This window comes from Anabrus simplex, chromosome 1, assembly GCF_040414725.1.
Source record: "Anabrus simplex isolate iqAnaSimp1 chromosome 1, ASM4041472v1, whole genome shotgun sequence".
Taxonomy (NCBI): Eukaryota; Metazoa; Arthropoda; class Insecta; order Orthoptera; family Tettigoniidae; genus Anabrus; species Anabrus simplex.
Window position 1 is genome coordinate 1,060,054,476 of NC_090265.1, and position 60,948 is coordinate 1,060,115,423.

General features: G+C 38.7%; 1 protein-coding gene across 1 annotated transcript; it reads left to right on the forward strand.

The window, feature by feature from the left end:
- Positions 1–31,478: 31,478 nt before the first annotated feature.
- Positions 31,479–59,637, forward strand: LOC136876117 (gustatory receptor for sugar taste 43a-like). The gene is made up of 4 exons (XM_067149799.2): positions 31,479–31,668; positions 38,049–38,117; positions 45,985–46,074; positions 59,540–59,637. Exons 1-4 carry the CDS (start codon positions 31,480–31,482, stop codon positions 59,600–59,602), a joined length of 411 nt encoding a protein of 136 aa, XP_067005900.1. The 5' UTR covers position 31,479; the 3' UTR covers positions 59,603–59,637.
- Positions 59,638–60,948: the final 1,311 nt, after the last annotated feature.

The following is a 60,948-nucleotide window of genomic DNA, read 5'->3' on the forward strand; positions in this document are numbered from 1 at the left end:
CGTTAGCACCCTACGGCTGTATGAGAATGAGAATGGGACTCACTCAAATAAATCGACTGATATGATTAGAATTTCTAAATTATAGTCGTAGTAGACGCATACGAGTATGAGCCAGCAGTAAGCCTACATAGGATTGTGTCTGTTTGAGCCTGCTTGAGCCTATTCGAGCCTACCGAACTTACTGGGCAGATGGATAAGACGAGTCGCACTGAGTCCTGGCGAAATGAGTTTCTTGAAAGCTCCTAGGTCAGTTGTGGCTCACAGTAAGCGCTCAAACTCAAACGCACAAAGTCCTACCTCATCCTTAACTGGCAGGCGGTGTGATGTCTCGATCCATGGCGTACTCAAAGATGAACGAGGTGCATGACTGTTACTACTACTACGACGACTACTACTACACTGCTGTGCAAAACTTAAGAACGAAAGTAACTTTCGCATGCTGTGCCCTGCCAAGTAACATAGCTCGATGAAACTTGAACCACCGGGCGAGTTGGCCGTGCGCGTAGAGGCGCGCGGCTGTGAGCTTGCATCCGGGAGATAGTAGGTTCGAATCCCACTATCGGCAGCCCTGAAGATGGTTTTCCGTGGTTTCCCATTTTCACACCAGGCAAATGCTGGGGCTGTACCTTAATTAAGGCCACGCCGCTTCCTTCCAACTCCTAGACCTTTCCTATCCCATCGTCGCCATAAGACCTATCTGTGTCGGTGCGACGTAAAGCCCCCAGCAAAAAAAAAAAAAAAAAAGGAAACTTGAACCATACCTACATAGGAAAAACTGTTATAGTATGGTACCGTAGTTTAAAAGGAATATGCGACGAGACAAACAAAAATGACAATTTTATACCGAGACACAATTACAAGTAAGTCACTGCGAATCATGATGATCCCCTGGACATCACAAAAGAAGGAACGTGGTTCTTGAAAAGGTGTGTGAACACCACGGACAGCGATACATGTCCTGTAACGTGTTCCCATTCTGGCCAAAGGATTGGTAAGGAGTTCTTGTGGTAGGGCTTTCCATTCTTCCACCAGCGCGGTTGGCAACTGCTGGATGGTCGTTGGTGCATGTGGACGTGCTGCAGTACGTCTGTCCAACATGTCCCACGCGTGCTCGATTGGATTTAAGTCGGGGAAACGGGCAGGCCAGTCCATTCGCCGAATATCTTCTCGTTCCAAGAGCTCCTCCACCTGCGCTGTTCGATGCGGTCGTGCATTGTCATCCACAAAAATGAAGTCAGGGCCGAATGCACCTCAGAAAAGACGCACATGGGGTAGGAGTACACTGTCACAATAACGTTGACCGGAGAGTGTACCCCGTTCAAAGATTTGGAGGTCGGCAAGCCTATGCAACATTATGCCACCCATCACCACAACACTTGGATCAACAAAATGATCATGTTCGACAATGTTCTTGGCTGCATTACGTCTTCCCATCTCTCGCCAGATGAGGGTACGTCTAGAATCACTGCTCAAATTGAATCTGCTCTCATCTGAGAAGAGCACGCGACCCCACTCCTCGTCGGTCCAGACAAGATGCTCTTGGCACCATCGCAAACGGTGCCGCCGATGTGCGGGTGTCAATGGAACTCACCGTAATGGTGGTCGGGCAAACAGACCACCTCCATGCAGTCACCGTGCTACTGTGGAGCGCAGGATTTAATGCCTTGCAGTCCTGTTAAATGTGGTTGCAATTGCACCCGCTGTTTGACGTCTCTTCTTGCCTGTTGCACAAAGTAGCGGTCATCTGCTGCTGTAGTTGACCGTGGTCGACTCCCTCCTCTCCTTTAGGTAGCAGTGCCTGTGGTTAGAAACGCTCTCCATACCCGTGCAACAATGCTGTGAGCCATGCCAGACTCCTGGGCTACACTCGTCATACTTTGTCCTTCTTCAATTTCCCGATGATTCTTCCCCGTGTGAAGTCATCCGCATGTTGTCTGAGCATTGTTGTAATGAATAACACCATCACAGTGCACCGTAATAGCTAGTTGATTGACTCACACTGTCTTGTCCCGTTTCTTCAACTGCTTCGTTTCGTGGGGCCAGACCCATTTGACGCTATAGTCGTACTGACCTCACGCCAGGTTTCTATGCACGCGTGGGAGGCCTTTGGTAGCATGTTACCGCAGTTTCCTTTCCGTAGTTGATATGTTATGTTGATTTATATATCTCGTCCTTACTTTTTACACAGTAGTGTATTACTACTACTAAATGTTTTCATTCCTCCCCTAAAGGGTGACGCCGTCTCTCAGGCCAGGAGATTTGTATCGGAGAAGATGCGAGAGTTGGCGGCCGTGGCCTATACTAGGAAATATCGCGGCATTCGCCTTAGTACAGGAGAATGGAAAACCAGGTAAAACCATTCTCAGAACAGCCGACGGTTGAGACCAGCCCCCCTCTGCCTCCCGAATACAGAGGCGTAGAGCTACGGTAGAGTCGATGCCACCCCTCCTCTGCTCGACTGGCCGGTCAGAGTGCAGAGTTGTCGGACCACGGACCAGCTGTAGCCACTTGTGGACCGAGATCCACTCTGCATCCACCGACGAGGTGCATGATGCAAACCTCAAGTTATATAGCATGTCAATGCAACAGGAGGAGAAGGCGTGACGTATGAGAAACCATTCAACACTGGTTGCGTCATCGGAATAATCGAGGGAATGCATCAGGTCACCAAGGGACGTACAAAAGGCGAGAGATACAATCAGAATGTTCGACCAGCGAAAAGCGATGTTAATCAAGCCGAAAGACGTAGTTGTGGGCATTAGCACAAAGAGTGCGTGCTTAACCTCTCATGACCTCACTAGGGCGGTTGGCTAAGAGCGCGCTCTTAACCTCACATGACCTTACGCTGGCTACGTGTTCAGGCTTAACCTCACAGAATCCAGGTTTGACCTCAGACTTAAGGGCGTTAACCTTACAGACCCACGTTCGATGCCAAAAAGTGCAAGCTTACCCTAACAGCCAACGTGATTATGGCTAAGAGGGCAAGTTTAACCTAACAGGCATGACGTGTCTAGACTTAACCTCACAGACCATGGGTTCTACCCTAGGTTTAAAGGCGTTAACCTTGCAGACCCAAGTTTGATGTCAAAAAGTGCAAGCTGAACCCAACTGCCAACGTGATTATGGCCAAGAGTGTAAGCTAAACCTAACAGGTACGGATTCGACTCCAAGCATGACCTCACAGGACCTGGATTTGACGCCAGGCTTAACCTTACAAGGGCGTTACAGACTCAAGTTTGAGATTCGATCCTAGGCTTAACGTAACTAGACAAGATGAGACAGAGTCCAGGGGCTTTGATGCTGAGCATAGTGGAAGCTGAGCGAGGCAGAAGATGGCGGCACTGGACTAGGGAGATGGTGCAAGGCGTAATACATAATATGCTTTATTCATAGGGGCGTAATACTGGAAAGCATCTTTGAGGCTCGAAGCTAAGCGACTGTGGAGTCATTCCTTCTCCTCCTCCTCACGGACTTAGTAGCGTATGACTACCTCCTCCTCCTAAGTGTAAGGTTAACCTAACAGGTACAGATTCGACTTCAATCTTAACCTCGTAACATTTTGAAGCATCTTTGGGGCTCGAAGCTGAGCGACTTCAGAGTGATTCCTACTCCTCCTCCTAATTGACTTCCTCTTCCTCCGGCCCCTCCTCACAGACTTACTAGCGTATGACTACCTCAGCCTCCTCCTAAGTGCAAGCTTAATCTAACAGGCACGGATTCGACTCCAAGCTTATCCTTACAGATCCTGGATTCGATTCTAGGCTTAACCTTACTTTACAGACTCAACTTTGATGCCCGAAGTGCCTACATGTTTATGGACAAGAGTGCTAGCTTAATCCAACAAGCATGCATTTGATGCCAGGCTAATCTTTAAAACGTCTGCATGGAAGAATACTTGTAATACAGTAAAAAATGTTTCCTGGATAGCTGTGCATACGTTCGTTAAAGTAGAAATTAGATTGAGGTAATAGGAGTGGTGATTAAAGGGATAGGTAGGCTTATTGTAACAAAGAAAGCAATAATATTTTAGTTTATCATATGTATTATCACAACTGAGATACAGCTTTAAAAGTATGGTAGCGCTAGTGAATATCTTCACGGATCTTTTATACAATATATACGGTATATTTACAAAATTATGTATTACGTACTAAGATATAGAGTCTTATGTAAAGTAATACAGGTTAAAATTAGCGTTTGCTACAAAGTACATAGCTCTAGCTTAATATTTACAAAGATTATTCACACACTCAGACACTAAGATCAACTGCCTTATATGAAGTAGTAACTATCAATACTACTATCCCTCCAGGCTAGAGTGTTGGTAGAATTCGGAATGACATCCCGTTTACAAGCTTCATTCTTAAGTGCTAATTAGCGTTTGCTACAAAGTACATAGCTCTAGCTTAATACTTACAAAGATTATTCACACACTCAGACACTAAGATCAACTGCCTTATATGAAGTAGTAACTATCAATACTACTATCCCTCCAGGCTAGAGTGTTGGTAGAATTCGGAATGACATCCCGTTTACAATCTTCATTCTTAAGTGCTACTTTATTAATTAAATGAGTGTACAACTGATGCTTCTTACTTCTAATAACAGCCATTTGCTTATCTAATATGGGTGGATTATTATGTATACAATTGCTTATGTAAAATGAATGGATTATTATGTATACCGTACAATTTTCATATTTTTTTAAAACTTAGCTCATTCTGAACTACATTCTTTTTAATACCTTTTAATCTCTTTGTTTGTTGTTCCTTTAAGGGCATTACGCAATATGATTTAGATTTATACCTTCACATGAATCTTTGAAATTTGTAGCACATTCTTCTTTCATTTTGCCTAGGACTTTTTGTTGACCAGTGGTAGAGTATAGATATTATTTAGAGGATAGTTACTTGTATCAAACCTACCTAAGTCTGGCTTTATATAATTGTAATAGTCATCAGTTTTGATTTGGTAAATACTGTAGTAGTAGGGCAATCACTTGCGTCAGCATTTTTGTGCTGAATCAGCGCCCGAGTCATTGACCCTTAGTAGTGAGGGTAGAGGGGTTCTGATCTGAGGTCACTGACCCCCAGTGTAGTAGTAGGGCAATGGGAATTCGGGGATTTTGCGTACGAGAGCAAGCCTAACCTCACAGTCGCCATATTGGGAGGCCTAACCTCACTTTTACGGCCAGATGCCCTTCCCGACGCGGATTTTGCTAATGAGCAAGGCTAACCTCACAGTCGCCATCTTGGAGGGACCTAACCTCACTTTTACGACCAGATGCCCTTCCCGATGCAAAAAGTCGACATCTTGGAGGGGCCTAACCTCACTTTTAAGGCGAGATGCCCTTCCCGGCGCCATATTGAGTAGTAGGGCAATGGGGATCCCCGCATTTTGCCGACGCCATCTTGAGAAGTTGGTCAATGTGGATTCGCATAAGAGAGCACGCCTAACCTCATGGAGGGGCCTAACTACACAGAGCCTAATTTTACGATCAGGTGCCCTTCCGGGGCCATTTTCGAGGGGACTAACTACACAGGGCTCAGTTTTACGGTCGGATGCCATTCCTGTCACCATTTTGATCCTCCCACCAGAGGAGGCACATATTCTCTAACCTAGTTTAATGGCCAGATGCCCTACCCGACGCCATCTTGGAGGGGCCTAACTACACAGGGCCCAGTTTTACGGTCATATGCCCTTTTCATCGCCACTTTGATCCTCCAACAAGAGGAGGCACATATGGCCTAAACTAGTTTTATGGCCAGATGCCTTTCACGGCACCATCTTGGAGAGTCCTAACAACACAGGGCTCAGTTTATGGTCAGATGACCTACCCGTCGCCATTTTGATCCATCCACCAGAGGGGGCACACATGGCCTAACCTAGTTTTATGGCCAGATGCCTTTTTCGACGCCATCTTGGAGGGGCCTAACCACACAGGTCTCAGTTTTACGGTCAAATGCCCTTCCCGTCGCCATTTTTGAAGGGCCTAACTAGACAGGGCCCAATTTTACGGTCAGATGCCTTTCACGTCGCCATTTTGATCCTCCCACCAGAGGGGGCACATATGGCCTAACCTAGTTTAACGGCCAGATGCCATTCCCGACGCCATCTTGGGGGCGCCCCTCCCGTCGCCATTTTGGAGGGCCTTAACTACACCGTCGCCATCTTGGGCCCAGTTTTACGGTCAGATGCCCCTTACCATCGCCATTTTGGAGAGCGCCCCTGTTTATTAGCATCGAGAGGTCTGTTCAAGGCTTAGCGTCTCCATCCGACGGACAAATAAAGCTACGTCACAGCGTGAGTGATTTTAAATGCGGACTGGGGCAGGCCTTTAGAGCTGTGATGTTACAGTATGACAAATGTCAAGGCTTTACGTCTCCATCCGACGGTCTACTTTGTTGAGCACCTGTGCCATCGAGAGGACAACTCAAGGCTTTACATCTCCATCCAACGGACAAATAACTATGAACACTTACGTCATTTACAAAATACATGCAGGTTCCTCACATATGGTGCAAGTAGGATCAAAATATCTTTCTGCTTGCTTGCTGCTTATTGTTTTAAGGGGCCTAACATCGAAGGTCATCGGCGCAAATATCTTTCTAGGTCGACGCCCCGAACAAATAGCATTTTTTTAAAAGACGTAAAGCGAGTTTTATTATTATTATTGTTGTTCAGGGGATTTCGCGGAACGCAGAGGTGTAAGAAGGTGCGGGCATGAATGGGTGAATAGAGAGAAGATCAAATTTAAATTTAAAGCTTAAAAACTGGAAGTTTATTTCTTCCCTTGTTCTTTTTTTTTCTTTTCAAATTTTAACCTTTGTTAGACAATAACAAATAACAATTTGATATACATTAGTGGAGCTGTACAGCTATAGAAACAATAGTTATTTGACGTTTAAGAGTAATCAGGCACCTTAAAGAGAAGAGTTAGGTAGCTCAAAAGCTATAAATACCAAGAGCACTACTGCTCCAATTAATTACAAGTCAGGAGACTCGGCTCCAAAATTTACGACATTAGAAAGAGCATCTTTGCTCCACAATTACTCTCTAGGAGACTACTCTGTAAATTTAACTTTTATATTAGGTAAACAACAACTAATTTCCATTGTCTTATTCGCTCGACAGTCTAAAGTAGTTAAACATCAACAGAGGCAATAAATGCCTATACTGCATGGCCTTAGTGAAAAAGAAAAGGTTAAAGTTATTGGCCGAATATCAAAATGTTAGGAGGCGAACACTTGCACTCCTTTGAAATTCACTAGAACATCAACCTGACGTTACAGAGGCTAAGCCTATACTATGGAGATGACTAAATGGAAAGAAAATTTTAAATTACAAGAAGGGATAAATTTTAAAGATTACGAAATCCTAGTCACCTCAAGACCAAGTTGAAGGGGAATACAAGAGGGTTTACACTCTTTATTCCCTTACTCTAAGGTCCTTAGATTTGTTTGAAAAATAACATTACGATTACATTACGAAAGAATTTGAAACCTTCCCCTCAAACTAGCTTTCTGAAGCTGTTATGTGATTACAAGAGGTCTGCCATTACCTTAAGCTGGCGGACCTTCCGGAGATGGACGAGGCAAGCTCTCCCCTGCCTCCTCTACGAACACACTCTACTGCTGGACTAGAGCGATCGAAAGACAAGATGGCCCAAAAGGTCCCAGCTTTTATAGAGGAGAGGAAGGTTCCAGAATTCTCTGGGCCGAAGCCCTAGCCTGCGAGGGGTCGCATGCAGAGTGTAACGTCAGGAGTCGCGTACGTTCGTTTCGACCTGAAACCTATAAAACACCAAACGTTTACTTAATACGCTATTTATTGTTACTATAAGATAATACTACTTAAACATAGATAAACACTTTTTAACAAAATAATTATAATAATTAGATTGCCTTTTGCCGATGAAATAAAAAATAAAAATTCAAGTTCAGTGTATGGAAAATACTTTTAAAATGATGTTTGATTTCATTTAACACACATCTAGACAATGGTCTTTCTCCCTCTACTCAACAATGAATGACAACAGTGCACTTTCCGCATTATATATAAGTCTACGCCATGAGTCACGTATGGTTGAATAGAACTGAGACAGGTAACGTGAGGGGTCGCGTGCGAACGAAACGACCGGATAACCAGCTTGTCACTCACTGAAGGAGTGGAGAGGGATAACAGTGATGTGACAGAAGTGTGGATGAGTCCATTGAAAGGTACTGATGGGTAGAAAGTACAATAAACAGTGTTCGTGGAAGGATTGATCAAAATAAACAGAAATGGTTGAAACGATCGGATGCGACCCCTCACGGGCTAGACACACTCTCAAATATCATTGAATAATCAAATAAATATAAAAAATTCCTGATTGGTCGAACATTTAGAAGAAGAAGGAAGGGATAGCAGTGCTAATAACCTAAGAACACAAAAAGGAATTTACAACACTTCAGTGCTGAAAACCTCAAAATTACAAATTTCTTAGAAAATTAATTGTCCATCTGCTTCGAGCTATAAACAAAGTATATCACCATCTCCCTAGTCCCATGTGTAGTCGCTATCTTGTCGCAAGTTCAGCTCCAAATTGCTTGTTAATGATTGAATATTTACAGAAATAATGTACGCATGTGTGCGTGTAGGTGTATAATCCAGGTTGATTGAAATATTCCAGATTTTTGTAATTCCCGGCTAGGTAGGGGATTTTACTGGGTAATTCTGATAAGACGCAAACTTCTACGGCACTAAATTCTGGCACCAGATTATTTTTTCTTATTGAGTACGCATGTTGAGTATTCAATACGGATATGGTTGGATCCTCTAAATTATTATTAGGGCGTGTGATTGTGCATAAGTCGCAAACTTGTGGAAAAAAGGAACTTTGTATTCCCTCTCTCAGCATTAAGATACTTCCAAGTCTAGTCAACTTGCTCGTGCAGTCATTTTTTTTTTTTTTTTTTTGCTGATTTGTGCACACTAGGCTAAATGCGAAAACAATGAACTTGGTATTTCATGTCTCAGTAAATACTTCCAAGTCTGGTCAACTTACTTGTGCAGTCAATTTTTTACTAGTATGCACATATTAAGCTAAATGCTAAAACAATGAACTTGTTGTTTCATGTCTCAGCAAGTACTTCCAAGACTAATCAACTTGCTCCTGCAGTCAATTTTTTTGCTGAAATGTACATCCTGTTACGACTTTACTTTAGCAGCATTCTCATTCCGTACTAACAGTTCACACTTAGTTTTCATGGAAAGAAAAACTCTCAATTGATTTTTCCCTCTTATACAATTAAGCTCAGTAGTTCTGAGTCCAAGTGAGCTCCAGGTTCAAATCCTGGTTGGGGTGGGGATTTTATAATTTCCCAAAGCTCAAATGTTAGGTGTTTCGAATTAAACAATAGCACTTGAGCTGTGTGTGTCCAAGTGAGCTCCAGGTTCGAATTCCAATTCGGTCGGTGATTTTTTAATTTCTTGTAGCGCTAAAGCTAGGTGTTTCAATTAAACACACAAGCTTTTAACGTACAGTCATGCTTGTTTGCTACCCAAGTAGAGGAGCCAAAGGTTCGAATCCTAGTCGGGTCGGTGATTTTTTAAAATTTCTTTTAGCTCAAAGGTTGGGTGTTTTTGTATTTAATGGACAATTATTTACTTAGCATGATACTCAGCAGTCAGTCTCGATCGAGTAAGCAGTGTGAGCGGATGTACTGTGTGAGTGCTGAAGTATGGGGATAACGTTAGAGCTTTATTGAGTGAGGATAGGAAGTTGGTAATGCAGGAGAAAGAAGAAATCGGAATCGTGTATGAGGATGAAGGGAGAGAAAATAGGGAAGATGGCAGGGCTGCTGGTGGTGGCGGTGGTGGTGCTGGTAGCACTGCTTCTAATAGGTGGAGAAGAGATAAACCCAGGGCCTGGCTCAACTGGTGCCCTAGGATGGGAAGAGATTGAGGCGTTAAAAGAAGTGGTGAGGGAGGCGTGTCAGATAGACCAATTAAAGGAAATGATAATAGATTACTCCAAGGAGTTAAAGGACTTAAGGCAGTGGAGAGTAATGAGGCGGAGATAAGGTGACACTATTTTATAAGGTGGTGGAGATATTACAGAACAGAATGAAGAACTTTAGTGAGGTGGATATTGATGAGGTTCAGAGAGTGGAAAGAGTGGAAGGTATAAAGGTGGCAGACCAATTAAGCTTACATTGATATCTATCCTGATGGCTGACATTGTCTTAAGGAATGCAGGGAACCTAAAGGAAGAGAAGATTTGGTTGAAACAGATATAGGCAGTGAAGCAAACAGAGAGTTTAAAGTGATAAGAAGACACTTGTGGAGAGCAAGGCAACAAGGATCGAGAGTGTTCATTAGGGGCAAAAAGTTGGTGGTGGGGAGTGGAAGATGGTCAAGAGAATGGTCGGCTGATAAGTTGCAGGAATTGGACAGTAATTATCTGCAGGCTATTATACAAACAGGAGTGGCAGGTGTGACAAAAGAAGAGGAGGGTTCAGCTGGTGATGATGGAGTAACGGCTGTTGGCGAGAAGAGGAGTAAAGTCCAGTGTGAAGAGAGAAGAGGAGGCAGCAGTGAAGATCGCCAGGGTGAAGAAGAGTCTGATCAACGTGCGGAGAGAGGTGGGGGAGAGTAGCTGGAGAGAGGTAATGAGCAGGGTTAGAAGTATAAGTCTAAAGGATCTGTGCGAGAATAAAATCAAAGGGCAGGAGGAGAGGGGGAGCAAAGAATCTGCTAAGACATAAAAAAAAAGTAGACAGCAAGGAGGAAAGAGAAGGAATGCGTAAAACTGGAATTAAATCCACTAACACAGCCAATGTAAATAGAAATATGGGTGAAAGGTGGAGGGGGGGAGGGGAGCAAATGGGAGTAGTAGATAGCTAGGGTGTAAGATAGGCTTTGTAAATATTGGAGGGGTAGGAAGTAAATTGGGTAATGTAAAAGTAGGTAAGAGAGTTTTGATATAGTGGCCCTCCTAGAGACATGGTTAAAAGAAGGGATAAATCTAACCTGGTAGGTATTCATGGTAAGGAATAAAATGAGGAAGAAGCAGGGAAGGAAGGGAAGAAATCCAGGGGATATTTCGTTATTATTTAAAGAAGAGTTAAGTGATCAAATTACAGATATAGAGAATGAGATGGAAGAGGTAATGTGGGTTAGGTTTAAACTGGAGGGAGATGAGATGAAGAGTGTGTGCTTGGGTTTTATATACAAACCACCAAGGGGCTTGATATATGCAATGAATATTTTTTTAAGGTCTGATAGAGGAAATAAATTTGATTAGCGGGAAGTATGAAGAGGATGGATTGATGTTGTTAGGGGATTAGAACACGAGAATTGGATGCTCCAGCCCAGAGTATCGGAGTAAAGATGGGATGTAGGAGAAGTGAAGATAAAGGGAGGAATGGCTACGGGCAGAAGTTGCTAGAATTACGTGGGGTGAGCAACTTGTACATTTTGAATGGATGGTGAAAGGGTGATAGGGAAGGAAAAATTACATATATTACAAATGAGGGAGGAAGTGTTATTGATTTAATGATTAGTTCAGAAGATATGTTATTTAGAATAAACAGGATTGAGGTGGTTGATTGGGTGGAATCATATCATTCCCCGGTATATGTAATTGTGAATAGGAGTGGGGTTGCAGAAGAGAGGAGATTAGGAAGAGTGGGGAGGGAAAAAGATCGCAGAGTTCCCAAGTATATTTGGACTGAGGAGGGTAAAGTGAATTTAAACAACTATCTTGAAGATGCAGAATTTCAGATCATTAGGGTAGGGATCGAGGTAGCAGTTGAGGGCAATAATACTGATAGGGCTTTAGAGCTACCAGAATAACCTAGTAGGAGAGAGGCAGTGGGAAAAACATACAGGAAGAAGACCAGAGATGAGGGGGAGGGATGGTTCAATAAGGAGTGTAAGGTGAAGAGGAAGGTAGAGATAAGAGCACTGGTTGATTACAGGAAATACAGTGGAAGGGGGTTAAGGGAACAGTTTTGCAGGTTGAGAAAAGAATTTCAGAAAATGCTAAGAGAGAAGGAAAAGGCATGGCAGGAGGCTCAAACGGAAGCATTAAACAGGGAGTGTAAAGACAGGGAAGGAGATAAGGTGTGGGCGAGAGTTAATAAAATGAATAGGGGTGCAAGTAGAGCGACAAAACTTAAAATTGAGTATGGAAAATGGGTGAAGTACTTCCAGGAACCGTTAGGGAAGAATGAAGGGTGGGTATGGGCAGAAGGAGGCTGTGTGGTTGAAAGGGGGATATATATATAGGGAATACCATTGTCAGCAATACTATGTAACTTCTATCCATTTGGAATTTTTTATAGAAAGTAACAATGATTAATCATGTCAATTAATGCCTGTCATAGTTAATATTTGAAAACATGTGACTTTACACTAGAATTACTAAGTTAAAATAGTCAATTAAATGCACTAATCTTTTCATAAGGAATCATTTTTGATGATTTACCCTGTTATAATATCTTGTAAATATCACAATACATCGTCACTATCAAAGGATATGGATTATCGATCAAAGAAATAATGTCATTGTATAATAAACACAAACGATCCTAGTCTGTGTCAATATTTTCTTCTTTCTTTTCAAATGTATCATATACTTCCATTATAACATCATAGCAATATATATTCTTTCAATTCTTCCATCATTACATTCATATAACATCGCAATATCTTCTTCTTTTACTATCTCATATCATATCTCTTCTAATTCTTTCAAATATTCCACATATATAACCTATCTCGACACATAAATAACTTCATTTTCAATTAACCATATCATTGGATCAATATCTTCATATTAACATCAACATATCTTCCGTTCATCATCATATCCATATCGAACCTTAATCTAATTTCTCTCGACAAAGTATAACCTGCATATATTAACATAACATTCTGTATTATATCAAAGACCCTAAAATATTCTACTTCTAAACACTTCACATATTATATGGTGTTATCTGTTGTGATTTTTTTTTTTTTTTGGGTTTCATTGGAATGTTATTGTCACACTATTAAATCATATTCCCTGACTGGAGTATGTCTTATTTCTTAAGAATACCTATTTCCACCAATGTACAAACACAATAAATAAGCCACACAAGAGAATCTAACATAACTTGAATCATTCTGAAGATATTTATGAACTAGCATCTACTTTTCAACTGCAAGCAACCTACATTTTATTTTATCTAGCAATTAAATGCATTTGCCTACGAAACTTATCTTTGTCCTTTCGTTTCCGGGATTAGATCATTTCTCATTCATCATGTGCAGCCTTGGTTGGTGACCATTCTCCTCCGATAGCCATTGGATTGTCATCTGGTATTGTAGATCCTCTCTGCTGTCATCTCAGCTCAATTTCATCCGGACAGTCAGCCCCATAGTCTTCTTATAAACTCATAGCAGTTTTATCTTGCCTTATTGGATGATAAAAATGCATAGAGAGGGGTAGTCAGGAGTTGGATAAAAGAATAACAGGTGAGGAGGTGATGGGAGTGATATTTAAATTGAAGAACAGGACTGTGCGAGGGGAAAATGGTATAACAAAAATTTATTGGAAGGAAGTAGCAAAAAATTGCAGACCTTCATTTCAAGATTAACTGCTCCTAAATGGTATGTCATATCGACAAATGGATTGCGCCATCAGATACCTTGTTTTAGTGGTTTACATGGTTGGTCTTATGACATTTTCTCATATCTCCTCTATTTATGAGTTAGACCGCGTTAGAAACTTTGAATAGGGTGCAATTTGGGTACAGTTTTTATACATTCCCTTATTTTTCATATACTTATGTGACAGCTAGAATCATAAATTTTGGCTCACATATGAGTGCTCATCGTGCCAATGTGCATGCTGAATTTCATGATTCTATCTTACCTGTAAGTGTGTCAAACTATAAAATATATATGTAAAAAGTACAAAACTGACCTAAAATTGAGAAATGCAGCTCTATCTAACAAATAGGGGATTGGGTTATGACAAAAAGTCATAGGACCAAAGTTGTAGATTACTCCAAATTGGGTGTTGATTGTGTTATCAATTTAATACTGATACAGTTCCTTCTATTAGAAATTTGGTTGTTTCTGGCACATTAATGATATACCTGATCACGGGTAGCCGATTTAGAATTTACTTCTACCACATTCTTCTCGGTTGAGGTTCAATTTGAGCATGCCTTGAGATGCATCAACAGTAGTGACGTCAGTTTTGAGTATCTCAAACGAGAGTTATGCCCATCACTACAAGCACCTTGAGATGCATTGAGAGTAGTGACGTCAGTCTCGAGTATCTCGAACAACAGTTATGCTCACCATTAGCGTCAAGAGCTCTGAATCACGTTTCCCAACACTAGCTCAAGAAACAGACCACAAAGTCTGACATCACAATACAACATCGAGATAGCATAACGAGGCACGTACTGCATTGGTTGCTCAGAATACATAGAGAGGTTTGCATCACTAGTGAGGTGAACATAATATAACTTCCACAGATGATGCAGGCAGAGATTCCAGAAGTTTGAAGTCGTTGGACAATTGACCTAAGTCCATTATACAATACGGTTCAAATTGTTCAAACAGATGAGTTTTGAAAGCAGATAAATGTCTGAAAGTTGTAAAAGGTCTGAGAATGAGAATATAGATGCTAGAGAATTTTACTTTACAATGTAGATTGGATGAGTATGAGAATAAATATAGATGCTAGAGAACTTTACTTTAGAATGTAAATTGGAAACTCACTAACAAGTTGGCCCCACTGGATAGGAGTCACCCACAACTTGGTGAATATTTGACAGTTTGAGTGCTGTTGTTGTCAGGTTTAGATATGCTTGATTGGCAAAGAAGCAGATAATGTAAGTTGTCCAGTGGTTTGCATCATGAATGGGGCTGATTTGTGAAGTATTGATCTTATTCTTGAAATAATTCCATGGCTAAATGGTTAGCATACTGGCCTTTGGTCAAAGGGGTCCCGAGTTCGATTCCTGGCAGGGTCGTGAATTTTAACCATCATTGGTTAATTTCTCTGGCATGGGGGCTGGGTGAATGTGCCGTCTCCATAATCACTTCATCCTCATCACAATGCGCAGGTCGCCTACGGGAGTCAAATCGAAAGACCTGCACCTGGTGAGCCGAACATGTCTTTGGACACTCTCAGCACTAAAAGCCATATGCCATTTCATTTTCTTTTTTTTACACGACATTCCACTTTTTTCATGAAACATTCATTTTAAGGATCTTCATGAAGGTTCAAATGTTACCGGTATGTTTATTTTTAATGTATGTCTTTTAGTTTATAAAAGAATGGTTATTCTTTACCTTAAATTATTTGTCAGCTGAAGACAGCTTGAAATAAGCCGACATATGTACTGTCCAGTTGTAACTCATGAGTAAAACAAGTATTGATTAGGTTGACCTTAAAGAGCAAAGTATTTTGTAACTGTATCCATGATGCAGTGTCTGTACTCCATGTTAGGAGCGCTTGCAACAGGCGTCTGTACTCAGAGTTAGGAGCGGTCTAGTATAATTCACCTTTCTAAATAAAATTCAGAATTGTAATTCAAGGATTTATCCTCTTCTCAAGGCGGCACCTTAGACAGTTGACCATGAAAGGTCCTTTGAAGAAGAATTCCACCGTCTGCAACAATAAATTGCAGAGAAGACACCATTTGGTTTTGGTCGGCTTTCATTCAGAATATTATGATGGATTGGAGCTTCTGAAAACCCAACAGCCAACACACACAAAAACTACAAAAGATGGGCTGAGACACTGGCCTTCTGACCCTAAATTGGCAGGTTCGATCCTGGCTCAGACTGGTGGTATTTGAAGGTGCTCAAATACGCCAGCCTTGTGTCGGTAGATTTACCGATACGTAAAATAACTCCTGCAGGACTAAATTCCAATACCTCAGCGTCTTTGAAAACCATAAAAGTAGTTAATGGGACGTAAAGCCAATAACGTTATTATTATTTAAAACTAAAAAAATTAAACCTAAGGAAATCTCTTTCTTCTCTACACATAATGTTAACTCCCTGGGTCAAACTGAAAAAATAATGATTGTCACTAATAAAGAATTCTGATAATGGCTCTTCAAGAAATTAGGAACACCAATCAAAACCTTATGGATACTGACTTTATAAAGGAATACCAGGAAAATGAGTCGTGAAAAATTGCCCACAATCTGGTCATGGATTTCTAATAAATCTCAATATCATCGAATCAATTAAGAGAATTTAAATCTCAATCCCCTAGACTTGCAACCCTAACTCTGAAATCAACAAATAAGACCTAAAAAATTATTAATGCACATGCTCCCACCAATCAAATAAAAATAACACATTAAGGACAGAGAAGAATTCTAGGATCTCCTGAATCAAACATTAATCAATATCTCTCCAACAAACATTAAAATTCTCCTTGGTGATTTCAACCACAACTAGGACAAGAAAGAAGATACTGAGATGTCATTGGAAAATGGCCAGCATATTAAGAGACAAATAAAAGCGGTGAAAGATTGATTGAAATTTGAAGAAACCACAACTTTCTCTCAAAATCAACATGCTTTTAAAGGAAATCTCACAAATTAAAATCCTGGAAACATCCTTGACTTCAGAAAAGGCAAATGACAGCTAGACCATATTTGCATGGATAAATATTACCATTAAAAAATCCACAATGTCAAAGTCCTAAGAGTAGTAGACTCAGGCCAGACTACTGCGTTGTAAAGATCAAAATAAAATTAACACCAATGGTAAAGAAAAAACTTCCATATAAAACTAATAGGAAAATTTGACCCAACTACATTAATAAAAGATATGTAGTACTGCAAGAAAACAGGGGAAGGATCTATCAACACCAAATCACTAGAAGAATTGATCATCAAATTAAAATCGATAGCAGAAGAGTTAGCTCCAGTGAATCTCAGGAAGAAACACAAATGGTGGAATGAAGAATGCAACCAGGCAATAGAGAGAAGACACCAAACTTGGGTAAACCAACAAGCCCAAAGGTCAGAAGAATCAAATTTAGAACTAATAAAACAAAGAAAGTCAACCCAATAAAACATATCACAAACAAAATGTAAATATTTTAAAAACACTCTAGAAAGGATAGAAGAGAATTTTCAGAAAAAAATAATTGCAAGATTATTACAAAACTTTTGGCAGATATCTTCAACAATATGAATCCCCAACATTAATGCTGAGAGATAAATAAGGAAAGTTAGCCCATAGTAACCAAGAAAATGCAAAGTTCCTCACAGAGACTTTCAACAAATTCCTAAATCACAACGACACACTAGAAATATTTCAAGTAAACACGAGCTCAACTATTCCCTCTCCCTCTGTGATCTAAGAAATCCTCCAACCATCAACAAAGTGAAGCTCACAATTAAAGAACTAAGAAAATTAGAATTCATGTGGTATGAAGACCTAGCTTTTGCAGAAATCTGGAAAAACATCAGAAAACCTGTGATAATAAATCTCCATCAACATCTAGTAGAAATGTGAATCACGGAGAAAATTCTGGAGCACTTGACCACAGAAATAATCCATACATTATTTAAAAAAGGAGATAAAACCAACCCAGATAATTACAGAGGAATAACCCTTCTGGACTTCACATACAAAATTACTCTCGCATAATTTACAACAGAATCAAAAACATTCTGGAGCCACAATTTGGAGAATACTGCTGCAGAAGCTACTCAGACCAAATTCTCAGCCTGAAACTAATAATAGAATATTACAAGTGCATAAATAAATAGCTTCTTAATCTCATTCATTGATTTCAAAACAGCTTATAATAGTATCCATAGACCCACACTTTTACAAATCCTCAGAACATACGGTCTTCACCACAAGTTTTAAAAAAATCATCAAGCTAACTTTAACCAACATGAATTCCAAGGTAAAGATCAAGGGAGAAATGTCAAAAGCTTTTACAATAAAAACTGTCCTCAGACAAGGTGATGGATTATCTCCACTTCTTTTCAGTTTGGCTCTAGATTACACATGAAACTTTGGCAATAGCCTAACCCACTTAAATCAAAATGGGAGTGAAACCCTCAATTAAAACAAACTGCCTGGGATCTGCAGATGATTTAGCCCTCTCAGCCCTTGACTTGGAAGAAGTTCATGCCCAGATCACCATTCTTCAAAAAATTGCCCTAAAAATAGAATTATAATCCTTTGAGAAAACTGAGATTAAGCCCATGAAACCCCTGAGCATAAATAAAGTCTAAATTATATTTTTAAAATTTGCATAGTTCTAAAATTTAAATATCTTGGAAAAATCACCACACACAACTTAAAAGAGAAAGAAACATGGAATAACAGAACTAACAAAATGAAAAATGTCCAATTTCTAACCTGGTCAACTCATAATAAGAAATGCCTTCCAATGGACACTAAGATCCGCCACTACTAAACCATAACTCATAAGTAAGGGCCTTATTTTTTGGTGAAATAAAACTGTTGATTTCGGTGTTAAAACTAACACTATTTCGGTAGGTATTTCGTGAAATAAATTGTCATACTGATCGATGTTTCTTGTGAAATATTCCTTATGGTATGGGGTAAATCTAACTATTTTTGTAATTAGGGGTTTTAAAGTGAACACTTGTAATGTATTAAATTGTTATTAAACCTTAGAACACCGAGCTCGATAGCTGCAGTCGCTTAATTGCGGTCAGTATCCAGTAATCGGGAGATAGTGGGTTCGAGCCCCACTGTCGGCAGCCCTGAAGATGGTTTTCCGTGGTTTCCCATTTTCACACCAGGCAAATGCCGGGGCTGTACCTTAATTAAGGCCACGGCTGCTTCCTTCCACTTCCTAGGCCTCTCCTATCCCATCGTCGCCATAAGACATATCTGTGTCGGTGCGACGTAAAGAAAAAAAAACCTTAGAACAACCAAATATACAAAATGTTGTAGAAATAAATACTGGTAAGCCTATATAAATCACTGAAACCTCAAAATGAAGTTAGGCGGAAGTTAGGAATTTACACGTAGCCTACACGTTTTCGCCGGTCCCGTGGTGTAGGGGTAGCGTGCCTGCCTCTCGCCAGGAGGCCCCAGGTTCGATTTCCGGCCAGGTCGGGGATTTTTTCTCGACCTGCGGGCTGGTTCGAGGTCCACTCAGCCTACCTGATTAGAACTGAGGAGCTATTGACGGTGTGATATCGGCCCCGGTCTCGAAAGCCCAGAATAATGGCCGAGAGGATGCGTCGTGCTTACCACACGACCCCTCGTAATCTGCAGATCTTCAGGCTGAGCAGCGGTCACAGGGCAGGCCAAGGCCCTCTCAGGGCGTTAAGTGCCGTGGGGTTTGGTTTGGTTGTACATGTTTTAACATTTTGAATGACTTGTCTCCAAAGTAAAAAACTACGCATGGTTTCAACATTATCAGGATTCAGAGTTGTGCGACAGCCAGAAAGTATGTTTTTGTAAACAAAGCAGCCCCTTTCGCTGACCACATTAGACGTCGGAAACCATAATACTTGCGAACACTTGGTGCAAATCCTCCTAAAACTTCACTAACAATGTCTTCTTTCGTCTCTCACACCAGACGTGCTTTCACTGCATTTTGCAAAGCCATATATCCCTGGAAGATATTCATGGATATGCTGGTGCTGCCCGGCAGGGGATGAGTAACTCAGGCGGTTAAGGCGTTGGCTTTCTGAGCCCAAGTTGGTAGGTACAATCCTGGCTCAGTCCGGTGATTAAATACGTCAGCCCCGTGTTACTAGTTGTATTGGCGCGTAAAAACCTCATGTGGGACAACATTCCGACATCTCGGCATCTCCGAAAACCGTAAAAGTAGTTAGTGGAACGTAAAAACAATAACATTATTACAACTCAACCAGGCGATTTATTTGTTTATTTATTTGTTTATTTATTTATTTATTTATTTGCTCTTTGCTTTACGTCGCACCGACACAGATAGGTCTTACGGCGACGATGGGATAGGGAAGGCCTAGGGATTGGAAGGAAGCGGCCGTGGCCTTAAAACCCCGGCATTTGCCTGGTGTGAAAATGGGAAACCACGGAAAACCATCTTCAGGGCTGCCGAGAGTGGGGCTCGAACCCACTATCTCCCGATTACTGGATACTGCCTCCACTTAAGCGACTGCAGCTATCGAGCTCGGTGCGATTTATTTAGAATAGGCCTACTAATATCGTCATATTTGATAATAAAGTCGGTGTTATTTATCTTCCCTTTTATATTCATCCATGTCGTCATGCCAGGATTATCCCATTTTTCTATAGAAATGCTGGCTTGCATGAATGCTTTTGTTGTGTCTATTACAAATTGCTCTCTATCACTTTTCAACTACTTTGCGATGTGTAAAGTATCGCCGATTGTTATTTGCCGCTTAAAATTATGTTCATTTGCTTCATTCTTCTTCTTTTTGTGTGTTTCTGATTCTCTACAGTATTTATCGCACGCATCTCTCCGTTTTCACGTAATGCGAACATTACAGTACTTACACATTAGAATCTTTCTTGCAGCATCAAATACATAGAACGCCTCACTGTTGTATTCCTCGGCCCTCGGAAAAACGGTTGTGACTTTAGTTTTCAGCATTTTTGTACTTAAATGCTGAACATTTGCTGATAAAGGTTCATAAGTGGCGAACTTTCAATGCTGTATCTACAACCGAACTTGCTACGATCACAACGCCATTTGCTGTAATCGATAACAGATATCGATTTTTAATTATTGCCTTAGAGATCACGGAACTGAATACACATACTTCCGATACACAGGGCTCGTCACTTTGTGTGCATTTTTGTAGAGAATATACAGCACTATCAATCAACTGAGAAGAAAACTACTATAGTCAAGTTCTCAAGAGCATTTAAAGGTTTATTGGAGATTTTTTCCGATACGATTTCGCATTTTTCTTACCAAGTGGGGTATATTTCGTGATTATTTGCCCGATTCGCGTAATAAACAGATTTCGCGATATTTCGCGAGTTCATTTCGCTAAAATACGTTACGGTACGGTACCTACAAGGTCATATAAAGGCTAGAAAGAAGATATGAAAAATTTCGTGCTTATCGCTATTACCAAAAAATACGGCCCATACTCATAAGCCTCTTATGTTTGTAAAACCCTGTTCCAAATTAAAAGTGAAGGAAGAATTGATCAGCTCCTCAAAACTGAAAAAAGAATCATCAGAACTTGCATAAATAAAAAATACTAGGTCGAAGGAGTTTGGAGAATCCTTCCAAGTGACACTGTCTATCGAGAGATTGGCTCAATCACCCGCACAACGAAGAAGAATCTTGCATTTCTTACACATCTTGCGACTGCCAGGAAATCAGATTTTATAACAACAATAACAACAATAACAACAACAACAATTATTATTATTAAGTTGATTTTCTAAAAAGTAATCACAAGCTATTGTCCTGGGTTGGCATTCTGAAAAGGTGGTCACCCTATTTCTATCATATTAATCTGTAAAACTATTAATTATAATGAACAAAATTCTTGAATATCCAGCAATAGAGTTCTTTATTTTAATTTGAAAATTACCCAGGTTATTAAAAAATAAGTAAACCAATAGAAAGCTCTTTGGGAGAGAAATCTGAATTTTGAGCAGTTTTAATGAAATATTTCTCAAACCCCTTCAACTAAACTAAAGAAATTCAAATGTAATTATATAATACCTTACAGCCCAAACCATTATTATAGAACATACTCTACTGACAGCATGGAACACACCGCTTAATTGAGCAGTAATCTAGGTCGGCTAAGTTTATTATGGAACAGACAAGGTAATTCTGAAGAACAAAAAGGTTTCTTTCTTTTTACTAGTGGCTATACGTCGCACCAACACAGATAGGTCTTATTACGATGATGGAATAGGAAAGGCCTAGGAGTTGGAAGGAAGCAGCCATGGCCTAATTAAAGCCTGGTGTGTAAACGGGAAACCACAGAAAACCATCTTCAGGGCTGCCGACAGTGGGATTCAAACCTGCTATCTCTCCGATGCAAGCTCACAGCTCACCGCACGGCCAACTCACCCGGTCAACACAAAGGTTTCAGAGGAGGAAAAGCAAAAGAATAGCAATGATGAGAATATGCATGTTTACCCAAGAGGGCCAAGATGGAGTACTGACTTATGCAGAAGATTGATCAATGAATGAATGAATGAATGAATGAATGAATGAATGAATCAATCAATCAATCAATCAATCAATCAATAGGGGTTGTTGCCCAGTGACAGATGCAAAGAACTTACAAATTTATCAAACATTTCCCTTGATAAATAATATTATTCCATTCCCTAATTCCTCTTCCTTTAAATTAATATTTGCCTCAATTTGTCCTCTTGAAATCCAACTCTTTATCTTTCTGTCCGACTCATTGGCTGAACGGTCAGCGTACTGGCCTTCGGTTCAGAGGGCCCGGGTTCGATTCCCAGCCGGGTCGGGGATTTAAACCTTAATTGGTTAATTCCAATGGCACGGGGGCTGGGTGTATGTGTTGTCTTCATCATCATTTCATCCTCATCACGACGCGCAAGTTGCCTATGGGTGTCAAATAGAAAGACCTGCACCTGGTGAGCCAAACCCGTCCTGGGATATCCCGGCACTAAAAACCATACGATATTTCATTTCATGATCTTTCCTACCAGTAAAAGCTCTACTCAAGTTTATATGTCTACTAATGTTATTCCTCGCCATCTCTCCTTTGGCATCCGACTTGTTGGCTGAACGGTCAGCGTACTGGCCTTCGGTTCAGAGGGTCCCGGGTTCGATTCCCGGCCGTGCCAGGGATTTTAACCTTAATTGGTTAATTTCAATGGCACGGGGGCTGGGGTATGTGTTGTCTTCATCACCATTTCATCCTCATCACGATCCGCAGGTCGCCTACAAGAGTCAAATAGAAAGACCTGCACCTGGCAAGCCGAACCCGTCCTGGGATATCCTGGCACTAAAAGCCATACAACATTTCATTTCATTTCTCCTTGGCAGCTTGGAACATATTGCTTTACTGAACATTGCATTTCCCTACTCCCAAGATTTACTTTTTTTTTTTGCTAGTTGCTTTACGTCGCACCGACACAGATAGGTCTTATGGCGACGATGGGACAGGGAAGGACTAGGAGTGGGAATGAAGCGGCCGTGGCCTCAATTAAGGTACAGCCCCAGCATTTGCCTGGTGTGAAAATGGGAAACCACGGAAAACCATTTTCAGGGCCGCCGACAGTGGGATTCGAACCTACTATCTCCCGAATACTGGATACTGGCCGCACTTAAGCGACTGCAGCTATTGAGCTCGGTCCCCCAAGATTTACAACTTTTTTGTAACACTACTCTTTTGCTGCTTATCACCCATCCTTTGGATCTTTTTTAGTTTTCATGTCAAGTAATCCTGGTGTGGGTCCTATACACTGGAACCATATTCTAATTGGAGTCTTGACATCTTTACTACAGCCCCTAAGTACCTTCCTAACCATATGAAGAGATCTGTAACCTTTATTTACAACCTTAATAATGAGATTACTCCTATTGAAGGTCTTTCCGTATATTAACACCCAAGTACTTCCTGTAATTCACGTGAGGTACTTTCAGCCCATCAACACAGTAATTAAAACTGAGAGGCTATTTCCTCTTAGTGAAACATATAACCTGACTTTTCACCCTGTTTACCATCATACTACTGTCTGCTGTCTGTCTCACAATGTCGTTGAGTCTTTTGTCAGTCACTCATAGTTTTGTAACTTATTTATTATTCTATACAGTATAACCTCATCTACAGAAAGCCTTATCTGTGATTCTATTTCTTTACTCATATCATTTACATACACAAGAAATTACAAAGGTCCAATACGCATACTGACTTGCAGGACCCCCTCTTAATCATTACAGGATTAGATAATTCGTCACCTACTCTAAATCTCTTGAGTTCTAAATATTACTTAAATATTTAAGCACCCATTCAACCTCTCTTTTTTTTATCAGGAGCCTCCTAAGGTCTGCCGGATTATGTGGAACATGTGGTTGAGAACAACACAAAGTTGGATAAAAATAGATTTAAATTTAGATTGTAAATCAATGAAATTATAAAAAACAGAAACTCATTACATGTAACTGATCTTTCACAAGAATTGAAGGCGCACTAGATTGTTTTGTAGGATATGTCATTTTAAAATCTGAAGTAGTTTTCCTTTAAATACTCTATTTCTACATTCTTTCAATCTGGTTGATGAACAAAACATCAGTCACTAGATTTTGTACTAAAACCCAGGGGCATAGACAGACCGGTTTTCTTGGGTCATTTTTCCGGGGCCCAGCCGTCCCTTGGCAAAAAAAAAAAAAAAAAAAAAAATCTACACTGGTGGAAAAAAATACATCCTAATACCAAGAAGGGGTTGTGCTAGATTAACAAACGTTGGTAGGCGTGTTTATACATCTGAAAGATGACGTTGATTCAAATTTCCTGCAAATCACATTAGCATGGCGCTAGTAGCAGTCCCATAACATTGAACATCAGGTTTGCTTTAAATACAGGCTGTACTATGCGAGAGCAGTACTTGTGAAATTGGACAGAGAGACTGTGAGTGGGTCAAGAATCCCTTTATGATGACAATGATGAAGAGGCCAGTATCAATAATTCACTGCGGTTGAACGAAGCTGTATAATAGGGCTACGTGAAGGTGAATTTTCCTTCCACGCCATTGCAGAATTACTTGGCAGGAATGTCTCCAATGTGCATGCGTGCTGGCAGCAGTGGTCACAATAAGGTACTGGGCTCCGGATGTCCCCGTGGCACCACCGAGAGGGCGGACTGCGGTATTCGGCATATGGCTGTGGCGCAGCGGACTGCGTCTGTAAGCAGAAATTTGAGCAGCAGTTGGCACCATGGTGATGTAACGAACTGTTCTAAATCGGTTATCTGAAGGACAGTTCCGAGCCAGATACCCTGCGGCGTGCATTCCACTTACCCTAAACCACCGCTGTCTGCGACTTAAGTGGTGTCAAGTGAGAGCTCATTAGAGGTTAGAGTGGAGGTCCGCTGTGTTTTCTGATGAAAGCTGGTTCTGCCTTGGTGCCAGAGATGGCTGTGCGTTGGTTAGAAGAAGGCCAGGTGAGCGCCTGCATTTCACCTGTCTGCGGAGTCGACATACTGGACCTACATCGGGAGTTCTGGTCTGGAGAGCAATTTCCTATGACAGCAGAAGCACTCTCATGGTTATCCCACACACCCTGACTGCAGATGTATATGTCTGTCTGGTGATTCAACCTGTTGTACTGCCATTCATGAATAGCATTCCCGGGGGTGTTTTCCAACACGATAGTGCACATCCCATGCCGCTGTTGTAACAAACGTGCTCTACAGAATGTCAACATGTTGCCTTGGCCTGCTCAATCAACTGATCTGTCCCCAGTCGAGGACGTATGAGACATCATTGGAGGATAATTCCAGCATCATCCACAACTGGCATTAACCATCCCTGTATTGACTGATCAAGTGCAACAGGCATGGAACTCCATCCCACAAGCTGACATCCAGCACCTGTACGACGCAATGCATGCACGTTTGCATGTCTGCATTCAACAAGTCAGGCAGTTACACCGGTTATTAATGGACCACCATAGCACATTTCGGATGGCTTTCCTCGTGCAGATATTTACCTGTAGCATTTTACCTTTAATTAATTAAATATGTTACCTTGAAAAATATACTGCCAAAATTTCCATATTCTACATTCCTTATTTCATGGTGGTTGAATATTGTTTTCTGCTGTGTAAATGAATAAAAAATTGAAAAATAAATGAAATAAGCCATCAAAAATTGTCTGGTCGTACTTGCGGAACGCCAGCAATTTATTAGCAGTTAACTTTATATTTTTGTGTTTGTAAGCAATATAATAGGAAAGAGTAGGTTTTACATCGCTTTGAAGAAACCACACTTTTGTCTTCAGGGAAGAGCGTGCGGTTATTGAGACTGCTTGTCTAACTCCCCCTCCTCCATTTGTCTAGTCACCCTTCCTTTATTGTTGTAACAATGTTAGTTGCAAATATTGTCATTTATAGTGAAGTTCATTTATCTGTTTGGTGTCCGACTCGTTGACTGAATGGTCAGAGTACTGGCCTTCGGTTCAGAGGGTCCCGGGTTCGATTCCCGGCCGGGTCGGGGACTTTTAACCTTCATTGGTTAATTCAAATGCCCTGGGGGCTGGGCGTTTGTGCTGTCCCCAACATCCCTGCAACTCACACACCACACATAACACTATCCTCCACCACAATAACACGCAGTTACCTACATGTGGCAGATCCCGCCCTCCCTCATCGGAGGGTCTGCCTTACAAGGGCTGCACTCGGCTAGAAATAGCCACACGAAATTAAAAATCTGTTTGGTTTTCGATCTTAAATTTCTAGTTTAGGCATAACGAGTGGAAAAGAAAGTGTGAGCTCTTAAGTTGTTCCCTGTTGGCTAGTATAGGGACTGATGAATCATCCTCTAGGGGCAGCACCGTTACTATCTGAGGGTTGGTATCTGTAGTTGTAATATGTTTATATTCGGCAGTGTTGTTCTGTTAAGGCATAAACTTATGTGTCGTGCATTATTGTTAAGTGAATATGAAGAGTGTATGATTTGGTGATGGTATTCATTTATTTAGTGTAAACATAGTGCTGAGCTTATAGAACTTACAAACATACCGAGGAAGAAATAATGTCTACTTGCTTCGTTCCAGGCTGTAAGTCTGGCTATAAAACTACGAAAGGTAACCACTTCATCAAACCAACTAAAAATGAACCAAAATGTTCAAAATGGGAATAGGCAGTTCCCAGAAAAGACAAAAATCTTGCTAAGGAATTTGTAGTTAAACGGGACTCACTTTTAATATAAGGCGAACAGGTAAATATTCCTAGAGATAGATGGAAACTGAAAACTGGCACTGTACCTCATATATTCCCCAATTTGCCACTATATCTCACAAAACAATTAAAGAAATGAAAATCACACCACAAAAGACAGTCTCCGAAGATGGAGGAAAGTTCAAGAAACAAATTACACAGGCCTCACCCCAATTAATTTCAATGCTTTTTCTGAGAGTGCTAAAAGAAATGAAGTAAGTTCAGACACAGCTAAAAAGATAATAAGTTCACTTACAAAAATGTAGACACAGGAATGTAATATAATGACTATCCGTAATAAATTGAAAAACACTAATGGTACGATTTTGTTGTTAGAAAACCAACTAAGAGATTCCAAATTACAAATTATTTAAGTGAGCCAACATTAAGCAGAAAGTGAAAGATGATTATTGACACCATGCTAAAAAAGAAGAAAGGGATGAGGCTCATCTCCGAGATTAGTTAAAGGCCTTAAGTGTCATTACGGGCTGAACACCTGTGCCAGTAGTGGTATCGAGAACTATTTCTGTGACGAGAAGAGTGTAAATAATCGCACGGGAACTCTCATATTTGACAAAGTAAAATGAAGAAAAGAGGTTCAGTTTAATACCAAGTCATTAAAAGTTGATGGATTCGTAAACTTATGAGAACACACCCAAGAACACGGAAAAATAAACACACATATCATGCATTAGTGTGCATGTTTCAGCCCTATTGCGTAAATTGGGTTAACCGGTTTTTGTGTACGCAAGCCGAAATTCCACACCCAGTGATATTTTGTCACAAATTTTAATCTAGGTGGTCTTACAATTGGAGAAAATTGGCGCCAGAATTATTGGTTTCACTTCAAACTAAGTCAGTCTAATAAAAAGGTGTGGAAATGTTTAAGAATAAATGGAAAAGGGAAGGTCATGTGGTCTATTTCTAATCCTTTTGATTCTATTAGGAGACTGAACCGTTTCAGATGCTGTACAGATAATTAAGGGCATCAAAAATTATTTCCACGACAAAAAGCAAGTCTATTACAATAATGAAGTTGTGCACTTTAAATTCTATTGACAGGTTTTTGAAATGGATAACTGCCATAAATTTGCAGGTTTGAAAGTTTGCCACAAGTTAACGTCTGCACATATAAAACCCACTTATTTCTGCTCATGAATGTGAGACTTGCCTTTCAGTTATTTAGTAATTCTGTTGCAAATGGCATAAAGATTTTTAGGCAGATAAACTCAAGAGGGATTTGAAGACAGTGAACCGACAGAAACGTTCATTAGGGAATTAAATATCCTAACACTCGTAGGTGTATTAAATATTTCTACACCAGCAGAGGTTCGTTATAAAGACTGAACAGGGAATGAAACCTCAATAAAATGGAGAAATTACCTCAGTGGGAATAATAATAATTTTGCTTCGGAAAGAACTCTTGAATCCCTAAGAGTAACAATCGAGAGCACCATACAGGTGTCCAAGTTTTTATGGAAAAGTGGATTCCGAGATGTGCTCACAGCCAAATTTAATCAAGATCCACTAGAACGGCACTTTATTATACAGTACTGTGCTCAGTAAGATGTGATGACCACTCTTCAACAATAGATTTTCTGAATTTACACATGCTGCAGTCTATTTATATCCCAACAAAACTTGCCCTGTCATCAGGTAGTAATTGTGAGCCCACGTCTGATCTGACATTGACATCATTCGTCAATTAAATAACACTGGCTAAAAAGACAGAAGAGACAAATGTGTCTGTAGTATAAAAAAGCACAAAATAAAATAAGACAGGCACTAGACTTCACTAAGAACATGGATGACCTCTTACTGGACTGGGAGAACAATTTAGACCTACCGGTACTTAATGTTAATAACCACAGTCTTGGTAAGGACTGTTTGATTTATTATCTAGGAGGATATATAGTAAGCAATGTATCCATGGTCACAAAATGTCATAAATGTGTCAGCCTGCTTCACAGAAAGCCTACTGAAGAAATAGTTGCCGCGGCCCTCACACTTATTAGTGACTATAGCAATAAGTACAGCATTGACAATACTTTCTTCACCCATCCTTCAAGAGCAGTTTATAATGTGTTCTTGCAAGTTGAAAGTGTATTGGAACAAAACCGCTCTTGTGAACATAGTCTATATAGCGATATATTTTACTAGTGTTTGGACTGTTTTCACAGTATCACTATTAATTTGAAAGAATTAGGGAGCTGTGATGACCATGTTGTGGAGATTATCCCTAAACTAAAGTGTTGAATTTATTTTTTTAACAAGGCAGATGAGAAAGGAAAAATCTTCTGACACCACACAGTCTACCCGGAAGCTATCTAAACTATCTGACAACTGACTTCTGGAATGGTAAACAAAAGCATAATATTTTGCATGCAATAATTGTCTTTTATTCGTATGCTGACTTGTAAGCTCAAGCTCACTTACTGCTGGAAGAGCAGCCTAGCGGAGGAACCGATGAATTAGGGGAGGGATCACACTTTTACTTTCTACTCACTATGATTTAGGGATTGCGTTCATGTAGTAATTGTGCCATACGGTAATAAGCTTGCTTGTTAAAAATTTCTTTAACTGTTTTGGTTTTTGTTTTTGATATGATTTGATTAGTGGTAATAATCGAGTCATAAGTCATAGCAACTATCTTTTTTTCTTGCGAAAAGGAGACGACATGGAAAATCTACAATATGCATTTGGAAATATAGGGCATGTACTTATGCATAGTGCCTGAAAACAAATTCTGACTTCAGGAGATTCTCGTAGGAAAGTGACAGAACACAGGCCATTGGTAAACATTGTTTTATTATGGTATAGACAACAAGTACATAAGACTACGCACAAAGGACAGGTCTCCACTGGTTACAGGCTTTCAAAATAATCACCCAAGGCTTCCACTGTACGTTGCCAGCGGTGGGGCAGGCGCTGAATACCATTCGCTGCATGTGTATCGCTAACGTGTGACACCTCTCTCCGAAATGCTGTTACGATGTCCTCTTTGTTAGCATACCATTGTCCACATAATGGCTTCTTGACTTTGGGGATTAGATCATAGTCACACACCTAATGCTCCCCGCAGCCCTGCATGGCATTGGCGTGCATTTCTGCTGCAGAGAACTGCTATTTTAATATATGATCGTTGCTCCTGCTGCTTGTTGACTTCCATTTTGTGATGCTCTCACTCACACACTGAACTTGGGGGCATGCTTAGACCCACACTGTTGTTTACATACACCATCTAGGGGCATCATACGCAAGTACATACCGTATGTTTCCAAATGCATATCTTAGATTTTCCTTGTTGTCTCCTGTTCGCGAGAAAAAAATAGTTGCCATGACTTATGATTCAACCTCCATATCAGTCACCATGAGCAATTACTATAAGACGGAAGTTAAACTGTATTTATGTTCAGTTGAATAATAATGTATATTTCTTTCTTTTTAAATATAGAACTAGGCCTATCAGCAAACCATTACTATGCTAATTACATTTTTTAGACAGCCTTTTTATTTAGCATTTAGGAACCAAAAAAGCATTAATAACAGGCCACATTATAATTTAAATAAAATGATTATTCTAACTTTAAGGTAGTTTAAGTATCATACTGCATTTTATGATTGTTTTGTACTGTACTGTATGCTACAACCATATCAGGTTGCTAATATATTTTATTACTATCATTTCATTTAGAGAAGAAGCTATTCCACCCTTCCATGTGGGCTCCACATTAAAGGGAGGCCTCACCTTGCAAGTCCTCGTGAAATAACAAAGAACGTTAAATTATACAAACAAACCTGTTACACAGAGCAGAGAAGAATTTAGTCAAATTTAATTTAATGTATATTATAATTATGTGAGGATGAACTAGTCCAGTATACCTATATAAAGACTTTGTTAATGTGCTCAACGTTGGAGTAAAACAAGGAATAATTTTTAAGACAACTGAAAAATGTATTTTCAATATTTATTCATTGTAAAACAAGATACAGTACATAATAAAAAGTTAAAAACTTAACTTCAGCTTTTAGAATGTTTTGATTTAATTTGATGAAGATTGAACTTAAGAAATGTATAAGAAATATACAAAAAATCACTTAATGTTTTTGTAAGGGAGGTCAATGAAAGTTTCTTGCCCGGGGCATTTATGGTTGAGAGAGGGAGGGGGAGGGGGGTCAAGTCATTTGCCCTGGGCCCGTCAAAGCTGTCTACGGCCCTGCCAAAACCAATTTAAATCTTACTACTTTATTGTTTTTGTGATGTTTTGTCAGAATGAACTGTAAATTTGCTTTTGACCTTCTTATTGCACTTCATGAAATTATTTAATATGACCTTAGAGAACAAAATTCGTTAAGTTGTACTGCATCCAAATTAATTTTTTTATTTTCATTGTTCAGCAGGTATAAACCATCAGCTGAACAGATTGGTGACATCATCAGGGGGCAGCTTGCGTAGCTCATCAACTATTTCAAGAAGCAAATATAAACCATCTCGTCTTGAATGTCTCTGTCCCCTACATGCTGAGCTTTGTGAAGCCGTGACCATGGTGAACTCAGCATATGGGTTCCAGATTATGGTGGACATTTTAACTGTCTTTCTTCATCTTGTCATTACACCCTACTTCTTCCTACTTGACCTTCTTTACCCAGTAACATATGGTAATACCGACCCTTCCTTTCTATTCCTACAGCTTGCTTGGATTGTAGCCCATGTATTGAAACTCTTCCTGATCATCCAGCCATGTTCTGCTACATGTAATGAGGTAAGTTAGACCACAAATAAAATTCTGTGCATGCATGCAGTGTCACAGAGTGATGGAACATTCTCAGGTATGAACAAATAAACAAATAAAAGCTCCTAAGAAAGATAGGAACATACAAAAAAGGAAAAGCATAATAACAAGCTAGTGTAGATAAAGGGAACAACAGAAAAGAGTGACAATGAGAAATATACACGAGAAACATGCAGTTGTTAAATTTGTGAATTAATTGTGGTAGCCACCCACCAAGTCCTTAAGTGCTTCCTGAACAATCTCATTCCATCTAATCAAATAGCAAGCACTAGTTATTGAATGATCATCATCATCATCCAGCTGACAGATTACTTATCAATTGTCTACTTAGTCCTTTCTTAAATGAGTTTGAAGAACTTGGAAATTTAAATAAATAAATAAATAAATAAATAAATAAATAAATAAATAAATAAATAAATAAATAAATAAATAAATTAATTAATTAATTAATGAATTAATTAATTAATTAATTAATTCTCCATTGATCTGCATTTAGGGCAATCACTCAAGTGGTATATTCCCTGTCAGTTCTTTACATAGTCCTTTCAAATAATAGCAAAGGGTTTGAAAATTGATCAAACATTTCCCTTGATAAATAAATAGTATTATACCATTCCCTAATTCCTCTTGCTATAAATGAATATTTGCTCCAATTTGTCCTCTAGCATTACAACTTTATTTTCATATTATAATCTTTCCTACCTATAAAAGCTCCACTCAAGTTTATTTGTTTACTAATGTCATTCCACACCATCTCTCCACTGAGAGCTCAAGCAGCTCATCTTCTTTCTCTCGTCTTCCCAGCCCAAACATTGCAACATTTTTGAAACGTTACTCTTTTGTCAGAAATCACTCAGATCAAATCAAGCTGCTTTTCTTTGGATTTTTCCAGTTCATGAATCAAGTAATCCTGGTGAGGGTCCCATACAACATACTCTAGCAGTTTTTTTTTTTATCAGAGACTTACACACTCTCTCCTTTACATCTTTACTACAACCCCTATACACCCTCATACCCATGTGCGAAGATCTGTATCCTTTATTTACAATCCCGTGTATGTGTTTACCCCAATGAAGACCTTTTATTATATTAACACCTAGGCACTTATAGTGATCCCCATAAGGAACTTTCACCTCAAAATGCAGTAATAAAAATCCGTGAGTAATTAAAAATGAGAGGACTTTTCCTCTTTGTAAAACAGTGTCTCCACCGCTCGGCAAATACATGTATAGAAGATAATCTGAACATCTGATCATTGAGACAGTCATATGGAGGCACAGCCCACAGTTCATGACATTCGGTGCCCACCCGTCAGCATTTATTCGGGACTTATCAGCAACATTTAATTAGAATTGAGGGGGAAAGGTAAAATTGAACAATAATAGAAAATATTTCTAGCAACATTATATAGGTAGCTTATACAATTTTGCAATAGTAATTTTCTTTTATTGAGCAAAATTAAGCAGAGTAATGAAAAACATACTTGTAAAAATATGTATTTCTAAGTCTGTAATAGTATGAAGGTTCGGTTTCCTTCAAAATATTGGGAGCAACTGCCACCCCTTGCCACCCCCGAATTACTCCTATGGTTAGGGGTTTGTTTAGAAGAGTTATTGGGAGTAGCATTTAAGGAAATGGGATAGACTAGGGAGCAGTGATGAGGGTATGGGAAAATGAAAGTTAAGTAAGGATGATGTTAAGCAAGGATGATATAATTTTTTTTGTGTTTAACTTTAGAAGTAAGTTATTGTAAAGAAAGGAATAGAAACAAATAATTTAATAGACATATATTTGTCAGATATTGTTATAGGAATTGAATCATGGCTGAGAAATTATATTATGGGTGTGGAAATTTTCTCACGGAACTGGAGTGTTTATCGTAGAGACAGGTTAGGAACAATAGGAGGGAGAGTATTCATACTGGTGAAAGAAGAAATTGTAAGCTACGAAAAAAGGATGAGAAACATGAAATTCTATGTATAAGGCTCATCTCTAAAGATAATAAGCAACTTGTTGTTTTTTGGGTAGCACATTCCTGGAACTGGTGACACTGACTGTGATGCAGAATTATTTGACAAGATAATCAGCTATGTGAGAAAGGAACGTTAGTGTAGTGGGTGATCTCAATATGCCAAATATTAACTGGGAAGTTAAAGAGTTGAGAGTTGCTATAATAGTCCCAGTGTAAAAAGGTAAGGGTGATAAACATAAAGTAGATAATTACAGGTCAGTCAACTTGACATGCATTGACTGGTTTAACAGAAGGCAGTCTGGGTTTCAGAAAGGTTATTTATTGAATTGAGGCTCAACTCGCACAATTCCAGCAAGATGTAGCAAACAATTTAGATTCAGGAGATCAAATGGACTGTATCGCTATTGACCTACCCAAGACTTTTGTCAAGTCCAATTGCACTCATTTTTGCTAGTAGTCTCCCATGATCTACCCTATCAAATGCCTTAGATAGGTCAATCACAATACAGTCCAATTTTAATTTTATGTAGAATTTTAATTTTATATAAAAACATTTTTAGACTTGACTAACACTATTAATTTTACTAGTAAATAAATAGGCACATGATATTTGTTAGATAACTTTGAAACCACTCTGTCAGCTCTACAAGAAATTTGACTGAACGACTCTGCCAGCAGAAAACAAGCCAATGCTCTGTTAAAAAATGTGGAGAATTTAACAGTCTTATTTGATTTGATTTTACTCAGAAAAGTTCTAATGCAATGTTACTCGTTATCAAAGACCCTATAGTCCAGTAGCATGACCTACGAAGTTGTAAAATCAGTGAAGGAAAAGACACTTGAAGTTTTATGATCTTTTAGAACTGAAGAATGATTTACTCACTGCATGAAAGTAACAGAGAAATGTGGATTTAACTTAGAGCAGCAGAATTGCCAAGAAAAAGCAACAATCAGGCAAAAGTTGGTGATGGGAATAAAGCTCCATTTGAGATAGTGCAACAGTACTACAAAGTTACAATGCAGTTTCCTGTTATTGGCATACTTAAGCAAGAGATAGGGACCATACTTCAAGAAAATAACTTGGATGTCTCAACTATTTAAGGCAAGTTCTAAATGGAAGCAAAGTAGACGTGGCCAGTGTAAAACATGTTTGTAAATTTTATACCTCAGACAAAAAAACTACCTGAGCTCCAGTGTTTCTTTTTGCAAAATGGAAAAGAAAAAGATGTCCAAAAAAAGAGCTACTGTTTTGTAGAGAAGTATTTGAAAAGTTTGTTCACTCTCATTATTTAATTTTCCATTTGCTTTTTACAGTTTCAATGAATTCAGCAACATGTGAGAGGAATTTTTCATGCTTGCGGTGTTTAAAAACATATGCAAGAAAATCTATGAGAGGTTATTCTCTTTGGCTTTTTAGCTATTAAAAGGAGTACTGGTGTTGCCATTTCAAAAGTAATTAATGACTTCAATTCAAATTGAAAGAATATTTCATTTTGTGTAAAAATATGATATGATCAGATTATGTAAAATAAAGACAAGATTTTGCCTTTTGCCCATGTTGCCTGCTTGATTTTTACTTTTTGGATAAAAACAGGCCAAGTAACAAATATATTTGAATTAGGTCTACTTTTTAATTCTGTGCAAAAGTTTTTCATTTTTTCAGAGGTTAGGATGTTAAATAAAAGTGATTAACATCGAATATTACAGGAAAGTTAGAGAATATTAGCAATAATTATGTAGTCGTAAAAATTGCTCTCATGGATTCATGAATCCCCCGGTAATCCCTGCCCCCCCTCCCCTACACCCCCAATCAAAATGCTTGAATTACGCTCATGCACCTAACTTATACATATCATTGCAGTTCAAATGAAGACTATTAGAGCGTAGATCCGTAACTCCTATCCACCCATTAGGATCAATAAATCTCACTCCCAGCTTCCCAAATACCCACTCCACAGTTTCATTTAAATACCTGGCCACCCTCCAGTCAGTATCCCTTCTACACAGTACTGGACTGATAATAATCTCACTCCCTTAAACTTCTCCTACACTGTCATAACCAGATTTCATACATCCCCAACTATGTTAGTACCTATTTCTGCTTGCCTTACATTGTTGGTACCAATGTGGAAAAGTACCACCTTCTCCTTACCCTGCCCTTTTTATCAACATCTGCCTCGACCTAATTCCTGGATAACACCTGTCTTCTACACACTTCCTCACATGCCTAACAACAGAGTTGCCCATGACCAGAGCCTCAACTCTACCCACCTCATTAGAATCCCTCCTCTCCAAGTCTCTTGTAACTTCCCTGACACCTGCAGAACCTACTTCCTCCTCCCTTCCCTCCCTCTCACAAAACTTTTCTACCTCCCTCTTGCTATCTTCTACTCTACATTCTCATTTCCTACCAGTGCCTTTCCTCTTGCCTCCCTCCTCTGTAACACTTTCCTGTTTCCCCCTCTGCTGTTCTTCCTGCAGTGACTCATGATACCTCTCTTGAACTCACTCCCTAAGGAGAACCCTTAGCTCTCATTTACCTTTCCCTTAAAGCATTAGCCCTCTTGTCTTCCACAACTTCTCCCCTTCTTTCCCCTCCCTCTTGCCTACCTACAATATTCTGTATATTGATTGAAGGAGACGCACCTATGTTCTGATTATTATTTTTTGTGTTTGAATGTCTTGTACGACATAAATAAGGGTTCAAATTTTATAATAATTGAAAGACCCAAAAGAGGTGCCAGCTGTTGTGAGGTTAGATTCAGACACATTGCTAGTTGTCTGCTCTGTGGACAACAGATAGCACGAATACGACATAGAGTATGCAGCAGTGGTACGGTACCCAACTGAAAGTTAAAGTAAGCTAGCGAAATCATTTCCATAAACAGAAAACCTTGGCAATAATATCTCAAGAAACTTTTTATATGGAACTAGCAGTCTCATGCTGTTTATTAATATTATCACAGATATACTTATTTGCAAAGTTTTGAGATAATGAAATAATACATGTGAACTCTCATAGTAATGGAATGTAATATTATATCAACAAGCACTTGAAAATACATTGCAAATAGAAATTGAATTACATTTGTTTTTCTGCAGTTAACTTTTTGAACTTACTGCAAATTATTGATATTGATTCGTCAACTTTGTACACCGTATCTATCTGTGAAATTATTAATCCATTGCTGTAGGATGAACAGTATTATGTGTCACACTATTAGAATCATAAATGTATAAATTCCTTTGAGTTTCAACCCTGAAGCATCCTACATAAAAATGACCATGTGGAAAATATGTTTCCAAATAAATCCCTGCTAATTTCAGCAATTGTCCTTGAGCCTTGTTTACAATCATCACAAAAGCTCCATTATGCTGATGTAGTACAATCTCGTAAACCAGCAACAGTTTCTACTACTAAACATGTAGTTATGATTTTCCGTAATGATGAAGTTGAGGTGTAAGATTCAGAGCAACTTTTCCAATAGCTACAATCTATGTCTAAAATGAATTCTCTACAAATTAGTATAAACAGAGTTAAGAAAATAAAGGAATAATGTTAGAATTAAGAAACAAAGAAGAATACAAAACTATGGTACATACAATTGAAGCAAGTAATTCACACCTGAAAGCAATCATTCTATACCCATTCATGGAATTGAGCTTAATTTTCCAGAGAATGAATTGCTAGATTGTATCATAGATCAAAATCCAGCTGTGAAGTAAGCTACCACAGTAGGCTTGAAGACATAAAGAAGCGCTTTCTGATGATGTCAAGAGATGGAACTACAAAATATGAAGCTGTTGTTGAAGTTAGCCTTGCCAAATTTTTGGCACTGCCTCTTACACAGCTAGAGGGAATGTTGAATTGAACATCTTGAGCAGGTGTAACCATGATTACGGCTAGATATTCCTTGGTTGGTTTCCGAGAGTAGGGAGTTTTTTGGAAATATCTTAGAAACGGCTGATCTTAGGGCCTTAAAATGTTGTTTTTGAAGTTCCCTATGGCCTAACCAAATATTGTTTCTTGCCATGATGGGCATAAAAGGAGGTGTGTCTGGTCCTTCTATGACAACTTTGATTCTGTTGTTTTGTGCCCCCTTACATGTAGTCATAATTTGAATTTGACAACATAACTACCTCTATGACCTGTCTGAGTGCCTCATGCGCCTTGGTGTAAATTTTGGTACTGACAGTGGAGGCATGTAAATTTATAAAACGAACAAACAAACTTTCATTTCATTTTAAAGATATAGATGAATTAAATATATTTATTTTAATTATGTAATAGTGAAGTTTACCAAAATAACTGTTTATTATTCCAGATCTTTGTGGTCATTTGAAATGTTTGACAGGTGAACTCCTTCATTGTTTACAGGCCAGACGTACTGGGACACTGGTTGCTCAACTGCTGAACAACTGTCATGATTCAAGCATAAAAAAGCAGGTAAAGCTTATATTATGTATTGTATTGTATTTTATTTCATCCAACTGATCATACAGTGATATGGGACACGTCAATAATCATATTTACAGTAAGAAAGGATAAAAAGTAATATACATGCCATGAGAACTTAAGAGAAATATACAATGTAATAAAGAAGCACAGAGAAACCAAAAGAAAAAGATACATAAGTTAATTTTCAAGAGCTAAGTATTCTTCAATAGAATAAAAACAATGATTAGAAACAAATTTGAATAATTCTTTCTTCAATTTTGAACACGGTTTTATACTCTTAATGAAGTCTGGCAATTTATTAAACAAATGCACTCCTGCATAACTCAAACTTAATTCATAAAGCTTAGTTTTGTGTGGTTGTATGTGTAGATTGTGTCTATTTCTAGTATTATACCTATATAAGCTGAGTTTATTGTGAAACTTATTACATTCTCTTTCATATATACAAGTGTTTGGAAGATATAAAGGCTACGCAATGGTAAAATCAAATAAAGTTTAAAATATTTCTTGCAGCTTGTCCTCCTGCCGACACCAGCCGTTCCTCTAATTACTTCCTTTTGTAACTTAAAGACGACTTCTTTATATCGTGAATTCCCCCAGTAAATGATACCATAGGTTAGTATGGGATGGACATATGCAAAATACATTATTTGACAAACCTCTAAATTAAAACTATTTTTCAAATATTATCATGAAATAAATTCTACTAAGTTTCTTTCCTATAAACTCAGTAGTTTTTCCCATGTTATTGATTCATCCATCCACAAGTCAAGAAATTTTGTTGATGATGAGTATTCAACAATGGTCTCTTGAAATGATATTGGACAACTTTCTATATTTAGATTAATCTTATGGTGAAATCTAATCACAGAAGTATTCTGTTTTCTTAAGATTAATTTATTATCTTCAAGCCAGCTCAAGATATTACTTACTAAATTGCCTGCCTGTAATTGCCCTTCAGAACTTTCACCAGCAAAAAAAACCCGGCTAATATCATCTAATTGCACTCCTTGCATATTATTGACAATTTGGACCACATCATTGATAAATTCTAAAAATAATAATGGTCCTAAAACAAAACTGACCCCTGTGGAACACCATGATCTATGTTTCTGGCACAGGAATACACATTTTTAATTTCATTTTTGCTCAGATCACTACTGGTATATATTTCAACAATCTCTTTTCTATTCCATAAAAATGATTTGAACCTGTTACAGGCCATTCCCTGAACTCCATACATGTATAACTTTTCTAAAAGCAAGCTGTGGTCAATTAAAGCAAAAGCTTTTGTTAAGTCTAAGAAAATACCTAAACACGCACCCTTCCCATCTAGTGTGTCATATATACGTAGGTGGTTTGAAAAGTTCTCAGAATGTACTAGAATGAAGTATCTTACCACGGTGGAACTGCTTTTGTTTTTCAACATAGTCTCCCCGCAGACTAATGCATTTGGTCCAGCAATGTTCCAATGCCTTGATCCCATCTCGAAAATGAGATTCCTCCAGGCCTGAAAAATACCTCTCCAATTCGGCTGTCAGTCCTTCCCTTGTAGAAAATCTCTGTCCACCGAGGAAAATTTTCAGCTTGGGGAATAGATGAAAGTCTGATGGTGCCAAATCCGGTGAATAAGGTTGACGTGGCAACAATTCGTTGCCATGGCAAAACTTCATGAACTGGGGTACGAATTGTTGCCACGTCCACCTTATTCACCGGATTTGGCACCATCAGACTTTCATCTATTCCCCAAGCTGAAAATCTTCCTCGTCCTGATGGTGCTCCAATATTCAGCTTCTCCAGTAACTCCTCTCCTCGTTCATTCAAGTGACTCCTACTGACAAGCTCCATGGTTTCATTACGAGTTTTCCCTGAATACTCTGTGTTTTCCGGTATTGCAGTCTCTGATGATTGAGGTAGAATCACATTAATTCCTTTCAGTTGATTTTCTTCTCCAGGGCATCCTTCTCTAGTGGTAGCACTCACCTCAACTGCTTCCCCAGCTATTCACACTTTCATTACCTGCGAATGTTCTGCATCTTCTTCATCTTTATCGAACAGCAATGGTATGGCATTATCCATGATAGATGTTCCTGGGGTCTCTCTTTTTTTTTTTTTCCCCTATCATATTACATAGCTGCTTTTTCCCTCTTCTGTTAAGATGCATGCCATGATTTGTGAAATATACTCGATCCATATTGCCCATATCAATTATTTCTGTATTTTGAAAGCATTTGACAATCTTTTGTAGCCACCTGTGTCTATCATTAACTAACTTATTTACACAAGACCATTCAATTAAATCATGTCAATTATTACATTTACATTGGTGGTCTTTAATTTACAAAGTGATTTTTTCACCCCAGACATTACATTTGATGCTTCATTACTAGCAATATCATTCATCCTTGCCATAACAACCATGTAGTCATTCTCATTAAGTGTTCCCACCTCTTCCTTTTCTGACTTAAGAACCTGTTCGAACAGAGCACCTGGCTTGACAAAACCTACAACTACATTCACCGGTAGCATATCACCAAGTTCGGCAGCAATACCCCGACCGTGGCTTTCCCCGTACACATCTACCTTACATTTCTTCTTCTTCCTCAGCCCAAGTACAGGCTTCCTTGTAATGGCTAGAACGTTATTAGTCTTTACACATTCTTCTTCACTAGACGTAATTGATTCAAGGATCTGGAACTTATTCCTTAGTTCAATGCCTAGGCCTATGCCTCGATCATGATTAGTTTTAGACCTATTGTTGCAACTCCTCGTAATTACTTCCGACCATGTCTCAGTTTGCACTTCAAGTCACATCATTTAAGCTAAGTCTATTATGTTTAACATTTACAATGTCCTTCCTTAACATTCGAATAATTTCATCCCTTGAGGCCAGTTTGGATAATAAATTAACACAGTTAAAACAATTTCCTGGTTCCACATGAATGATGCGTGCGTCACATACACAAACACTTCACGAATTATTTTCCCTTCTTCTTCCTTTCATTAAATTCTATACACTCACTACTTTCCATTAAACTATTACATTTCTGAAAATTCTCAACAGCTTAAGGAGCAATACGACTGGCAGGCGCCATCTTACTATATATGCAAAGATTATTTTAAGATAATCCTTCACAGAGAATTTGCTCTTCTAATACAGAGTCTGACCAACTAGAAAGCAGTTAAACAAATTCCTTGAATGATGAAACATTTATTTGGCATTAAACATCAAATACATAGCCTTCATTATCATACATCAATACATACAAACATAGATACTCTCCATATAAACTAAATGAACATATTCCAATTATAAAACTGCATTTTTTGCAAACCTAAGAAATATCTAAGGAGTAACTCACAGTATCTTTCAAGATGCATGCGAAGCAATGGGTCTGTTAGAAGATGATTCCCAATGGGAAAATACGTTTTCTGAAGCTGGTGTTTCTAATACAGCCCAATCACTCAGACATTTGTTTGCCATTTTGGTAACATTTTGCCAAGTTATGGACCCCCTTAATCTTTGGCAAAATCATCGTGAAAGTATGGCTGAAGACATATTGTACCTCAGAAAATAGGAATGTTCTTCAGATGAGATTAATTATGACGACAATATTTTCAACGAAGCTTTGCTGGAGTTAAATAAAGTAGAATCTATTTGTGGACAAACTATCAAAGACTTTGGATTACCTCTGTCAAACAACACAAGCCTGGAAGCCAGTAAAGACTATTTACAAGAGACATCCTACGATGACTCCCGTCTGTTACAAGTAGTTCGAAATGAGATTTGTTTAAAAATCAACCAGAAAACTGTTTATGATGCAGTAATGACCTCAATTAACAATGAAAAAGGCAAAAAATATTTCCTTGATGCCCCTGGAGGTACAGGCAAAATATTTGCAATTTATTGCTCGCCATAATAAGGTCAGAGAAAAAAATCGCTCTCTCTATGACTTCATCCACACTGCAGCCATGCTTTTGGAAGGTGGTCATACTGCACAAGCTACTTTCAAGATCCCACTTAAGATATGTCCTGACGATGCACCCAGCATTTGTAACATACCAAAACAAAGCAACACAGCTTAATTAATACAAGATTGCAAATTGATTGTTTGGGATGAAGCTTCCATGTCACATAACAGCTTTGTAAAGGCATTAGATACAGCACTGTAAGACTTATGAATAACAACAAATTAATGGGTGGTTGGACTGTGTTATTTTCTGGAGATTTTTGCCAAAGACTAAAGAAGTTTTACCTTTGGCCAGATGTAACCAAACTGGAACTAAAAGTCAATATGAGAGTTTTCTCATCTGGACAACATGATAGGGCCTTTGCTGATGTTTCACTTCAAATAATGGTGAATTTTGAATTACCAACCAGAAACAGAAACATTTGAGTGACCTATGTGTTTTGTCCTCAGATCTACAGGACTTGATAGAACAGGTTTAGCCAGATCTTTCAAATATTTCTATTAAGATGCAGTCTAGGTTTGATGAGCTGTCTTAAATTTACTCGTCAGTTGATACTGTCCTGGATATAGAAGAGGTGTACAATATCCAAATGAATTTTAAAATTCTTTGACTCCTCCTGGAATTCCTCCCCACAAACTGATTTTAAAATTAGGTTCCCCTATAATAATACTCTGTAACCTAAACACACCAAAATAATGCAATGACACAAGATTGCTAAAGAAATTGTTTAAAAAATTCTACTTCAGTGCATGATCCTCACTGGGTGTGGAGCCGCTGAAACTGTTTTGATCCCTTGAATATCAATGATACCCACCGACCTACCATTTCAGTTTAAAAGGCTCCAGTTTACAGAAAAAGTATGTTTTAGTATGACCATAATAAAGCACAGGGCCAAACTCTAAATGTTACAGGTCTAGACCGGAGTGTTGAATGTTTTTCTCATGGTCAACTCTACATGGCCCTGTCACGTGTTACTTCCAAAGAAAATTTATGTTGGCTCCAAATGGAGAACCACATAACTTAGTATATATGGAGATATTTAATACGTAAGGCCACCCATGTGAAGCCAGGCCAGGTCAGCAAGAATATATGTTTTAAGTTACACCAACATAGACAGATCTTATGGCAACGATGGGAAAGGAAAGGGTTAGAAGAGAACAGGAATTGAAAAAGAGAGGTCAAAGAAGAAAAACAAAAATAAACAGGTAAATGAAAGCAATGTCAAACTAAGCAAAAGGACCCTTGGTTAAGGTGACTAGATGACCACTACACAAATGGAGGACATTTCACCATACTGTAGGACACTTAATCCAGCAACAAAACTTTACCTCAAACACTTCTTGTCATCATACTGCAGGTCATTAAATGAGTTGCTGATTTGTTCTGGAATGTATTTTAAGAAGAAAAATACTGTACATCATATCTTATCATTATGTGACATTGTATTCACACTCATACGTGTCTGCTGATATGCTGATCATACTTTTTCAATACATAATATAAAGTTCTGTTCATTCAAAATGTCTCCAATTGTACTTCACAAATGACAAATCATTCACTGATTTAACCCCTATGCTGCACAATTAATTATTGACCCATTCACAAAAGAATGCGATTATGAGGCAAAAAAAACTATTCAAATTGGGTCTTAAATGTAGTATCCATTTTCCAGTAGGTGATAGCTCATTAATGTAAATAATGGCCATTACTGGACATTAACAATTCTTATTATTGACTATAGATGGGACTGTGAATTTTAATTTATTATCTATTTATTGCCTAAAGAGCAACAATATCTAAACAATAACCTCAGGCTCCGTTGTATGAGGACAGCAGATTTGAATACGTACTACAGTTATTATATAGAATACCCTCAATACAATGAGTAGTGTAGGCTTTGGCTTAGCAGCGGCTAGTTTTGGCTAGCCTTGCAGCTGTACGTTTGGGAGGCTGTGGGGCTGGTCCCTACCATCGTCTGTCCTGAGAATAGTTTTCCAATTTCCTGCACTAAGACGAATGCTGGGACAGATACTTTTAGAGGCCATGGCCACGACCCCATCACCTTCTCCCTACCTGAAATCACTTCTACAAATCTCCTGGGCATGAGAGAGGGTGTTACCCTCTGGGAGGCCTGCCATACCCCTTCGAGGTATGAAATGAAAGCTTGCTAAAAAAAACCTCAATATATGTTGAACATATACCTACATAAAGACAGACAGGGATTTTTCCACTACACAACACATTCATATGCATCGGTCTTGGCTACTCTCTCCCACTACCCTAGATTTTTCAATGCCCTTCCAGCTTCCAAACTCAGTTAGAAAGCATCCAGTACACAAAGCAGAAATGAAAACAAGCAAGAAAACAAGTTTTACAGCATCCTTCAAGTTGAATGTATTTGAATATGCTATAGAGAATGGAATGAGAGTGGCGAGTCATAACTACGAAGTGCAGCCATGTATGACTTATTATTGGCATAAGCAGAGGCACAAAAAGTAAGAAGAAATTAAATTTTATGAGTTATATTAAAATATTTTATATAAGTCAGTTGGCATTAGAACCAAATTTTTCATATTTCAGGCAGTTGCTGCATGACAACATCGCAACACTGCACAGCTTTGAACTCCACATGGCACTGTGCGGTTGTGGCACAGCAATTAGTCATGTGACAAGTCAGCTGTAGTAATGCAGGAATGGGCTGATACAAAACCGTTTAAATGTGCTAATATCACTTTTTGCATAAATAAAGTATAGATTTAAATAACTATTTTGTGTGTTGATTTACAGATGCTAAATAAATATGGTATTAGAGAAGAGGGAATGTGCTGGGTTATTAACCAATCAAAATCCTCTAGCAAGTGATCTGGCAACACTGTGCCATCAAAATACTGATTTTTTTTCTGGTTAAGGGAGTAAAGTATAGTAACATAGCAAACTGAAATATTTCCTCTAAAGTGGACTAGTCGAATATCGCAAAGCAAGGAAAAAAATTGCATTCGACTGTCACAGCATAAGGGTTAATGCTTAAATGTTTAAATTTCATATTTATGAAAAATTTACCCATTACCCTTCAAATTTAAAATTTGCTAAATTTTGCTATTTTGCTTTACGTCGCACTGACACAGATAAGTCTTATGGTGACGATGGGATAGGAAAGGCCTAGGAATGGGAAGTGGCTGTGGTCTTAATTAAGGTACAGCCCCAGCATTTGCCTGGTGTGAAAATGAGAAACCATGGAAAACCATCTTCAGGGCTGCCAACAGTGGGATTCGAACCCACTATCTCCCGGATGCAAGCTCACAGCTGTGCGCTCCTAACTGCACGGCCAACTCGCCCGGTGATCAAATTTTGCAATTTTAGTTTTGTTTTTATCCAAATTTATACATTTTAATTTGAAAAGAAGCACTAAAAGCAAGAAATCTTCAAATGCATAACATTTTGGCACATTTTTCAGACTCCTAGACATAGGCCAAAATGTAGGATTTGTCCAGAAATTTGCAGGATGCCTGGTCACGCTACCCATGGTCGTCTCCCCACACTTTCAAGTAGACAGTATCTGAGGAATCACTTCTTGAGTTGCAAGAACCTTGCCAGCTGACATTAGAGTCTTAGCTTTCACTGGTGCTGTCACCCCTTTTCTCTGCCACTTCCTACACATGTCAAAGAGTCTTTTAGTTGACTCTTACAACAGGCAGGGGATGCTGTGGATGTAAATCTACACCTCCACCCAGAAAGGGGCTTAATTCTATATTTTCTTCTACATATATGGATAAAAATATAGTAGGAAAATAATCTTGAGGTATACATAATGTTGCAAATAAAATCTAATGTGTCGTCCTCTTCTTAATTCTTTGCTTGCTACAGTAAAAATTTCCATTTCCAGCTTGAGACATTTGCTCTCCAACTTATTCACCAGCGAGTGGAATTCTCTGCCTGTGGCTTCTACACACTCAACTTCCCTCTGATTGCTTCGGTAAGTTTAAAAAAAAATATATTCCTAGCAGCATTCACTACAACAGTAATAAATTTTTATTTCCAACGATGATTTACAAATATATGAGTTATCACTTTGCAAGAGGATATATTAGCTAAAGTTCATGCCGAACACAGTTGTCAGCCCTTCATGTTTATTAATATTCATGTTGTCCTTATTAGTTATAATTATGCTAAGGAATTACATTTTAAAACTTTTTCATAACCACAACCCATTCAATCACATTATTGTGGTGCTTGTAACATGAAGTGCTAACACACTAGATATGATAGTAACAAATCACTGCAAGGAATCACAGCCTCTTAGACCCTTGCTATAATGTTGAGCATTTGAGAATGATCATGGACCATTGGATGGTGAGCTTTCAGTGTTTATTCACGAATACCCTATTCACAGCTTGGTGCATGCAATGTTATTTTTATTATATTTTTACCATAGAGAGCATATTAGTGGTTTCTTCCACTTTGGTAAATACTGCAGTAATAAGATGCAAATATGAGGTATCAATGTATGAGGGGGGGATCAAATATAAACAGGATTTTATTTTTTTATTTAAATTCATTTATTGAAAAACACAAGGCAATTACAATTTATTTTTCCACATAGTTTCCTGCTTTGGAAATGCATTTGTCCCAGTGTATGGGCAGCTTTGTGATGCCCTCAAAGTAAAAAGAACAGAGTCGTGTCACCAGCCAGTTGCGCATGATGTCTTCCACACTCTCGTCACCTTCAAATCGTTCCCTTCTAGAACTTCTTTAAGAGGTCCGAACAAATGGGAATCGCAGGGTGATAAGTCCGGGCCGTAAGGAGGATGATCAAGTGGATCAAGTGGATCCCAGTGCATTTCCTGTAGCTTGGAGACAGTTAGAGCTGCAGTATGGGGACGCGTATTGTCGAATAAGTTGGTCTCGTCTTTTGCGGTGATATGCAACCCTCCCCTTGTTCAACAGCTCGCAGTAGTAAGCAGCATAGATTGTGCGTCGCTCATGCAAAAAATCAATCAGCAAAACGTCTCGCCGATCGAAAAAAACTGTTGCAAGAACCTTGCCAGCTGACATTCGAGTCTTAGCTTTCACTGGTGCTGTCACCCTTTTCCTCTGCCACTTCCTACACATATGTGTCCTTGACAATGTTTGATCACCGAACTGTGCAGCCAATCTCTGGCAAATTTCCACTGCTGTAACTCCTTCACGAGCAAGAAATTTTATAATTATGTGTTGTGCAATGGAGGGGTGCATCTGTTGCTCCGATATCGTGATCGTTACTGACAAAACAGTGGGAAATATTTAACAGCATGCTCTCCCCACTCCTAATGGTCCCGCCTAAGCATAACAGAAGCATGGGGCCAGTCCTACCAACTGTTGATGTTCAGGAACAAAAATCCAGTTTATATTTGATTGACATTCATATTTTAAAAACTTGGTATATATATTTAAAATGTTACTGGTTAAGGTGACTGGAAAGTAGAACAGTATATAAGGATTGTCCAATTTGATATTGCTCTAGTGAATGAAATGAATATGGCACAGTCTACTGGAATAGAACATCTTCAATGTCATCTCAAGAAGTAAAGAAACTACCGGTATTTGACATCCCTCAATGAAGACTTGTTGAAGAAAGATGAATACAAGTCATGCCTTTCTAAGATTGATGATTTTACAGCAAAATTAATACTCCTAATCCTAGACTGCAGCATAAAGCTCAATGTAAAACAATTTTCAAATTCATCTTTAGCAAAAACTTTGTGCTGTGAAAGTACTAAGACAGAAGCCATAACTTAAAATGTTTTGACTCCTAAAGCTCTGGAGATTGAACTCGAAGATCTGCGAGGTTCCAGTGAAAAATATGGCACTATAGAACTGATGCTTCATATTGTTTCATAATGCTGTTAGATATTGTAGTGCACAAAAAAGTGGTCAAAAAAGTTGCTTTATATCTATGAAGATAACAATGAGACTTCTGATGCCATTCCTGCAAAACTCTGTGGTATACAGTATTAAAAAATCTGAAACTAGATATGAAGAGTATCGGTGCATGTATGGCTGAAAATGCTGCAGTAAATTGTGGCAAAAACAAGTAATGAAGAGTTTTAAGGCACTAAATCCCTCCATTATTAAAGCAAAGTTTACTTGCCACATTCTCCAAACTTGGCTAGATATTCTTGTCAGAAGTTGAAGAATGAGTTGAAAGGTTAGTATTGACAATTTATGATGAATTTTCTCACAGTGCTAAGAGAGCTGCAGAATTAAAGTCTTGCTTTGAGTATAATGAATAATGCTTTGGATAGATTATGATACTGAAATGTTGGCCAACTGTGAAATTGTATCCCTTCAGCCAAGATGAAGAGAATGTTCCAAAACATAATACAGGATTCATTTTTAGTGAGGATAAATTGAAGGATGATACAGGCAGCAACTTGTCCATCTATAATGTTATTTACACTTCATGCATCAGTTCATAGGGATAATCGATTCAGTACTGTTTATTTTGCAGAGTGACAATACTTTCATTGCGCATGTCCATTCTCATATAGTTACTTTGAAGGATAAATTAATCTCACCTGAATGATGTTTTTTTGTAGGAAAAGTTGCTTTATCTGTAAAGCATTTACCTGCACATGAAAATAATTTGTTTGTAAGAGATGCAACAGAGGTGTAGCCTACTCAACGGGTCTACAATATTTGGAAGATTGGTACAATTCTGACAATAACATTTCAGGATATTTCCATTTGTTGAGCATGGAAGATGAAAAGGTCTTAGAAATATGTGATCTTTCAGTCATGGTAATTAGATTCTCAACATTTATATAATGAAATATATTCACTGAGCAAGGCATTAGACAGGTTAAGAACATTGGATGTTCCATTGGATAAGAAATAGCATCATTTTTTTCAGAAGTGTAAAAGTAAAAGCCAATAGAAAACAATACCGTAGGTAAAATTCTGTCTGTTCCTGTAAGCAACTCTTTGGTAGAATGTGCTATTTCATATTCTATATTTGGATGGATGAAAGAAATAGACTGAGAAAAGAACTAGACACGCCTGAACTCTTTGTAAAAGTTCATTTCAACATGTCTTGTAATGAATATTTTAATTACATTCTCAAACCTGAGCAGCGAATTTGCTGAAAAGTGCAACGAATTCAAAAAGTATAAATTCAAAAGTAATGTTTATGTGTGATTCATTGTATTTTTTCTAGTTAGTAATATACACCATAGTTTGGTCTATTGATTTAGTTTGAACAACTCACTTGATTTATTGTGCAGTCATTGTTACTAAGCATGGAATTTTAATTGATTCAACTAAAACATCAATATCTCTAAAATTAAAGTTCTTATGCAATAATTTTTACGACACAGACAAAAAAGGTCCATTTGTTATTGTCAAATGTATGGCATATTTTTCAGTTTTCTGAACAATTAAGTACCGTACATTAATTAACAAATAAAGTACTTAGTACTGGAACGGGACAAACACGTGCCAAATCAAGTCATATATTGAGAGACAGGAACAAGAAAGCTGTGCAAGGTGAGGCGAGGGGAGAGGGACGCAGTGCCTGGACTGTAATATCTTTCTCCGATGCCTTGCACTCAGAAATACGAGCGACGTTCTATCTCATTGCGTTCAAGTTTTGTAAATGGAAAAAAGTGTCAGATGCTTACATTATAACGTGCTTTAGATTTCCATCATTCTCATTTGAGGTTAGAGCTTCACCGATAGCCTTGGTAGCCCTCAGTATACCCCACTGATAAAAGGTCAAGGACATCTTCACAATTCATGCACTGTCGTCTTCCAATATATAGACTCTCTTCTCATACAGCCCACTTCCTCTACATCCATCTGCTATCAGTACTTTTTATCGTTACAGAATATATATGAATATTTCATAACTCTTCATTTTGTCTAGTGCAACATTATCGGCACCCTCACTAAAACCATATTAATATATATGGATAAATAATTTCTTTGGGTCGGAAGTTGGGAACCCTGATGCTGAGAGATGTTTATTTCAGGCACTAACAAGAAGTGAGAAATTTATAGAAAAAAAGAAGCCTGTAAACAGAGAGTATGGAGGTTAATGTCTTTTTTAAAATATTTAGGATGTTCTGGAGCAGACAGTGTAGTCTGTCATGGTTTTAATCAGGTTCAAATATTTTGATTTTCCATTGATTCAAGAAAGTTTGTTGTTTAAAATATTTTAAAACTCTTGCTTAAAAGCCAAGGGAATCTCACCCTTCCTCAGTGTAGTTTATTTGATAATGTTGGCAAAGTGATATTCTCCTTTAAACAGAGACTACAAAAAAAATTTAATAATGAATATTTCTTGGAGAAAATCATGAAGAATTTTGAAAACAGTTTAACTACACTAGTGTCCAAAAGTTAAGCATAATCACTAAACAAGGCCATACTGCCTTATAGGAATGTCAGACGGATTACTGAACAAACGGAAGCTAACTCCCACACCATATGTCACACAACTTGTCCAAAAAAAGCAGTATCAGAAAAGTTCTGATAGCTAAGGTACATCTCTGACAACACCTAACAAAACTTGGCAATGTCTTTCACAACAAAATATGCTGTTAATAGGGTGTATGGTTACCCCTAATGGCCACACATGCTTCGCAGCGATGTGGCAAGCTCTCTATCAGATGGTCCAAGAGCTCTTGTGGCAGTCGATCCCCTTCCTCCGAAAGGGCAATGCGAAGGTCTGGGATGGTCCTTGGTGGAGGCCGACGGGATGAATTCGTCTCCCTAATGCATCCCAGGCATGTTCTATAGGATTCAGATCCGCAGACCTCGCTGGCCAGTCCATGCGATGAATGTCTTCCCCAGCCAGAAATTTATCCACCAGAACAGCGCAGTGCGGTCGGGCATTATCGTCCATTAAGAGGAAGTCTGGACCAACCGCACCTCTGAAGAATCAAACTTGTGGTCTCAGTATCTCATCCCTGTAACTCCAAGCGTTAACAGTGTTCCTCAGACCACGCATGAAGATGTGCAGGTCCGTACGGCCATTCGACATGGTGCCGCCCCACACCATGACACCACCACCATACTGGTCCCGTTCCACGATGTTCCTGTGTTTGTATCGGCTACCCAGTTCTCTCCAGATTAATGTGCGACGGGAATCCTTCTGCAAACTGAAGCGGGATTCATCTGTGAAGAGCACATGCCTCCATTAATTCATGGTCCAGTTTCGATGTTGACGGCTCCACAGTAAATGGGCCCGTCTCTGTGCTGGAGTGAGCGGAACGCACACTGCTGGACGTCAGGCGAACAGCCCTGCTGTTCTGAGCCTCCGATACACAGTATGCCAGGAGACGGCTGCTAGCTCCCCCGACAATTATCCTGCAGGTGCACTCCGATTTCATCGGGCAGTTAAGGCCAGATATCGGTCCTGCTGTGGGGTGGTTATCCTTGGTCGACCTGGTATTGGCCTACAACTAACATCTCCTGTGTCTCAAAATCGTCTCCAAAGCCTGGAAATGACACTTTGTGGCACATTCAAGGATACGGCGACTTCGGTCTGTGTCTGGCCTGCTTCCAGGTGGCCGAGTATTCTACCCTGAAAAACGGGGTCCAAATGGCGTTGTTGTGCCATTATGTTGTAACGTTCAGCACAAGGCTACACTCCGCACGCTATAACAGGGCAAACACGACTGAGGGAATATGGGGCATAGGCAGTGGCTGTATTTACCTTGCGGTTATGCCGCTAGTCAAAGCAGGGAACACTCCTTTCCTATACAGAGCAAACATGTAAGGTTGCTAGGTGCATATGTCATGCGATTTGCAGTCTGTTTCCTGTTACCCTGCTTACTCGTAACTTATGCTTAACTTTGGACACTAGTGTAGCAACAAAAATATAAATTACTAAATAGAACTGAGCTCAAAACGATGGACTGTTTCCAGACTTAAACGATATTTCCAACTTCTTTGAAATCATTTGAAAAAAAGACTAGGTAAATGACTAATAGGGTATTTGCCATCAGGGCAACAGTCCTACATTCGTATCAGTGGTGACTGATTGACTGTGACTGGTAGGGTATTCTTATCCTTATCTTTGAGCTTAAGATGCAGGCCTCACATCTACATAATATCACACCCATCCAGAAAATGAGAGGATTCAAGTTTGAGTCTCAAAGGCATCAATTACTTTCAGTTCTAGGTTCTAAGGGTAGAATAAAATTTATTCGGTCATTTTGTTATACTAGTATGTAAGCCTGTCTTTGACAATCAAAATTAGAATGCAAAATGTAATTGGAAAATTGAAATGAACATGTTAATGTTTGTATCTTAAGAAAAAGTTACATCTTCCATGTTACATACATGTCAATTGTACAGAATCTGTTTCATGAATTTACTGAGCTCAGAAAATTTTAAGCAAGCCTCGGACCTATGGAAGTAACGGAGTCCCAATCCCATTTGACAGGCAAGGGACTCCTTGGAAACAACTTGGCGAACTAAATGGAATTCAATGGGGAGCTATCAATATTAATGGGGCTTATGGAAAAAAGAAAGTAGAACTGGCTGATTCAGAAAAGGTGATGCACATGGATGTGCTAGGAGTATGTGATATTCGGGTAAGAGGAGATAAGGAGGAAGAGATAGGAGATTATAAAGTGTACTTGACACGTGTTAAAAAGGGAAAGGCAGAAAATGGAATAGGATAGTTCATCAGGAATACTACTGCATGCAACATAGTTTCTGTTAGGCATATAAATGAGGGAATGATGTGGGTAGATTTGGCAGTTGGAGGAATTAGGACGAGAATTGTCTCAGTGTATTCACCATGCAAGGGTGCAGATGAAAATAAAGCTGACAAGTTTTATGAAGCATTGAGTGACATCATAGTCAGGGTCAACAGCAAGGATAAGATAGTGCTAATAGGCGATTTCAATGCGAGAGTTGGAAATAGAACTGAAGGATACGACAGAGTGATTGGTAAATGTGGGGAAGATATGGAGGCTAATAGGAATGGGAAGCGTTTGCTGGACTTCTGTGCTAGTATGGGTTTAGCAGTTACGAATGCATTCTTCAAGCATAAGGCTATTCACGTTATACATGGGAGATATCAGATCCTGAATAGACTATATCTTAACCAACTTCAAATTCAGGAAATCTGTTAGGTACGTACAGGTTTTTTCGTTGAAACAGACCACTATCTGATCTGTAGAGAACTAAGTATCTCTAGGCCTAGGAAAGAGAAAGTGAAATCTGTCTGCAAATGAATCTGGGTAGAAAATCTCCAAGACGAGGAAATTAGACTGAAGTACATGGATATGATTAGTGAGAAGTTCCAAACAGTGGATAGTAAGCAGGTTCAGGATATAGAAAGAGAATGGTTGACATACAGGGTACTCTAGTGGAAACAGCAAGGGAATGCCTAGGAACAACTGTGTGTAAAGATGGGAAAAAGCAAACATCTTGGTGGAACGATGAATTGAGAGCAGCTTGTGAATGTAAAAAGAAGGCTTATCAGAAATGGCTCTGTACAAGGGCTGATGCAGACAGGGAATTGTACATAGATGAAAGAAACAGACCGAAACAAATAGCTGTTGAATCCAAAAAGAAGTCGTGGGAAGATTTTGGTAATAACCTTGAAAGGCTACATCAAGCAGCAGGGAAACCTTTCTGGACAGTAATAAAGAAACTCAGGAAGGGAGGGTAAAAGGAAATGAATAGTGTTTTGGGTAATTCAGGTGAACTCATAATAGATCCCAGGGATTCACTGGACAGATGGAGGGAATACAGTATTTTGAAAATCTTCTCAACGTAAAAGGAAATCTTCATTGTGGTGTCACGAACAACGGAGCTCATGGGGAGGAGGAATGTGATGTTGCTGAAATTACGCTTGAGGAAGTGGAAAGGATGGTAAATAAACTCCATTGTCATAAGGCAGCAGGAATAGATGAAATTAGACCTGAAATTGTGAAGTATAGTGGGAAGGCAGGGATGAAATGGCTTTATAGAGTAGTAAAATTAGCATGGAGTATTGGTAAGGTACCTTCAGATTGGACATAAGCAGTAATTGCACCTATCTATAAGCAAGGGAACAGGAAGGATTGCAACAACTATCGAGGTATCTCATTGATTAGTATACCAGGCAAGGTATTCACTGGCATCTTGGAAGGAAGGGTGCGATCAGTCGTTGAGAGGAAGTTGGATGAAAACCAATGTGGTTTCAGACCACAGAAAGGCTGTCAGGATCAGATTTTCAGTATGCGCCAGGTAATTGAAAAATGCTACGAGAGGAATAGGCAGTTGTGTTTACGTTTCGTAGATCTAGAGAAAGCATATGACACGGTACCGAGGGAAAAGATGTTCGCTATACTGGAGGACTATGGCATTAATGGTAGATTATTAAAATCAATGAAAGGCATTTATGGTGATGATAGGACTTCGGTGAGAATTGATGGTAGAATGGGTTCTTGGTTCAGGGTACTTACAGGGGTTAGACAAGGCTGTAATCTTTCACCTTTGTTATTTGTAAAAGTAATAAACTTCATTGTTAGGTTCCGTATTGAGTTGAGACTATGCTTAAAGTAAATACAAAATTTTAATATTCCACCTTCTCAATACTAATATTGAGTATTTTAATATTGAGTAATATTAGTATTGAGAAGGTGGAATATTAAAATTTTGTATTTACTTTAAGCATTGTTATTTGTAGTTTACATGGATCATCTGCTGAAAGGTATAAAATGGCAGGGAGGGATTCAGGTAGGTGGAAATGTAGTAAGCAGTCTGGCCTATGCTGACGACTTGGTCTTAATGGCAGATTGTGCCGAAAGCCTGCAGTCTAATATCTTGGAACTTAAAAATAGGTGCAATGTGTATGGTATGAAAATTAGCCTTTCTAAGACTAAATTGATACCTCTAGGCAAGAAACCCAAGAGGACTGAATGTCAGATTGGTGATACAAAGCTGGAACAGGTAGATCATTTCAAGTATGTAAGATGTGTGTTCTCCCAGGATGGTAGTATAGTAAGTGAAATTAAATTAAGGTGCAATAAAGCTAATGCAATGAGCTCGCAGTTGTGATCAATAGTATTCTGTAAAAAGGAAGTCAGCTCCTGGACGAAACTATCTTTATATCGGTCTGTTTTCAGACCAACTTTGCTTTACGGGAGTGAAGGCTGGGTGGACTCAGTACATCTTATTAATGAGCTAGAAGTAACAGACATGAAATTAGCAAGAATGATTGCTGATACAAACAGGTGGGAACAATGACAGGAGGGTACTCGGAATGAGGAGATAAAGGCAAAGTTAGGAATGAATTGAATGGATGAAGTTGTACGCATAAACCGGCTTCGATGGTGGGGTCATGTGAGGCGAATGGAGGAACACAGGTAACCTGGGAGAATAATGGACTCGGTTATGGAGGGTAAGAGAAGTAGAGGGAGACCAAGACGATGATGGTTAGATTCAGTTTCTAACGATTTAAAGATAAGAGATATATACTACATGAGGCCACAACACTAGTTGCAAATAGAGGATTGTGGTAACGTTTAGTAAATTCACAGAGGCTTGCAGATTGAACGCTGAAGGGCATAACAGTCTATAATGATGATGTATGTGTGTATGAACGAAAGATATGTTACAATTTCCAGTTCTTGAAATAAAGCACGTTCATCCTGAAGTAGAGTCCATCAGAATTTTAGCATGAAAAATAGTTTTGTCTAGCTTGACCGTGGTCAGTCTCATTTCATTGCACTATCCAGCATCAGTATTTAGATTGTAAAGCAGAATATTATGACACATCCTACTTTAATGTCTAACTTGTGAGGTTGTATGCCTCAAGGTTGAAGAAAGTTAAGGAATTCAATAGGATAATGTACTACTTCATAAACAATGTCCCATTCTATGGAATCAATTTTAATGTATAGACACCACCACCCCAAAAAAGAATGAGCATACAATACTGCATATCCATCTGATTTAATATTTTATAAGACTTAATTGTCAAAATATAATTCACCTCCCTTGCAGATACAAACCCGGTGGATACCAAAAATAAACATTATAGCTATACCTTCAACTGCTTCCAAGAAAAATGCAACTGCAAGAAACACCTACAAACCATGCCCTCAATCCTTTCTGAGCAACTGCACCTTATTTTATCACCTTTCAAAAAGTTCAGAACCTCTTGGTTAATGACATTAACTTGTTCTGCTACTTTTGGAAAAGGAACTGAATTCTCATTACGATGTGAATAAAATATTGCAGAATATTTTTTGACATGACATAGGCTTTTTGGGCTTGTGCCGTGTCAAGAAAATAAGGTGAAATTCTTCACGTTTCTCAAATAAATTTGCTCCGCGTCTTCAGAAGAAAATCTTGACTGTTCACGAGGAAGACTTCTCCAATAATGAAAGAATTATCCATTAGTAACAGAAGTGTAAATGGTACGTTTGTCCATCACTATTACACCCCGGGGTGTACAAAATTCCCTGTACTTTTGGTAAAGTATACAGTGGCCAAACATGCCAGTACATTGGTACTCGTATCAAGAAGCACGAACGAAATATCCGTCTCAACCAGTCAGACAAATCAGCAATAGCTGAGCATTCCCTATTGTCAGGTCATGCTGTCATTTTCCAAGATGTTCGAACTCTTATCCACATTAGACACTACAGGTCTAGGATTAAACGGAAAGCTGTGGGAATATGTTGAAATCATAACAATTTCAACAGGGACACTGGCTATCAATTAAGTAATGTGTGGTTGCCAGCCATTAAGGATTTAAATATGTAGTTCTCTTCCCTCTCCTTTCACTGTTGTTATTCCAATTTGGTGTTTTATAAATTCGTACGTTCCTCATCACCAGATGTTTCATTCCAGGCTTGTATGAGTGTCACTTTCATAATGTGTGTAGACCTGTTATGCCCCCCTCCCAGACCGACTTTGATGATACCAGGCGAGTTAGCCATGCGGTTAGAGGCACGTGGCTGTGAGCTTGCGCCTGGCAGATAGTGGGTTCGAATCCCATGGTCGGTAGCCCTGAAGATGGTTTTCCATGGTTTCCCATTTTCACACCAGGCAAATGTTGGGGCTGCACCTTAATTAAGGCCACGGCTGCTTCCTTCCAACTCCTGGGCCTTTCCTATCCCATTGTTGCCATAAGACTTATCTGTGTTAGTGCGATGTAAAGCCACTAGCAAAAAAAAATAATGATGCCGTCAGCTTCCGCTTGGTATGCTAGCGCTGTACCAGAGTACAGGGAGTCATATGATGACGAATGAACGTACCACTTACACTGCTATTACTAGCAACTAATTCAAACTTTCAAGTCATCCTCAGGAACACCAGTTGAGACTTTCTGAAAATACAGAGCAAAGTTGTCTGCAAAACATAAAGAATTTCACCTTATTTCCTTGACACAGCATAAGCCCAAAAAGCCTATATCATATCTATAATTATAGGCCATGAAAGTGTCAATGGTAACATTAATAATTTTTAAAATATGGCTTTGTGAAAACTCAATAATACCAATTTGGCCTAGTTCTCTATTGTGAGTTTTAGAACCCATTTACTGCAGTTGGAGTTCACAGAATGTACACTCTTTTTTTAATTTAATCATTCTGGGCTAAAGAGAAATTTTAACACTGACTGAACAGTGGCCGGGAACAGCTAAGATATAAAATCCTCCTGGCACTAACATTTGAAGTCGTTTGATGTGGTTCAAAACATCTGCAGCTATTTGGATTTTCATTTTTAGTTTCCTGTCTTGTATAAGCTACGCAAATTTCTGGATTTTCTTTCCTAAGCGCACGCCTTTCTTTTTGTTGCAACTCCTTTCAACACCTCAACAAACTCTAATCATAATGCAAAATTATTTTTTTGCTTTAAATGTCATAAATTGATCAATAAAACAGAGCAACCGGTATATAATGTTTTGTCTCAAACAATATGGCGGCCACACAAGTCCATTTGTTTCAACTCTGGCAGTGCATACGTGATGTGTTCTATCTTATCTGTTCTCATTGGTTGGCACTGATGGTATTGTTGATATGCCAACGGGCACAAAACTCGGCTTCAGCGAGCGAATGCATTGCGGTCTATGTCTCCCTCTCTCTTTGTCCACTTGAATTAAGTCCCACAAATACAAAAAAAAAAAAAGGCCACGTACCTCCCATGTACAATTTTCTATGGATGGACATAGTTTGTCCTCATGCCAACAGGTGAAGATGTGCACATGAACTTGGAAAATATGGCAAAATCCACTCTCTGGAAGAAACATATTTTTCTTTTAAAAGTACAAAAAACATGGATTTGAGAGATTCGTTGTATTTTTAAGATAAATGGGAGGTAAGAATGTATGTTTGGTGCCTATTTCAGCTGCTGAAACATTATTATTTTCTCAATATCGCTGTGAATAGCAGACAGAATAGGGATTTCATACACAGTATATAGATACAACAGACACTGTCAAATAAAACTATAAATGTCCATCCATATAATCAAAATGATATGTTGTTTCAATATGCTATAAACCCATTAATTTCAAAGTATTCCTTCAGTGAGTAAGATATAAGAGCTGAAAATGTGACAACCCTTAGGACTTAAACATGGCCCCTTGGTCTGTGAACAGCTATGATAACCAATTTTGCTAGCAAGTTCAACACATGAGAGCTACACACTCAGCTCTTTGATGAAAAATGGTTGTCTCTGCATTGAAAATCTAAGTGCCTTTAGACTGAGTTAGAATTAAACTGCTATCCTATGTAAAACTAATACATCCATTGCAAGCAGTTTCAAACTCAACTTATATTCTAGTACTGGATGATTAGAGCTTCATACATGTTATTATCCGCACACTTTATGTTGGTGCATTTACACCCTAGTGCTGAATCGGTCGACCTCGGCGATCTTCGAGATTCGTACTGGCAACCTTTGAAACACAAACTATGAATCGCTTAAGCATCGTTGTGCGACATCTGGCGTACACTTTACGTACTAGTACTGTTGTTGTTTACACAATAAAGCCAAAGTATAGAATTCATGCTAGGAACAAGATTCGCATCGAGAAATGTTTTATAATGTTATATAATGTGTATGTGACATAGTTGTTGGCTTAAGATGATAACGGTTTAGAAACTTCGTATCGATCGATCATATTCTCGATTCAATTCAGATTTCATTTTCCTTTGGTTGGTAGCACTATCGATACCGGGACACATCCCTCCTTACTCCTCACCCCCGTACACAAATGCACCAACATAAAGTGTGCGGACTATACAGCTTTTTAATGTCAAACACCAAAAAGTCACAATGTCAAGAATTTGTGAATGCTCCCAATTTAATAAAGAGGAACCAATACTATCAAAATATTAAAGAACATGATTTTCTTACTCAGGATATCAAGGAGACCTGCATATGTGTCTATCTTATTGTATTGGTATGTCTTAACATGTGTATGTAATGTGGGATCTATTTCTTTGCAGATTGCTGGATCAGTGACAACATATCTAGTCATCCTTATACAATTCCAAGCTTCCGATTCTTAATATGTGAAGTAATATACAACTGACTTACAGCTAAGATATAAAATGCAATACAACTAGGAAACAGATGGAGAGCAGTGACTCACCATGTAAGAACATGCAGATAGAGTACACTCAAAAGAAATAAAGAAAGAAAGAAAGAAAGAAAGAAAGAAATTGGTCCAAAACTTTTCGTTGCAGTCTTCATCAGTCGCTACTCTCCATCTGTTTCCTAAATGTATACATACATTTCACTCATGCTAGCTTTCTTACCTGAATTATAACTAAGTGAATTTTAACGGGGAATGAATGAGATTCACCAGAAAAAGAATTTAGGAAGGTTTGCTAATTAAAAAAACATGTATTTGTTTCTTATAAAATCACGCAAGACAAACACATAGTATGTAAAAAGAGAAGATCCCAAATAATATACAGTACTAGTAAATGCTACAGATTTATGTGAAGACATGGGATAAAGGTTCAAGTAAAAATGTAGAAAAGGGTGAAATAGCTGGAAAACAAAGAATAAACAAAGTTCCTTAATAATGTTAGACTCTTTATGAAAAGAATGCATATTTTAAGTGTTCAGCAGAACAACTATAAAACAAACACCATACTATCATATTAGACAAAATGTTGGTACTTTCAGAGATGTTAAGAAAGTAAGGATTTATACAATGTGCTATGTACCTAGATTTTAAAGATTGATTCTGGAACAATAAGGGAACATATCATATTATTAAGGTTAGTTGACTAAATTGGGCCATCTTATATAACTAAATTAGATGAAAAATACTGTTAAAGTAATCCCCATCTGAGTTCAGGCACTTTTCACCAACCAGTCAGTGTCTAACTGTAGACGGTAGTGGCTTGCTCAGTTTTTGTTACCATTTTCTGTACAGCTTTTTTTGAGGCAAACCTCATTTTAGGTCACAAAAAATAGCAATTTCAAAATATCATGACCGTGTGAAGCATAATTCAGTACCTCCCATTTGGAATTTTGGAGGGAATCCTGCATAATCCTTGAAGGCATCACCATGAAAGACATCCTTTTCAACAGCATTCCAGACCTCTTGGATTTGATAATTTGTCAGAATGATGTTGGCGTTTATGTGTACTATGCTACTATGGTGGTATTGCTATGTCCCTCTTTGCTCATTATGCCTTAGACAACAAATGACTGTACCTTTTCCTGTTCCCAAAGTTGTCTATACAGCAGTGCCATCAACTGAATGGTAAAGGTGCTAATATCATATATTGTAATATCTCATACATTGGTCATTCGAGCAAGCAGCTTACCAGGGGCAGGCGCAGGACTTTTTTCAGGGGGTTTGAGAGTTGAGGCAGTAATAATGGAAATAAAATAAAAC

Coding starts and splice junctions, on each gene's coding strand:
- LOC136876117 (XM_067149799.2), top strand. CDS start 31,480: ATGGTGGACATTTTAACTGTCTTTCTTCATCTTGTCATTACACCCTAC. Junction 31,669..38,048: donor GTTCTGCTACATGTAATGAG/GTAAGTTAGACC, acceptor CATTGTTTACAG/GCCAGACGTACTGGGACACT. Junction 46,075..59,539: donor ACTTCCCTCTGATTGCTTCG/GTAAGTTTAAAA, acceptor ATTTCTTTGCAG/ATTGCTGGATCAGTGACAAC.